General features: G+C 45.8%; 2 pseudogenes, besides 10 other annotated features; one reads left to right on the top strand and one right to left on the bottom strand.

Moving 5' to 3' along the window:
- Window positions 20,120-21,089, top strand: IGKV1OR2-118 (immunoglobulin kappa variable 1/OR2-118 (pseudogene); annotated as a pseudogene).
- Window positions 32,467-33,046: an enhancer, noted in NCBI's record as "OCT4-NANOG hESC enhancer chr2:90470323-90470902 (GRCh37/hg19 assembly coordinates)". NCBI's record gives its function as "activates a minimal SCP1, AML or CMV promoter by ChIP-STARR-seq in primed H9 embryonic stem cells {active_cell/tissue: H9 hESC(primed)}" and the evidence as "EXISTENCE:reporter gene assay evidence [ECO:0000049][PMID:30033119]".
- LOC101926946 (uncharacterized) lies at window positions 34,659-35,373 on the bottom strand (annotated as a pseudogene).
- Window positions 37,432-38,180: an enhancer, noted in NCBI's record as "H3K27ac-H3K4me1 hESC enhancer chr2:90475288-90476036 (GRCh37/hg19 assembly coordinates)". NCBI's record gives its function as "activates a minimal SCP1, AML or CMV promoter by ChIP-STARR-seq in naive and primed H9 embryonic stem cells {active_cell/tissue: H9 hESC(naive and primed)}" and the evidence as "EXISTENCE:reporter gene assay evidence [ECO:0000049][PMID:30033119]".
- Window positions 39,023-39,552: an enhancer, noted in NCBI's record as "H3K27ac-H3K4me1 hESC enhancer chr2:90476879-90477408 (GRCh37/hg19 assembly coordinates)". NCBI's record gives its function as "activates a minimal SCP1, AML or CMV promoter by ChIP-STARR-seq in primed H9 embryonic stem cells {active_cell/tissue: H9 hESC(primed)}" and the evidence as "EXISTENCE:reporter gene assay evidence [ECO:0000049][PMID:30033119]".
- Window positions 42,406-43,393: an enhancer, noted in NCBI's record as "H3K27ac-H3K4me1 hESC enhancer chr2:90480262-90481249 (GRCh37/hg19 assembly coordinates)". NCBI's record gives its function as "activates a minimal SCP1, AML or CMV promoter by ChIP-STARR-seq in primed H9 embryonic stem cells {active_cell/tissue: H9 hESC(primed)}" and the evidence as "EXISTENCE:reporter gene assay evidence [ECO:0000049][PMID:30033119]".
- Window positions 43,394-44,380: an enhancer, noted in NCBI's record as "OCT4-H3K27ac-H3K4me1 hESC enhancer chr2:90481250-90482236 (GRCh37/hg19 assembly coordinates)". NCBI's record gives its function as "activates a minimal SCP1, AML or CMV promoter by ChIP-STARR-seq in naive and primed H9 embryonic stem cells {active_cell/tissue: H9 hESC(naive and primed)}" and the evidence as "EXISTENCE:reporter gene assay evidence [ECO:0000049][PMID:30033119]".
- Window positions 44,381-45,368: an enhancer, noted in NCBI's record as "OCT4-H3K27ac-H3K4me1 hESC enhancer chr2:90482237-90483224 (GRCh37/hg19 assembly coordinates)". NCBI's record gives its function as "activates a minimal SCP1, AML or CMV promoter by ChIP-STARR-seq in naive H9 embryonic stem cells {active_cell/tissue: H9 hESC(naive)}" and the evidence as "EXISTENCE:reporter gene assay evidence [ECO:0000049][PMID:30033119]".
- Window positions 44,381-45,387: a biological region, named in NCBI's record as "OCT4-H3K27ac-H3K4me1 hESC enhancer GRCh37_chr2:90482237-90483224".
- Window positions 45,093-45,387: a silencer, noted in NCBI's record as "tiled region #11653; K562 Repressive non-DNase unmatched - State 7:EnhWF". NCBI's record gives its function as "represses a minimal TATA promoter and a strong SV40 promoter by Sharpr-MPRA in K562 cells {active_cell/tissue: K562}" and the evidence as "EXISTENCE:reporter gene assay evidence [ECO:0000049][PMID:27701403]".
- Window positions 46,893-47,664: an enhancer, noted in NCBI's record as "H3K27ac-H3K4me1 hESC enhancer chr2:90484749-90485520 (GRCh37/hg19 assembly coordinates)". NCBI's record gives its function as "activates a minimal SCP1, AML or CMV promoter by ChIP-STARR-seq in primed H9 embryonic stem cells {active_cell/tissue: H9 hESC(primed)}" and the evidence as "EXISTENCE:reporter gene assay evidence [ECO:0000049][PMID:30033119]".
- Window positions 47,665-48,434: an enhancer, noted in NCBI's record as "H3K27ac-H3K4me1 hESC enhancer chr2:90485521-90486290 (GRCh37/hg19 assembly coordinates)". NCBI's record gives its function as "activates a minimal SCP1, AML or CMV promoter by ChIP-STARR-seq in primed H9 embryonic stem cells {active_cell/tissue: H9 hESC(primed)}" and the evidence as "EXISTENCE:reporter gene assay evidence [ECO:0000049][PMID:30033119]".

Raw genomic sequence — 70,286 nt, 5'->3', positions numbered from 1 at the left:
CAAAAAGGAAAGAAAAGGAAGAGGAAAAGAAGAAAGGAAGGAAGAAGCAAGGGAAGGGAAGAGAAAGGAAGACGGAAAGAAGGAAGCAAGAACGCAAATATTAGAAATTCTGGGTTTGTTAAAGAATATGCCATACTTTTTTTTTTTTTTTTCACTTGAAAGAGTATCTGCCATTGAAGATTGGGTGTCTTGTTGGTGATATTGTTGTTCTTATCTTCCACATGATTACTGAGTTTGTGCCTAGTCTTTCCATTACTAAGACAAAAGTGTTGAAGTCTGCAAATATAATTTTGGATTTTTCTAGTTCACCTTTGATTTCTTTCATGTTTTACCTCATGTATTTGGAGGTTCTGTTGTTAGCTGCATACCCTAATTAGTAGGATGTTTACATCTTCTTGAGAACGGATTATTCTATTATCTATTATCTCTCATCTCTGATACTATTGCTTGTTCCAAACTCTGTTGTGTCTAATATCAATGTAGTCCTTCCACAGCTTTATTTTAGTGTTTCCATGATATGGCTTTCTCCATATCTTGATGAAAACCTATTTATATCTCTAAATATTTGGAGCAAGATATAAAATTTAGACTTGATTTTTTAAAGATTTTTCAAGATGTAATTCTTATTTCTTTTTGTTCTATTTGACATTCTCTGAGTTTCCTATATTTGAAGTTTGATTTTCTGTCACTTCTTTTAGAATATTTTTGGCAGTTATTTTGAAAAATATTTCTTTTGCTTCATTACTTTTCCCTCTTTTCTTTTTGGGATTTCAATCATAACTAGAGTAGGTAATTTCATCTCAGTCTTATGCAGGTACTTTTTCTCAGGGTCTCAGGAATGTAGCATTCTCACACTTCTGTTCTTTTCCTGGCTGTGTTGGTGAGCTCAGTGATATTCCTCCTTCACCTTCAAGAGCAGTTTTGTTTTGTTTTTCCTGTTTTCATACTCCCAGCATCAGGAGTATTCTAAGTGTGGCAGATTTTCTTGCCTTCCCCTACATATTAAGTGTGATATCTTGGTCTGTTTGGACTCTTTTAACAAAATAACATAAACTGGGTGACTAAAAAACAACAGATATTTCTTTTTTCACAACTCTTGAGGCTGTAAGATCTCAGGCCAAGATGCTCACAAATTCAGTGTTGATGAGAGCCAATTTCCTGGTTCATAGATGGTGCCTTCTTTCTATGTCCTCACATATTGGAAGGCACACAAGAACTCCATTGAGCTTCTTTTATAAAGGCACTAATCCCATTCATAAGGGCTCGGCCCCCAAGACCTGGTCACCTCCCAAGTGTTCTGCTCTCCCTGATCTGTGTCATAAACAGACTCTCTTGGATTCCTTACCAATTGCTTGAGAGATCGCAGTGGGTTTGTGGGGAAAAAGTTTTCAAGATGATGGATCTTTCCCAACTTCTGCAGCTGTCAGCGGTCTCCCAATCTCACCAGCCCCACTTTGCTTTAGGAATTTATTGATTATTCCAGCTTTACTTGTCATAGTGGTGTCTATTTGCATCTGTCCTATGTAAGTGCATCTGTCCTCTTTCTCCTTGCAGGTGCTTGTTTTCCCTCACATTTTGACTCAGTTCTTGGCAACCTCGTTGCTATAAAAATAAAGTGATGACTTTGAAGTTAGTTTGGTTCTTTCATTGTTGTCAGGTTAGGAACCCTATTCCATCCCAGATCTCCAAAACCCAGACTTTTTGGGGGTTTGAAATTTTAGGCTTTGTCTTTGAATTGTAGTTTTATCTTCTTTCAGCTACCATTTGCATTTTCATAATGATTAATGAGACTAAGCTTTTTTTGTGTAGTTGACTGTACCTTTGGATTTTTTTCCCAAATACCTTTTTATTTCTTCTTTTCTTTATGGTTTTAGAAAATGTAGTTTACATAATTGCAGCTTGATTTTTTACTCAGTTAATGGCATGCTTAATGGAGAGAAAAAATATTAAATATATTTCCCTTTTTAATTACTGTGCTTTTTCCTTTTTTAAGGAAATGCTTCATTATGTTAAATTTCAGTGTTATTCTACTTAGCTATTCCTTAAATATTATAGTATTTTGGATTTCACATGTAAATTTGTAACATATCTTGAGTTTATTATGTATAGAGTAAGGCTATTTTCTCTTTTTTTTTAAGGTAAAAATCACATAATACAAAAGTAATAACAACCATTTTAAAGCACACAATGCACTTGCTTTTAGTATATTCACCATGTTCCAGGGCAATTTCATCATGTCCCTTACAAAAACCCATTATGCATAAAGTGGTTACACCCTATTCTGCTTCCCTGAGCCCTAATGACCACTAATCTGATTTATATCCCAATTGATTTGCCAATTCCTGATGTTTCATGTGAATCAAATCAAGTAATATTTGTCCTTTTGTGCACTTAACATAATGCTTTCAAATTTCACCAATATTATACCATATATAAGTACTTCATTCTTCGTTATAGCTGAAAATTGGGTGTCCCTTTATGAGTCAACAAGCATATGGATTGTTTCCACTTTTTGACTGTATGAATATTACTGCTGTAAATATTCATGCACATGTTTATTTTCTGAGCACCTATGTTTTGTAAGATTAACAGCTGACTTAAGAGAAACAATGGAAGGCAAGAGGCAGTAGAATAATATATTCAAAAGATGCAAAGGAAAAAAACCTCTCAGCCACGAATTCCTTATCCAGCAATTATTTTTCAAAAATGAAAATAACACAAAGACTTAGCCAGATAAACAGAAACATTAACTGAAGTTGTTGCTGGCAGACCTACCATATAAAAAAAAAAAAACTCTAAAAAAATTCCTAAGGCTAAAAGCAAGTTACAGAAGACAGTCACTTGAATCCACATTTTAAAAAAAGCACTGATATACGTAATATTGACATTATAAAAGACAGTAAAAATGCATTTCTTCTCTTTATAATAAATTGTTTACTAAATAACATGTGTATAATGGCCAGGCACGATGGCTCACACCTGTAATTTCAGCACTTTGGGAGGCCAAGGCGGGCTTATCACGAGACCAGGAGATCGAGACCATCCTGGCTAACACAGTGAAACCCCGTTTCTACTAAAAATACAAAAAATGAGCCGGGCGTGATGGCGGACGCCTGTAGTCCCAGCTACTCGGGAGGCTGAAGCAGAAAAATGGCATGAAGCCGGGAGATGGAGCTTGCAGTGAGCGGAGATTGTGTCACTGCACTCCAGCCTGGGTGACAGAGGGAGACTCCGTCTCAATGATAATAATATGTGCATAATGTATTGCTGAGTATTTGACATGTAGAAATGTAATACGTCTATAACATATTTTCCAGTAACATCAAAAAGGAGGTAGTTGGAAGAAAAATGTATTGTGATAAGGTAATCACTCTAGATGGTAAAGTAATAATTACTAAAATGTATTGTTGGCTTTGTAACTTTAATAGATGTAATGTGTAAAGTGATAATACTTTAAAATGGAGGAAATAAAAATGATTTATATAAGAATGATGTTTCTATGTATTACTAAAAGTTTAATAGTATAAATTGGAAGATGATTTGAATAATTAATTTTCCATACACCTATATGGTAAACTTACAACAACAATAAAAAGTCTCAAAAATATATAATAAAATAATTCATTAGTAATCTAAAGTTCCCTATTTTAAAAAATATTCTTGCATTGCAAAATAAAGCAATAAAGAAAAATATTTGGAAATATATAAAACAAACGGTAAAATGGCAGACATAAATAGAATTATACCAATTATAATCTTAAATGTGAGCAGATTAAAATCCATTCCAGAGGCAGAGATTGTCAGACCGGATTAAAACAAGTGATCCCAATATACGCTGAGATGCAAGGATACTAACGGATTGAAAGTAAAAAGATGACAAAAAATATCCTACAAAGAGCAATCATAAGAACACTGAACTCATTATACTCATAACACACAATATAGACTATTAAAAATGTGAATAGGATTTTAAAAATTTATATTGTAGTAAAAAGGGGGTCAACGCTTTAGGAAGACATAGCTATTACAATCATGTATGCACAGATATGAGCTAAATTGTTTCCTCTATATAGATGCTGAAATTCTAACCACTGAATATGACCTCATTAGGAAATAGGTTATTTGCAGCTGATCAAGTTAAGATACAATCAGATGAGCCTGAATTCAATATGACTGATGTCCTTATTAAAAGAAGAAATTTGAGTAGAGGGAGACATACACACAGGGAGAGTACCATGTGATTATGAGGGCAGAGATTAGCCAAGGAATGCCAAAGACTGCCACTAAACCACCAGAAGCGAGAAACAAGGCACAGAACAGGCTTTCTCTCATAGCCCTTGAAGGGACCATCCCTGCTGACACCTCAATCTCAGACTTTTAGCTTCCAGGACTATAAGACTATAAATGTATGCTGTTCAAGGCACTCAGTTTGTGTTAGTTGGTTATGGCAGCCCTAGAAAACTAATACATGAACTAATAACAAAGCATAATAACATGAAGCAAAAATTGACAAAAGAGGAGCATCAGCAAAATGGCAGTGGAGACAGCTGCAATCTGTCATTTCCCCACAGAAACATCACACAACTAAGAGAAACTGTCCGAACAAACTTTGCCAAAACTCTGGAAAATGGTCAAAAGATTACAACAACCAAGTGAAAGCAGACTCAAGAAAAAGACAACTGGAAAACTTTACGACATTTTAAACTTGTCTTTGCCCCAGCAAATTGGCAGTTTTGAAGTGTCAGAAGCCCACGTTCCCAGTGAGGAAGCCTGGTCCATGGTCCAAAGGAACAAGAGAAGATCTTACCCGCAAGTTATTATGTGTCTGTTCTGACTGGTCTGGGGGATACCTAAAGGACTCATGAAAGGCTTTTTTTTCTGTGTTGCTTGAATACAGAACAGATAAGGAATGGACATTATTAAGAAACTCTGCAAGGAGACTTAACAAACCACAGATGCTTAGGGCAAAAATTAAAGTTTACACATATAGTAGATCACCTTCAGCACAGTAAGAAAAGGTGGAGAAGAGTATTTCAAAAACTAAGACATACAAAATCATTCACGTACATGGGAGAGTCTGGAAAGTCACATGTATTCATAGGTTAAGCCACATGTTGACAAATGTCATAAGAAGACCCTACACTTTCACCTTGGCCGATCCCTCCCCTCAGTGCAAGCTCTGTGCAAGAGTGAACTTGAACTTCACTCAGTGCAAGAGTGAACACACACTTTGTGCCGGCTTTAAAGAACCCAGCACAAAGCCAGTCTGCATGGCCTAGAGACATATTTTGCTGGACAATGATTACTTGTTTTCCTTTTTGTTTTTCTTGTATTTGCCTGTTTGATTGGTTCCTGACATACAAGAAAATCACTGTCAAAACATTAGCTTAACATTTGTTAAGGAAACAAAAAGACTTCGGTGACCACACCTTATAAAGCAAACAGTTTTGTAAATCACTTTGGAAAATTTCACTAAAAAAAAAATCCTTAACAATATAATAAGTAAAGAAAATTTAAAACCACAAAACATTACTGTGTTTGTAGAGGGTGTTCGATTTGCAGAGTAACCACTTAGTAATTATAGTTATTAGAATGTCCAGTTTTCAAAAAACGTTACAAGGCATACAAAGAATGGGAAAGTGTGGCTCATTCAAAGGAACAAAATAAATTGACAGAAAATATCCCTAAGGAAACCCAGACATCAAACTTACTAGACAAAGACTTTAAAACAACTCTCTTCATTATACTCAAATGTCAAAAGGAAAACATAATCAAAGAAATAAAGGAATCAGAAAAAAATATTAAAAAGCAGGAATATCAGCAAAGAGATAACAGAAATTCTGGAATGGAAAACTACAATGATAAAAATTTCAAAATCACCAGAGGGATTTAAGAGTCTATTTGCACACACAGAATAAGCCATGAACTTGAAGAGAAGATAATGGAAAATACTGACTCTGAGAAACAGAAAGAATAAAAAATAAACAATGAGCAGAGACTAATGAATCTGTGGGACATCATCAAATAGACCAACATTCATATTCTAGAAGGATAAATTATGTTATTAAAAAGTTTACCCTTCTTTCTTTTCACCTTTCTTCCTTCCTCCTTCCCCCTCCTCTTTACTTTTCTTCCTCTTCCTTTGTCTTCTTCTTTCTCTCCTTCATTATCCCTTTCGCTGTTTCTCTTTCTCCCTTTCTCTTTTTTCTTTTCTTTCAATTTTCTCAATTACTAAGAGATGTTTAAGTACCCTTACCCTGTTAGTAGATACGGTTATTTCTCCCTTTAGTTCTCTTTTGAGATTTATAGTCACTCTAAGTAAAGAGATAACCCAAACATAAGCATCACCAACAGGCTTTCATACCATTCTTAATTTGGTCCTGTAATTCTTCATTGCTGTATTAACTTTCTGATGCTTTTAAGGATGTTTTATAACAAACTGTTTAGTTTTTTCCACTGGAATGTTTATTCTGAATTATCTAATTCATATTGTAAGTATAGAGGGAGTTTAATATGAAATTATTAAACTAATATTTGTGAAAGAATGTATTTGTGCATTCAACAAATATGTTAATCATCAGACTGTTATTGGGCAGCTGAGCATACAGGAATAAAAATAACACAATTTTTATGTGCACAATATTTATGGAATGCGTTACTGGACCAAATAATTTAGTTAATAACATGACAAAGAACAGAAATTGTATACACTATAGAGCATAGTAATGGAATAATGAATGATTAAAGTTATTAATATTAGGTAGAAAATGAAGGGTATCTTTGAGAGCAGAACTCAAGGAAGCAAGCAATTCACCTTATGAGGAAAGAGTTACCTGTGGATAAAGGAGAAACTGAAAAATTTACAAGTCAAGACTTTTTGAGCAAAAGCAAAAATATGACTATTAGTCACCAATTCAGTAGAGTGAAAAAAAAAGTTGAAGAGATATCTTGGAAGTAAACCATGTTGTGGAAGAGCATGTAGGGTTTTGATAATCATGGGATGATTCTGAATTAATTTTAAATGCGATAGGAATATATGAGATAATTTCACCAGAGAATAACATGATTGTGTTTGCATTTCAAAGGGGTGTATCTGGTGCACTGTGTAGAATAAATAGGTTATGTGAGCAAATAAATTGGGAGGCTACTCTAATCCAGAGAAAAAAGGTAGTGACTTAGGTGAGAATGCTGTCAGGATGAGTGGTAGTAGTGGTGAGAAGTCGTTAGGCCATGGATGTATTTCATAGGACTGGCCAAGAGAACTGCAGCTAAATTGGAGTGTAGGGAGTGAAATGGAGAACTCAAAGATGACTCTCAGCACTGGAAGGTGACAGCTGTCACTGAAGCATGCTGATGCCTCTTATTAAGAGAGTTACGTGGGAATGGCAAGATCAAAACTTCTCACTTTCAAATTTATGAAAAATATTGTTTTCAGAACGAATGACTTTGGGATCAGAAAGCCACCATTCTAATTGATGGTTCCACGACTACACGGGCTCACACTCCCAAGAGCAAAAGTAAATCATCACAAAGGTGCTTCTTGATAATTCTAGAGAATGGAGAATTACTGTAACATCTTTCTGATTTTAGGAGAGGTAGCAGTTCCCTTTTTAGCCAAAACGCTATTTTTTTTTAAAGCTCAGCCAAGAGACTCCATTATAATTTTCAAATGTGTGTAACTTAAATTCTCATATGAAATACCACTATGCTTAAATTAGTCAAAACATTTTCCCCATCTACAACTCTATCTTGTCACTGCAATCATTTTCACAAGAGTGACTGCAGCTCACAGACCCTAAAAAGGAGAAAATCCAGGGTAGGTTATCTGATCTAGTTAGTTTTGAAGATAGGATCTAGAGATTATTTAATATGAAATAGGTCACCTGAAATGAAGTGTTTACTGAAAACAGCTTGGATCTGCCCAGTTTTCTACCACTGAACCATGCATTTGGTTTAAAAAACACAACAACTCTGGGGAATACCGGCTGCTTCCAACTGTGTTGAAGGTGTTAAAGAAAAGAGCATAAAATTAAAAATGATCATCTGAGGCCTTTATAGTCTCTGCTCAAGAGACAAGAGTCTTCCATTCTTAACAAAACACCCAAATATCTTAATAATTGGGCAAAATCTAAATATCAGAGATAATTTTATCTTGAAGATTGTTAAATTATAATGGTGATTCACTACCTCGCCACGTCTCTGAGTCAAAAATTAGGTTTTTGTTTAGGAATCAATGGTACTCTGCAACTTGGAAATAGGAAGATTTTAGAAGACTCAAACATTGACTTTCTTGTGTGCAAAAAAAAAAGACGTATTGAGATAAGACAAGTCTTTCCTTGCAAGGATACCTCTAATGCTCATACACCACCTCCCCTAACATTAATACAGCTTCCAGGTCACTAACCAGTGTCAGAGAGCAGCCCATGCAACTAGAAATTCAAAAGATGTCGAACATAGGGTCAAGCCTAGAATAAGAAGTCTTAGCTAATTAAGTATGCTTTTTTCCTGAAATTCATATTAACAAAAACTTGGATATGTCAGAGAATGCATTCTAAGTTCACTCAACCTAGGAGGGAGAAACATAATTTTAAATTAAGAGCTGAAGCATTCTTGTCCTAACAGAAAGCAAGGAAAACGAAATATCACACCACAGGAGGGATTTCACAAATTAGTGTCAACATCAAAACCTTAAAATAGGCAAGGAGAATGCAGATTCACAATGAGCTCCTGTACTTGTTTTGTTCAGAGAAGAGATGGTTCTGAGAGAACGACAGTGAACCAACCCCAGCTGGTTTAGTTGGTGCTTTCAACTGCTGCTTCTGATCAACTCCTTTAGCTAGAATAAATTGATGAGGATTTTGGCATGTGGTATTAGAGATAGTTATTAATTTTTTCCTCTTATTTGCATTGTTCAATGTAGTAAATACTAGCTGCTACTTCAATTCAAATTAATTACAATGAAATATACTTAAATGTTGATTTTTTTAGTCACTGTTGGTTCATTATTGAATATCTTCAGCTAAGATTTCCCATCTAAATACACTAAGAGGTGGCTTAGTTAACTGGTCGTCCACAAATATTGAAGCTGTTGTTAACTCCTGATATATTCTCTGCAAAGAGAATATTCATGAGCCTCCTCCTGAAATCAGCAGCCTAGAGATAGTTTTATAAATTGGATACAAGTTGGAAATCTATATACTCTTTCAGTTTTTGAAATATTAGCTTCCCAGGGAAGAAAATCAAATTCATAAGATATGTTAGGACAATTTAACTCAAGATGTTCAAAACTGAAATGACATGTTCTACAATATGTGATAAAACCAACCCTTAACAACTTAAAGCAAAACAGGGATTGACCTTAAAGACCTGCCTTTTCCTCATGCCCCAGCCAATCAGTTTTCAAATCTTGCATTTTATTTTGAAAGGTCCTTATCCCCCTGGTCTCTTGTTTCTAGACTTCGCACATATTTAAGTTTGTTACCTCTATCTACTGTCTTTCCTCTTTTCAAACAGTATCTATGCCTGCCAAATGTGAACATACAAAAAACAAATCAGAATATGCCATTCTGATTTAAACTGCTTATTAGTTAATACCCTCAAGATAACATCTGGGTTCTTAGCTGCAATGAGTCAAGCTTACATCTTTTTTTGTCTTTGGCTGCACATTTCCTATCACATCACACTCCAGCAATACCAAGCTGTGCCGTCCTTCTACCCCATCTCCACTATTTTGCCCCCCACCGCCGTGGCTTTTCGCCCCCCGCCGCCGCGGCTTTTTCCCCCCCACCCCGCCTCGGCTTTTTGCCCGCCACGGCTTTCTGTCCCCCGCCGCCGCGACTTTTTGCCCGCCGCGGCTTTTTACCCCCCGCCGCCGTGGCTTTTTGCCCCACTGCCGCCGCGGCTTTTTGCCCCCCACCCCGCCTCGGCTTTTTGCCCGCCGCGGCTTTGTTGTGACCCCCCTCGCCACCGCGGCTTTATGTCCCCCCGCCGCCGCGGCTTTTTGCCCGCCGCGGGCTTTTGCCCCCCGCCGCCGCGGCTTTTTGTCGCCGCTGGCTTTTTGCCCCCCCGCCCCCGCGGATTTTTCCCCCCTGCCGACGCGGCTTTTTGCCCGCCCCGTCTTTTTGCCACCCCCCGACCCCGGGCGACGCGGCTTTTTGCCCCTGCCGCCGCGGTTTTTTTGCCGGATGCGGGTTTTTGCCCCCCCCCCCCGGGACTTTCTGCCCGCCGCGGCTTTTTTTGCCTCCGCAGCTTTTTGCCCGACCCGGCTTTTTACCCCCCGCCGCCGCGGCTTTTTGTCGCCGCGGCTTTTTGCACCCCCGCCGCCATGGCTTTTTCCCGCCGCGGCTTTTTGCCCGCCCCGGCTTTTTGCCCCCCAGCCACCGCGGCTTATTGACCCCCCGCCGCCGCGGCTTTTTGCCCCCCCCCCGCCACCGCGGCTTTTTGCCCCCCCCCGCCACCGCGGCTTTTTCCCCGCCGCGGCTTTTTACCCCCTGCCGCCGCGGTTTTTTGCTTGACCCAGCTTTTTGCTCCTCCCACCGCCGCGGCTTTTTGCCCCCCACCCGCCCCGGTGCTGCGGATATTTGCCCGTCGCGGCTTTTTGCACCCCCGTCGCCGCGGCTTTTTCCCCGCCCCGGCTTTTTGCCCCGCCGCCGCCGCGGCGTTTTGGCCCACCGCCGCCGCGGCGTTTTGCTCCCCGCCGCCGCCGCCGCCGCCGCCGCCGCCGCCGCCGCCGCGGCGTTTTGCTCCCCGCCGCCGCCGCGGCGTTTTGCTCGCCGCCGCCGCCGCCGCCGCCGCCGCGGCGTTTTGCTCCCCGCCGCCGCCGCCGCCGCCGCCGCGGCGTTTTGCTCCCCGCCGCCGCCGCCGCCGCCGCCGCGGCGTTTTGCGCGCCTCGGCTTTTTACCCCCCGCCGCCCCGGCTTTCTGCCCGCCTTAGCTTTCTGCCCCCCGCCCCCACGGCTTTCTGCCCGCCGCGGCTTTTTGCCCCCTGCCGCCGCGGCTTTTGCCTCCGTGGCTTTTTGCCCGACCCGGCTTTTTGCCCCCCCAGCCGCTGTGGCTTTTTGCCGCCGCGGCTTTTTGCCCGCCGCGGCTTTTTACCCCCCGCCGCCGCGGCTTTTTGTCGCCGCGGCTTTTTGCCGCCCCGCCGCCATGGCTTTTGCCCGCCGCGGCTTTTTGCCCGCCCCGGCTTTTTGCCCCCCAGCCACCGCGGCTTATTGACCCCCCGCCGCCGCGGCTTTTTGCCCGCCGCGGCTTTTTACCCCCTGCCGCCGCGGCTTTTTGCTTGACCCAGCTTTTTGCTCCTCCCACCGCCGCGGCTTTTTGCCCCCCACCCGCCCCGGTGCCGCGGTTATTTGCCCGTCGCGGCTTTTTGCACCCCCGTCGCCGCGGCTTTTTGCCCCTCTTCCGCCGCGGCTTTTTGCCCCTCTTCCGCCGCGGCTTTTTCCCCGCCCCGGCTTTTTGCCCCGCCGCCGCCGCCGCCGCCGCCGCCGCGGCGTTTTGCTCCCCGCCGCCGCCGCGGCTTTTTGCTCGCCGCCGCCGCCGCCGCCGCCGCGGCTTTTTGCCCCCCGCCGCCCCGGCTTTCTACCCGCCCCGGCTTTCTGCCCGCCTCAGCTTTCTGCCCCCCGCCCCCACGGCTTTCTGCCCGCCGCGGCTTTTTGCCCCCTGCCGCCGCGGCTTTTTGCCTCCGCGGCTTTTTGCCCCCGCGGCTTTTTGCCCCCGCGGCTTTTTGCCTCCGCGGCTTTTTGCCCCCGCGGCTTTTTGCCCGACCCGGCTTTTTGACCCCCCGCCGCCGCTGCTTTTTGCATCCCCGCCGCCGTGGCTTTTTGCCCGCCGCGGCTCTTTCCCCCCACCGCCGCGGCTTTTTGCCAGCCGAGGCTTTTTATCCTACGCCGCCGCGGCTTTTTGCCCGACCCGGCTTTTTGCTCCCCCGCCGCCGCGACTTTTTCACCCCCGCCGCCATGGCTTTTTGCCGCCCCGGTGCCGCGGTTATTTGCCCGTCGCGGCTTTTTGCACCCCCGTCGCCGCGGCTTTTTGCCCCTCTTCCGCCGCGGCTTTTTCCCCGCCCCGGCTTTTTGCCCCGCCGCCGCCGCCGCCGCGGCTTTTTGCGCGCCTCGGCTTTTTACCCCCTGCCGCCGCGGCTTTCTGCCCGCCCCGGCTTTCTGCCCGCCTCGGCTTTCTGCCCCCCGCCCCCACGGCTTTCTGCTCGCCGCGGCTTTTTGCCCCCTGCCGCCGCGGCTTTTTGCCTCCGCGGCTTTTTGCCCGACCCGGCTTTTTCACCCCCGCCGCCGCGGCTTTTTGCCCCCCCGGCGCCGCGGTTATTTGCCCCCCCGGTGCCGCGGTTATTTGCCCGTCGCGGCTTTTTGCACCCCCGTCGCCGCGGCTTTTTGCCCCCCTGCCGCCGCGGCTTTTTGCCCCCCTGCCGCCGCGGCTTTTTGCCTCCGCGGCTTTTTGCATCCCCGCCGCCGCCGTGGTTTTTTGTCGCCGCGGCTTTTTCCCCCCGCCGCCGTGGTTTTTTGTCGCCGCGGCTTTTAGCCCCCCCCCGCCGCCGTGGCTTTTTGCCCGCCGCGGCTTTTCGCCCCCCACGGCTTTTGCCTCCCCGCTGCCACGGCTTTTTGCCCCCCGCTGCCGCGACTTTTTGCCCCCCCGCCCCCGCGGATTCTTCCCCCCTGAGGACGCGGCTTTTTTTCGCCCGCCGCCGACGCGGCTTTTTACCCCCCGCCGCCGCGGCTTGTTGCCGGCTGCGGCTTTTTGCCCCCCCCACCCCCCCCCGCCACTGTGGCTTTTTGCGTCTTTGTGCCCCCGCCGCCGTGGCTTTTTGCCCGCGCCACCGCTGCTTTTTGCACCTTTTTGCCCCCGCCGCCGCGGCTATTTGCCCCCCGCCGCCGCGATGTTATATGGTTTTTTGCTCCCACTGCTTTTTGCCTCCGCCGCCGCGGCTTTTTGCCCCCCCACCACCGCAGCTTTTTGCGCGTCTCGGCTTTTTGCCCCACCAGCGCCGCGGCTTTTTGCCCCACCAGCGCCGCGGCTTTTTGCCCCATGGCCATCGTCAGAAGTGTGAGTGGAACAGAGTGAAGGGAAAGCTGTTTTCTTCGAAAGCTCAAAAATCTTGAACTTTCAAATAGGGATAAGTGTTATTTTTGCTCCAAGCACACATTTGAGAAATCTTCCATTTAGCGGATCTGATGATAAACCCACATTTTTGTTTGTTTTAATCTGAAAATGTATTTGTATGGTTCTTGGAAATATTTTTTTCATATAAAATTATAGTTTATCAGCTTATTTCAAGTTTTATTTACCATTTGATAATTACTCCTAAAATGTCATTGATTAAAGAAAGAATCATCTATTGCTCCAACTGCTCTTTACTAAAGGTAATTTGTCTTTTTAACCTCATCAGGCTCCTTTTAAGCTCTCAAACTGACCTTATTTTTTTTTACAGATTCAATGCATTAAGTCAATTTATTATTTATGATGAATTTATTTATGTATTTATTTTCGCTATCACAAGTAGAAAAAGCCTATAAGTTGCTATGCCAAAAACCTGCCTCTAGATGGCAAACAAACCCCGCAATACACAAAAGAGAGCCAAATTCTTAGAAACCCTGGGAAAGGAAGAGGGCTACTGTCCCATTAACAACTTGGAGCCCTTAAGGCAAGAATGAGGTGGAACATCTGGAACATCTGGGAGGAGACACAAGGGTGCGGAGTAGTGGGGAACCTGCTCTGTGCTCTGAGACTGAAAGCCCAGCCTTGCCTCTCACCGCTGCCTTGACTGTGTCCCCATCTGCTGTGAAGTGAATGGTGTCTTCTAAATTCATGCTGAGCCCTAATTGCTGAAAAGTGTTAAGACATGCAATGGGGGGATTATGTGCATCTTCCCGACACCAACATGATGCTCAGGAAGGAGACTTCTTGTTTTCTCTTAGGATTCTTTTACTAACCAAGATTTTGCCTCTACTGCATATTTCCCTTTGCTGATTGTCCCTCCCTTTTGACAGAAGATGGCCCAGGGCATTCACTACTAAGTCTCAACCTCTTACCCAAAGCCCTCAGTCTAGTGTTGCTCTTTCCTTCATGCTATTTTTGTTTCTTTCTTTTCTTGTAATCATCTTGGCAATAAAATAATCACTTTTTTCTTTCTACCTATTAAAGATGTTACCTTAGTTAATTACAGTGGTTTCCTTCAGAATGATAAGTGGTCTTTCAAAATGATGTAAAGAGATCTAAATCCGTGTGCTCCAGAAGTTGAATGAAGCTCTGTCTAGCACAGGTGCCAGTGACTCTCCCAGAGTGCTCCATGCAGCTGGACCCACAGAGTCCCTCTGTGCTGTCATATCACCCACTGCCTTCTGTGAATGAGATATTCTGATTAGAATCCTGGTGGATGCTATTTGAGCCAGTGCCCCCACAACTCCTATGAAAGCCGAGGACCACAGGCCCCTGAAGACAATCACAGGTCTCTAGACTCACAGCTCATGACCGTCCTCTGCAGACACAGCTTCTCCTCGGATGGCTGAGGGTTGTCATTGGCTGTGTCCTTCCTTGTGCATGACAACAGGAGACATAGAAGGTCCATAAGCAGCCCTGCAAGCCAGGTTCTGAGCAAGCCCTCCTGTGTGGGGCCCTCTTACCTGGACATAGGTGTGTAAACCAAAAATGAAACTCTAAGCTCCCTAACCAACTGAATGAACTCCTCCTCTCAGCCAAGCACACACCAAAATCAACCTGAAATACAAGGCAGCCCATGATCGGAACGGATGATTGGATATGCCTTAACTTACCCTCTTCCCTTTAAAATTCAGGCACAACTGACCAGCTTTTAATATGAAGACAGAGACCTTGAGACTGACAAAGAAAACTCTTTATAGCAATAAGATACCAATGTGACAGATACCACGTCCTAAGAGAAATCAAAGTATTTTCCCCAAGATATTGTTATTTAATGTATTTAAAAATGCCTCTGCAAAGCTGGTTCTTGTGGGAAAAATCTACATTCTGTAGAGACTCCTTTTTAAGTCTCTTTCCTGACCCAGAGAGATTTAACTAAGAGTTTGGCACCTTTTAAGTCTGCTAAGAAACAATTACAATCTATTCTCTCTGAAGCCTGCTACCTGGAGGCTTCATCTGCATGATGCAACCTTGGCTCCAAAACCCTTTTTCTAAACCCAGAAACTCCCTTGTGTTGATTACAGGTCATTAGATAAACTCTTTCAACCACCTATGAAATCTTTGAATCCACCTAGGACCTGGAAGTCCCCAACATCCCCCCTCCTTCGGGCTGTCCTGCCTTTTCATATCAAAGCAATGTGCAGCTTACACGTATTGATTGATATCTTATGTCTGCCTAAAACGTGTAAAACCAACCTGTAGCCCGACGACCTTTGACACACGTTCTCAAGACCTCCTGAGGCTGTTTCACTGATATTTCTTTAACTTTGACCAAATAAATTTCTAAACTGATTGAGACTTTTCTCAGATACTTATTTGTTTATAGGTATCACTGGATACACTTAAGGAATTGAAGAGATTTATGACATTGAGAAAAGGAGGAAGCCAGGGTGTGTGGACATTGAGAGAGAGAGAGAGAGAGAGAGAGAGAGAGATTGTGATGTATGTACAGGACTAACACTGAGACCTGGTTATGTAATGGTGTAGTACTGAGTATCATCCCCAAATAGTGAGGTTTCATTCCATGAAGACTATGCATGTATCTCATTTGGGAAAACAGCTTTTGCAGGTGTAAATTAAGGAGCTTGAAACAGGGAGATGGTCTTAGATTAATCAACTGGGACTTAAATGCAAACTCAAGTGTCCTAAAAAAAACAAGAGGTAGAGAGAGATTTAGCATAGACTGAAGTGGAGAAGGCAGTGTGAACACAGAGACAGAGATTGTAGTGATGTGTCCACATCCCGGGAGAGAGAAGCCACCAGAAGCTGGAAAAGCTAAATCAGACTGATCCCTAGAGCTTCAGAAGGAGCCAGAACTGATGACTCCAAGATCTTAGCCCAGTGAAACTGATCTGGACTTCTGAACTATGAGAGATTCCATTCCTGTTGTGTGAAGCTACCACATTTTTGAGAACTTGTTACAGTAGCCCGAGGACACTAACACAAATGGGGCTCCGGGAAAATCCAGACTAAAGGTGTTGTGTTGGTTTGCAATCTCCTTGCTTAACTTTCTGATACTAGATGTAAATAGATTGGTGAAAAATTTTGTGATTGAAAAAATGTACATGAAACCTACAGTGTACAGAGAAGCATCTGTTAGTTATAAGATAAATATTGATAATTTTAGTTGAAAATGACATATGACTGTTAATATCTCACATAACATTCTGAGTTACTCAAGAATGCATAAAAGAGGCACTAGATACTCTTCTCATGTATGTGTGTGTGTCTGTCTATACATGTATGTACACTTCATGGTGCATCAGCTGGCGGAACCCTCAGGACACCCCTTCACATCCTCAGTGCCCCATTTCACACATGAGGAAACTGTTCATGACAGCACATGGCTGATTTGCATAAAAGTCACTTGGTCAGCAGTTGTCGAAGCTGAACTTGGAATCTAGGTCTGTCTGACCTTAACTTATGTTCCTTCCACAGAGCCACGTTCATTCCATAGAGGGACCCACCACCTATAAAACCGGAAAAGAGACAAAGCCAGAAGTGCAGGGTGGATTTCTTAACACAAGCTCACTGCAACCTCTAGTCCTCATCACGCTGACACTAAGCTTAAACCCAGACCCTTCTACAGTTTTGTCTACAAAGCACAATTTGCCCAAAGCCTTTACAAACACCAACAGCCTTTCTTTCAGATATGGCAGCAGGGTCACATCTTACACGGCCCTGACCACATTTTGTCTCCTCTGCCATCCCCATCTCTCTGACTCAGTCCTCGCTTGCAGCCATAAAAAAGGATGAGTTCATGTCCTTTGTAGGGACATGGATGAAGCTGGAAACCATCATTCTCAGCAAACTATCGCAAGGACAAAAAACCAATCACTGCATGTTCTCACTCATAGGTGGGAATTGAACAATGAGAACACGTGGACACAGGAAGGGGAATATCACACACCGGGGACTGTTGTGGGGTGTGGGGAGGGGGGAGGGATAGCATTAGGAGATATACCTAATGTAAATGACGAGTTAATGGGTGCAGCGCACCAACATGGCACATGTATACATATGTAACAAACCTGCATGTTGTGCACATGTAACCTAGAACTTAACAATAATAATAATAATAAAAAGAATGGGTCTTGTACATCCAATTTGCCCTATGAATGTTAAAACAGCAAACCCGCATCCCCTTCCTCTTCTCATGTGCTGTGAGAGATGACCTCCAGGCTCTCAGATACCAAGATTGTACAAGACCTAACCCAGAGAATTACTCAAGACACTTTCTACGTAAGAAGAATTGTGGTACTAGCTCTCCTCATAGAAAAATGTTTTCTGTCTCTTGTTGAAATTGACAGCAAACACAAAAACACAGAACTATTTGGGAGAACAGAGGACAGTGATACACTAGGGAAGTAAAACACACCCCTTCCCCTTGCATTGGTTTCCTGTTGCTGCTGTAACAAATTACCACAACTTTACTACTCCACATAACACAAGTGTATTATCTTACATTTCTGGAGGTCAGAAGTCTCAATGAAGTAAAATCAAGGAGTAATAGGGCTCTATTCATTCTAGGCTTCAAGAGAGAGAATCCAATGTCGAGCATTCCATCTTTCTGATGTTCCCACATTCCTAGCAGCATGGCCCCTTCCTCCATCACTCCAGTTTCCCTGTCCATTGTCCCAGGTCCTCTCTGGCTGTTACCTTCCTCCCTCCCTATTGTAAGGACCCTTGTGATTATGATGGTCTCACCCAGATAATTCAGGATACTCTCCTGACCTCAAAATTCTCAACCACGTCTGCCAAGTTATTTTTGACTTGTTCATAAGTAATGATCATAGATTCCAGATATTAGGACAATGATGTCTTTAGTGGGTGTATTATTCATTCCACAAACAACTCTCATCATCCACACAATGGCCTTCCTCTAAGGTAGAATAAAAATATCACAAGGCAGATTTACGAGGCGATCGACCTAGAAAAAACCTGAGACTCTAGGACTGTCTGATGTGTGGATGTCAAATCCTGGGAGATTCTGAGCCTCTGCTCTATGTGGACTCTATGTTGTGTAGCCATTTGTGGAAGGCTTCTGTGATTTTGTGACCTAGAGAAAATGAATCTCTGCTAAAATCAAATCTAAGAAAGATTGGCAAAGGGAATTTAAAGATTTCCTAAATTTTTGGAATTTCCCTAGGCATTAAAACATGAGAAGTGGCAATAATTCAAACCAACGATGCCCTCCAAGAATGAGGATTTTTCCAATGCATTAGGTTGGGTCCCCTCAGTGAGAAGGATGCCAAAGATTCGCATGCAGGCAGTATATTTACAAAGTGCGGGAAACAAGCAAGTGAGCAAGGGAGGGGAGGAGGGAAAGGGAAAGTGAAAAGTGCCTCAGAAGGAGCCACCTCTGAGGATGACGAGAGCTCAAGCCCACATAGAAACACAGGAAAAATGCCTCTGTTATTCCACCTGAGAGGTGAGGGAGCTGGGGGATGTGTACACCTCCCTTGTCATCACTGATTGACAACCGTCCTAGGGGATGCTAATTCCAGGCCATGAGGTCTGCCTCATTTGCAGCCTGAGCTGCTTCCCCAGGTTCAGATAGAGCAGTGAAGGGGAGAAAGGGCCATAGAGAGTCAGCTGAAGTATAATGTCTAGAATCCCCAAGGCATAGTAACAATGACTGCTAAAATTATGCACAAAGAAAAAGTGCATTTGAATCCAGAGATGTATCTCTCTGAATCTGGATATATGGATCCTGGCAGCCTGTTCGGTAGCCATTTCCCAGAAATCCAGTCCTCTGGAAAAGCAGGAGGAGGTTTGTGCATAGGCTGCACTACCTTGGTCTGGCCATGGGTAGTCCTGCATGAGAACTACTCCCTGGAGTATTTCTCAGTCCACTGACACTGATGTAATTGGCTCCACTTCCCCTGCTGTTGAGCCAGGCCAACATGCCCTGGGCAAAGGCATCTGTGTGAAGTATTGAGGTGCAAATCAGTGCTTAAGATATGTTTGGATGCAAAACACTTTTTCATCTACATGGGCAGTGTCTTGGCAGAAGATGGAGATTCTCTCTAAATGCATGTGAGACAGGGTGGCTGGCATCTGGGTCAGGATGATGCCCTGGTGCATGGCAAGAACATGCCTTGTGCAGCAGCTGCCCTCACTAAGGAGAGAGGCTCACTGACCTGGCTTTTCCCCCTCACCTGCTCTCCAGAAAGCCAGACTCTAGGGCAGATGCTCCTGAGACCCCAGGAACAGGCTGGTGGGGAGCGCAGCTCAGAGCATTACTCAGGGGATGTGGCCTTTGTCATCCTACTTTGAAACAATTGACTATTTGAGCCTAGATTGATACAGGGCTTCAAGTTGATTTTAATCCAGGCTCCTATAGTCAGCGAGTGAAACAGAGATTTTAGTTGAAATAATGAGACCTGGTGTTACTAGTCAGCTCTCCATGCTGGAGAACCATAAGAAATTATACCAAAGGCAGGAAAGGGGATAGAATATGGGGATCATCACGCCAAGAATAAGGTGCAGCCCATTTAGCCCCTGGGTCTTAAAGAGACCCATAGCTCTGGATAATGGCAGATCTATGTGTGACACAGTTATCATCTTGGTGCATCTTCAGAGAATTGTTTTTCCTTTTACTCCTAGGGACAATGTCTTAAGTTTGTTAGTAAATTCTATTGAATTTATTAAAGATGCTTCTGATAAATTCTTTTTATATTCATTTCAAACAAGAAGCAATTTCACACTGACATTGTTATTATAGCACTAAATACTTTTACACTCATCAAATTCCTTTGAGACTAACTGAAATTTCTGACAGCCCCACATTCTACAACTTTATTGTAAATTTTCTGCCAAAAATGATGCTTTCCTATACACTCCTAATACAAGTATAAATATATTATTTAATCTAGTCTTAGGTTGATTTAAAATTTTGAAAATTCACTCCAAAAATATGTTCTGTAACCATATGGCCACCAATGAGAAATGCATTCTTTCAAGGTAAATCTGTGCTGCCCTGGTTTGACCTGGGACTCTGGGGATACTGCGCCCCTGTGCTGAGTTACTGAGATGAGCCAGCCCTGCAGCTGTGCTCAGCCTGCCCCATCCCCTGCTGATTTGCCTGTTCCTAGAGCACAGCCCCCTGCCCTGAAGACTTTTTATAGGCTGGTCACACCCGGAGCAGGAATCAGCCCCAGTCAGGACACAGCATAGACATGAGGGCCCCCACTCAGCTCCTGGGGCTCCTGGTGCTCTGGCTGCCAGGTAAGGAAGGAGAACACTAGGATTATACTCGGTCAGTGTGCTCAGTACTGTCTGGAACTTCAGGGAAGTCCTCTGATAACATGATTAATTGCAACAATATTTGTTTTTATGCTTCCAACTTCAGGTGCCAGATGTGACATCCAGATGACCCAGTCTCCATCCTCCCTGTCTGCATCTGTAGGAGACAGAGTCACCATCACTTGCCGGGCGAGTCAGGGCATTAGCAATAATTTAAATTGGTATCAGCAGAAACCAGGGAAAACTCCTAAGCTCCTGATCTATGCTGCATCCAGTCTGCAAAGTGGGATTCCCTCTCGGTTCAGTGACAGTGGATCTGGGGCAGATTACACTCTCACCATCCGCAGCCTGCAGCCTGAAGATTTTGCAACTTATTACTGTCAACAGAGTGACAGTACCCCTCCCACAGCGTTACAAGTCATAACATAATCCCCAAGGAAGCAGATGTGTGAGGCTGGGCTGCCCCAATGCTCCTTCTGGTGCCTCTATCTGCTGAGGGAAGTTCTCAAACTCAGTCAGGTTTGGAAAGTCATTGGGAGATTTTCCTAGAGGAGGCCAGGGAGGTTCCTCTGAACCCTAAGCCTCTTTCACCCTCATCCCCAGCAGAAAAGATGTGACAATGCCTGTCCTGACTGAATAAAGAAGAGAGATAAGTCCAACTGAGGAGTCTGTGTTATGGGATAATTGGAATTTGTACAGCAAAAGAGAAGCTATTCTCAGTATTTCAAGGAGAAATTATTCAAGTTGAATAAATTAGAGCCTAAACCACAGTCTTTCCGAAGCCTATGGAATGTTATTCATGAAGCAGGTACTAGACACAGGGGATTCTCAGGTGCTACTTCAGAAGCCAGGGTGCACCTGCCCCTGGTGGTATGTGCTGAACACCATGTGATGATCCTCAGGCCTGTCTGGGAAGCCCAGGTCTTCCCAGACAGGAATGCTTTGATAAATCCACTGCTAGGTAGGTAATTCTTCTGTAACATTAATAATTCGGTTTTACTTTTGGATCCTAAAGTGGGACTACTTAGAAAATCTGCAAAAATCATGCGAAGAAAATCATGTAAAATCATGATCTTTACTTAGGCACTTACAGGTGAAATGACGAGGTATCTGGAATTGCATTAAAATAGATCAAGGTGAAAAAGACTGACAAAAACATTAACTGTTAAAACTTGGGGCTATATATCAAAGACATTAGTTTCTCTATGAGTATATTTCAAACTTTCCTCAATAAATTTTTTAAAAATTCAATTTAAAATTCAAGCCACAAATAAATGCTTTTTAAAAATTTCTTAGATTATACAAATAGTGCCATAACATCAAGAATAATCCCAAATCATTCCATATACTTCAAAAGATACAAAACCAGGCTGGGTGCGGTGGCTCACGTCTGTAATCCCAACACTTTGGGAGGCCGAGGTGGGCGGATCACCTGAGGTTGTGAGTTTGAAACCAGTCTGACCAACATGGAGAAACCCCGTCTCTACCAAAAATACAAAATTAGCTGGGTGTGGTGGTGCATGCCTGTAATCCCAGCTACTGGGGAGGCTGAGGCAGGAGAATCACTTGAACTCGGGAAGTGGAGGTTGCAGTGAGCCGAGATTGTGCCATTGCACTCCAGCCTGGGCGACAAGAGCAAAACTCCATCTCAAAAAAAAAAAAAAAAGACACAAAAGCAGGAACTCTTTTCCAGGAGCAATCCCATTTAGTTAAGAAAAAGAAGAAAAAAATATTCCCTAGATTCAGCCAGTTCCTTATCTCTACTGTCCTTCAGAGTCAAATTTCTTTAAAAAATAAGCAACTCTGCCAGGCGTGGTGTCTCACGTCTGTAATCCCAACACTTTGGGAGGCCAAGGAGGGCGGATCACAAGGTCAAGGGATCGAGACCATCCTGGCCAAGATGGTGACACCCCATCTCTACTAAAAATACAAAAAATAGCCCAGCGTGGTGGCACACGCCTGTAGTCCCAGCTACTCAGGAGACTGAGGCAGGAGAATGGCTTGAACCCAGGAGGCGGAGGTTGCAGTGAGCCGAGATCACGCCACTGCACTCCAGCCTGGTGACAGAGCAAGACTCTGTCTCAAAGAAAATAATAATAATAATAATAAGCAACTCCATCTCTCCCCACTTCATCCTTCTCAGCCCTCGATCCTCTGTGATCTGGCGCATGTTCCTGCTGCCTTACTGAGGCTGCTTTAGTAAGGGTACTAGTAAGCTTCCAACTGGCAACTCCAAATGACTATTTTCAGTATACAACTTACTTGGAGTCTACTTAGCATCTTCAGTTATTGAACTTCCTCCTTTAACTCACTTCCAAAATACTACTCTCTCCTCCTTCCTTCTCTATTTCTTTGTTGGCTCTTCTTCCTCTGCCTTCTCTTCAAATATTTCTACTTCCTCTCACTCCTTCTAGTTCTCTTTTCTGTTTCCACAATACTTGTTCTATCAACTACTCCTTTCACTTCATTCACAATAATACTGATGATTCCCAAGCATATATCTCTCATCATGCGTCCCCCTCACATATCTGCTCTTTAATTCTTCTTTTTAATTCATTTGATACCTTCTAAAAGTCTCTCACAATTCAGATAGTCCTTCAAGCCAGGAACATGGGAGTCATTCTCAAATTATCTTTCTCACTCACCCCCTGTCCCATCTCCAAATTTTTATATAAGCTTCAGATTTCATGGACTGTATTTAAAAATTTTTTATAGTTGATGTGTCTCTATTTCAGCAGCTACTGTTTTATCATTTCTCATCTTAGACTATTACAATCTTTCTGGCTGTGTTTACAGATCTTTCCAGTCCACCCCCACACTGAGGTCAGGAGATCTTTCTAAAATGTATTTCATACTCTATCTTGCTTAAAACTTTCAAGTGCTTAACAACTAAATGCAGTATATATTTCCAGATTGGATCCTGGACCAGGGGAAAAAAAAATGCTATAAAGATCCTTTTTAGAACATCTGAATATAGACTATATCAGATAATAGAATATCAATGTTACATTTCTTTAACTTGGTAATGTACTATAATCACATAAGGAAATGTCCTTGCTCTTAGGAAATATACACAGAGGTAGTTAGGGACAAACTAGCAAATGATTTAGGGGAAAAAATGATACCTACAGAGAGAGCAAACACAATAAAGCAAATATAGCAAAACATTTTCAATTGGTGAATCTGGGTAAAGGGTATACAAGATTCTTGCAACTCCTCTATTAGTTTGAGATCATTTTACATAAAATATTTTTGGCTGGGCATGGTGACTCACGCCTATAATCACGGCACTTTGAGAGGCTATAGCAGGAGGTCTGCTTGAGCCCAGGAGTTCCAGACCAGCCCTGACAACAGGGTGAGACTCTGTCTCTCTAAAAAATTAAAAATTTGTCTGTGTGGACTGGAGTATATCTGTATTCCCAGCCACTTGGGAGGCTGAAGTGGGAGGATCACTTGTGCCCAGAAGGTTGGCACCGCAATGAACAATGACTGTGCCACTGCACTACAGCCTGGGCAACAGAGCAAGACCCTGTCTCAAAAAAAAAAAATTAAACCTCCCACATTCCCTGTTACATGTAAGATAAAAGTTTGAACTCCTTGGTTAGGCTCTCTGTGATCTGACTCTTGCCCCCTCTACCATTATCGGTCATCAACTGAGAGGAGGACCACAACCAACATCCTACTCTCCACACACAAAGATTACAAATTTCTGAACACACCAAACTGCTTTGTTCCATGTCAAACATGTTCTCTCTACTTCCTGCACCTTGTCTGTCTGACAAGCACCTTCTTATTTGATGCTATTCAAGCCTCACCTCCTCTTACTCTGCACTCCTTTCTACTTTCCTCTTCCAGATGAAAATAACCACTCCAGGCCACGCATAGTGGCTCACGCCACCCAGCACTTTGGGAGGCTGAGGCAGATGGATCACAAAGTCAAGAGATTGAGACCATCCCAGCCAACATGGTGAAACTCCGTCTCTACTAAAAATACAAAAATTAGCTGGACATGGTGGCGAGTGCCTGTAATCCCAGCTACTCGGGAGGCTGAGGCAGGAGAACTGCTTGAACCCAGGAGGCAGAGGTTGCAGTGAGCCGAGATCGTGCCACTGCACTCCAGCCTGGCAACAGAGCAAAACTCCGTTTCAAAAAAAAAAATCTCAAATACTCGGCCAGGTACATTGGCTCACGCCTGTAATCCCAGCACTTTGGGAGGCTGAGGTGGTGGATTACCTGAGGTCAGTAGTTCAAGACCAGTCTGACCAATATGGTGAAACCCTGTCTCTACTAAAAATGCAAAAAAAATTAGCCGGGCATGGTGGCATGCGCCTGTAGTCCCAGCAACTCCGGAGGCTGAGACAGGAGAATTGCTTGAGCCCGGGAGGCAGAGGTTGCAGTGAGCCGAGATCACACCACTGCACTCCAGCCTAGGCAACAAAGCAGGACTCCACCTCAAAAAAAAAAAAAAAAAAAAAAAAAAAAAAAAAAAAAAAAAAAAATCTCACTACTCCCAAATTATGTATTTTTAAAAATGTTTTTTATTTTTTTTATTTTTATTTTTTTTTTGAGATGGAGTCTTGCTCTGTCGCCCAGGCTGGAGTGCAGTGGTGCAATCTCGGCTCACTGCAAGCTCCGCCTCCTGGGTTCACACCATTCTCCTGCTTAGCCTCCCAAGTAGCTGGGACTACAGGTGCCCGCCACCATGCCTGGCTAATTTTTTTATATTTTTAGTAGAGACGGGGTTTCACCATGTTAGCCAGTATGGTCTTGATCTGACCTTGTGATCTGCCCGCCTCAGCCTCCCAAAGTGCTGGGTTTACAGGCGTGAGCCACAACGCCCAGCCTAAAAATGTTTTTTTCTTTCCATGTCCCTGATACAGCTTTTCATCAACTTTCCCAAAGTATGAAAAGAAACACGTATTTTTCACTAAGAGGTCAACCTATTTTCAATCTCTTACACCATTCTACATGTTGATGAACATAAGTTCTAATAAAATTTTATCTGTTTCTCATTACTCATAAATATTATCTATTTATCTAATTGCATCTAAATGCCATTTTATTGCAAATATCCCATTCACCAACTTCAAAAAGAGAAAAACAAAACAAGCATCATTAAAAACAAAGCAAGAAAGTAGCAAAATAGATAATTCCAATATCACCTATAAGTACTCAGTTATCTTAAACAAATGAACTCAGATTGTCGACAAAAAAATCCAAGGCCCATTCATTAAAGCAAATAAATAACTCATATAACATCTAAAAATCTCACTCATGACCTATTTTCCTTTACTTGTGACCCAAATTTAGTTACTGGAGTATCTTAGACACTAGCAAAATAGAAAGGTAAGACAAGCTTCTGGACAGATTGTAACGGCAGACAGCAAAGAAACAAAATACACAAAAAAAGTCTATAGGCTGGGCGCGGTGGCTCACGCCTGTAATCCCAGCACTTTGGGAGGCCAAGATTGGGGGATCACGAGGTCAGGAGATCGAGACCATCCTGGCTAACATGGTGAAACCCCATCTCTACTAAAAATACAAAAAATTAGCCAGGTGTGGTGGCGGGCACCTGTAGTCCCAGCTACTTGGGAGGCTGAGGCAGGAGAATGGCATGAACCTGGGAGGTGGAGCTTGCAGTGAACCGAGATTGCACCACCTCACTCCAGCATGGGCAACAGAGCGAGACTCCGTTTCAAAAAAAAAAGTCTATATAGAATCTTAACATAGTCTGCTAGAACAATTTTTTTTCTAAAGAAAATACATCAAATTGAATAATATTAAATGACAGGAAAAGGAGTAAACATTATAGAAACCTCCTTTAAAAATTAAAAACTATTTCAACTTTAAAATGAGTGGGTATTAACAGCTCAGGGAGCACATCTGCTTCTTCAAAACAGGCAGAGTAGGAAAAAAATGTTGCTAATTTTTAAGAAATCATATAAATCAGTTTTTTGATCATTATTAAACTATTCATAATAAAATTAACATATTACAACCATTCATACAAATGTTTACTACAGACACACCTGAACTCAAGCAGTATTAACATTTCAATTTATTTTAGGAATGATGAAAAAATTGTTCCAGCATTTAAGAGACCACCATTTTGGCCAGGCCCAGTGGCTCACACCTGTAATCCCAGCACTTTGGGAGGCCGAGGTGGGCAGATCACCTGAGGTCAGGAGTTCGAGACCAGCCTGACCAACATGGAGAAAGCCCGTCTCTACTAAAAATACAAAATTAGTTGGGTGTGGTGGTGCATGCCTATAATCCCAGCTACTGGGGAGGCTGAGGCGGGAGAATTGCTTGAACCAGGTGGTGGAGGTTGAGGTGAGCCAAGATCGCACCATTGCACCCCAGCCTGGGCAACGAGAATGAAACTCCATCTCAAAACAAACAAAAAAGAACACCACTTTTCATTTTACTGAATTACCTTTCCTGTTCAAGAGCATACTCCAACATTTTGATCCTCCTCACAAGATCCTTCTTCAAATTTTCTTGGCCCTTCCTTTCTCCCTGTAGGAAGGTAATCTGGGCCTGAGTAGGGGAAAGACAGACAAAATTCAGTTTAGACCAAAAAAAAACCAGTTTTTTTTAACTCAGTAAAGAACCTTTGGAAGTTAGAACAATTAGATGCAAAAATATTTCCTTTACACATTTCTCACAAAGCATGTAGAAATATAAAAATGCACTGACTGCAAGGGGGAAAAAGGATTTAAGTTAAAAAGGGCGGGGGGACATCTAAATGCATTGTACTTCAGGGTAGGGATTTTACAACACATAGTCCACATCATTTAAGAGTCTACAATATAAAACAACTAATACTGCCGGGTGCGGTGGCTCACACCTGTAATCCCAGCACTTTGGGAGGCTGAGGCGGGTGGATCACTTGAGGTCAAGAGTTCGAGACCAGCCTGACCAACATGGTGAAACCCTGTCTCTACTAAAAATACAAAAATTAGCCGGGCATGATGGCACCTATAATCCCAGCTACTCGGGAGGCTGAGGCAGAAGAATTGCTTGAACCCAGGAGGCAGGGGTTGCAGTGAGCCGAGATTGCGCCACTGCACTCCATCCTGGGTAACAGAGTGAGACTCCATATTAAAAAATAAAACAACTAATATTAATACAAACAAATGCAAGGTGTACAGTACAGTTTGCTAAAGCGTTTGTCTTTTTGCCATCAACAAGATCTTTTTATAAAGCAGGAAGGGTTAAAGTAAAATCAGTTCTTATAATCCCCTTGCACAAGCTTCATCATATATTTAAATTTTATGTCAGATTCCTTAAGTGACTTTATTTTGGACCTCCCCTACAAAAAATAAGTTGCTCCCTTTTCTCAATCCCCACCATTTTTCTCACCCACCTTGACATGTAATCCATAGAAAAAAGAAAGTGAAAGTTGGGAAAAGGAAAATTAGAGACAATGGCCTTCTGCCCATTCCTGCCCCCCACCCCAAGGAATTACTAAAACCCTACATTTGAACATGAAACAAACTGTAAACAACTTTTAAAGTCAGTAAAACAGAGGGGCTAGGAAAGAGTAGCTCTCCAGAATATTAAGAGAACATTTACAACTGAAATACTATCTTTCACATAAGAAATTGAAACTATGTCACAAACACTAACTTGTTAAGGTGACTCATAATACCTCTTAAAAGTCACAAGGGCCTCAAAACTAGCTATAAATTTCACTATTCTCACATATACCACCACCCCCGTCTTTTATACTGACCCACTAAGACAGGTAACAATGTTATTTATGTATCTACAGTGCTTTCCATTAAGTGAGCAAGAACTTTACATTTAAGGATGACCTTGCCACATCCCTAAGGAATTGTGAGGATTGTGCAACTCAGGTTTAGCAAGTGAGCCATTAAACTTAATTCTCATTCAAACTTAGTTTGAATGACCTTTGTTTCTATTCTGTACCACAAGAAACATAAAATCCAACTTATCTAGTCTCTTATAACTTTCAAAATATAGGTAGTGTTGAGCTTTTCTTTTCATTTCAATATGCTCTTAAATTTTACATTACAATTAAAGGAAGGATTACGTTTATCTTACTGAAATAAAAGTGGTCTGAAAACAATTCAATTGTTTTCAGAGGAAAAGGCATCAAATATCCACAAGACTCTTTTGAAATTATATATTCTGCAGTGGGATAATTATGTTACCTAACCAGAATAGTAATGACACATGCATTTAAAGCTGATAAAAATGAAAGTCTTGTCAAAAGGAAGTGACAGCCCAACTTGTCAGGCCAAACATGCTTTGGCATAGAACTTTATATGCTCTTTAAAATGATTTTAATAAAAATAATAAGCTAATCAATGCAATCAAACTTTGAAGGTAATAACAATATCAATTATCAATTTTGTCCTCTCGATACTCCTTGGCTAGTTTTGCATTTCTGCTAACATCATTGGTCCTGGATGATTCTGAAACTTCAGCCTACAATACCATAACGTCTTTACTGTATATGTTCAACTTCAAGCATAAGAGAAGTTACAATTAAAAGTATAATCAGAGGCTGGGCACAGTGGCTCAGTCCTGTAATTACAGCACTTTGGGAGGCCGAGGTGGGAGGATAACTTGAGCTCAGGAGTTTGAGCCTAGCCTGGGCAACATAGCGAGACCACTTCCCTACAAATAATTTAAAAAATCAGCCAGGCATGGTGGCATGTGTCTGTGGTCCCAGCTACTTGGGAGGCTGAGACAGGAGAATCACCTCAGCCCAGGAGGCCAAGGCTGCAGTGAGCAGTGATCACACCACCACACTCTAACATGGGTGACAGAGTGAGACCTTGTCTCAAAAAAAAAAAAAAAAAAAAAGGGGATGGGGGGTGGGTGGTGGGGTGGTAATCAGGGCCAGGCATGGTAGCTAATGCCTGTAGTCCCAGAACTTTGGGAGACTGAGGTGAGAGGATTGCTTGAGGCTGGAGTTTGAGACCATCCTGGCCAACATGCCAAGACGGCTCATAAAAATATTAAAAATATAAAAAATAAAGTACAATCAGATTTCTCCTTTTCCATCAGATGGATAAAGTTCAGTAACTTAATAATATGGTAGAAAACAGACATTTATATGTTAGCTGTGGTGATATAAACCAGTTTCACTTTATAGAGGACAACTGGTAATATCTGTCAAGTTTATAAATGCATATACCCTTTAACTCAGCAATTTTAGAATGTTATCCTTCAAATATATATTTGTACATACATGAAATTATATAATACATTACTGATAAAACACAGACAAGAATATGTATACAACCCAAATGACCACCTAAAGGAGACTGGTTAAATAAATGAGTATAATTGAAAGAAAATTAGGACCTGAACTAAGACCTTTGAGAAAAGAGTAAAAGACTATGAGAATAATGTCAATCTTTTACCTTTTTTTCTCTAGAAAACTAAGACATTAGAAACAAAAAGTCTTAAAACACATTCCTACATAAAAAAAAGAATTCCTTCTGTAAAACGACCTCAGTCGAAAACATAATAATTGGTATAAATTCTTACTCTTTTAAAATAAAGATTAAATTCCAGCTAAAAATTCTCCAGATATGGCAGTATATTGCTCTTTGAATTGAACTGAGGAAGGGCGAGGGTGAGAGACATAAAAGATGAAAACAGTGAAAGGAAGAAATAAAGGGAAGGGAAAAAGTAAAAAGAAAAAGAGGAAAATAGGTCGGACACAGGGGCTCACACCTGTAATCCCAGAACTTTGGGAGGCTGAGGCGGGGGGATCACCTGAGGTCAGGAGTTCGAGACCAGCCTGGCCAACACAGTGAAACCCTGTCTCCACTAAACATACAAAAATCAGCCAGGCACTGTATTCGCAGCTACTCGGAAGGCTGAGACAGAAGAATTACTCAAACCCGGGAGACGGAGGTTGCAGTGTGCAGAGATCGCACCACTGCACTCCAGCCTGGGCGACACGGTGAGATTCCATCTTTAAAAAAAAAAAAAAAAGGCAGGGCGTGGTGGCTCACCCCTGTAATCCTAGCACTTTGGGAGGCCGAGGCGGGTGGATCACGAGGTCAGGAGTTCAAGACCAGCCTGGCCAAGATGGTGAAACCCCATCTCTACTAAAAATACAAAAAAAAATTAGCCGGGCGTGGTGGCAGGTGCCTGTAATCCCAGCTACTTGAGAGGCTGAGGCAGAGAACTGCTTGAACCCAGGAGGTGGAGGTTGCAGTGAGCCGAGACCACACCACTGCACTCCAGCCTGGGCAACAGAGTGAGACTCCGTCTCAAAAAGAAAAAAAATAAGTGTTATGAATAAATATGTTTAAAAACTTACAAATCATCAACTGCCATTTATCAGTACAACTAAACTTAATGATAACAGGATATATTTCTGGAGAAGAAAACTTTGGAATTATTTTCAAGGAAAATGAATGTTGAACTTCCATGATACTTTATGTGTATTTTTCACAGTATAGAAAATTAGATATTCACTTCCTAACCATCATAAACAAAAAAGATAAAAATAATAGAAGGAAGATATTTTACTATTTAAGTCTGCATGACAGAAAGAAAATTTATTTTTTTATTTAATTTTTTATTTTATATATTTATTTTTTTTGAGATGGAGTCTCACTCTGTTGCCCAGGCTGGAGTGCAGTGGCACCATCTCAGCTCACTGCAAGCTCCGCTTCCCGGGTTCACGCCATTCTCTTGCCTCAGCCTCCTGAGTAGCTGGGACTACAGGCGCCCGCCACTGCACCCAGCTAATTTTTTGTATTTTTAGTAGAGACGGGGTTTTACCGTGGTCTCAATCTCCTGACCTCGTGATCCGCCTGCCCCGGCCTCCCAAAATGCTGGGAACAGGTGTGAGCCACCGTGCCCAGCTGAAAATTTATTTTTATATTATTTTCAATTCTAATTTGTCAAAAGGATATATGTAAATAGGAATATAAATCTTCTATATTTAAACAGGTTTATCTGCATACGTAATATCTAATAAACAATTAAAATATTTAAAATGTACCACTTAATTTATTAAAGCCCCCCCACCCTTTTTTTTTTCTTTTGAGACGGAGTCTCACTCTGTGGCCCAGGCTGTAGTACAGTGGTGCGATTTCGGCTCACTGCAACTTCAGCCTCCCGGGGTCAAAGTAATTCTCCTACCTCAGCCTCCTGAGTAGCTGGGATTACAGGTGCGCACCACTATGCCCAGCTAATTTTTGTATTTTTAGTAGAGACGGGGTTTTACCACTTGGTCAGGCTGTTCTCAAACTCCTGACCTCGTGATCCACCCACCTCGGTCTCCCTGAGCCCTGGGATTAGAGGTGCGAGCCACCGCGCCCAGCCTTATTGAAGCCATTTTAAACTACTGTGTATTCTGAAATTTAAAAGGGCTAGGATTCAAAATTGAAATCACTGAGAAGTATATTCAAAATGAAAAATACACAAAATTCTTGGGTTGGACACTTTTCAGTAGCTTTTCAGTTACTTGCTATGGAATATAAAAAGCATTCACTTTTACAAAAATCTAAAATAAAATATTATAAAACTTGATTAATTTAAGGTTCTCATCTTTTGATTTGAACACAAACTTCAAAGTAAAAGAGGAAATATATAAGTAAAAGTCAATTATACGGTTACAGTGTACAGTGAAGTTTCAATAATCTGCTTTATGTCTTAATGCCTTCTATAAACTGTATCTATTCCCTCTGAAAAGCTTTGGATTATATTATCCTCTTAAATCTAGGCTGCTAGTTTTCTCTGGCACATAATCACTGCCTCTAGCCCTCTCTCTTAAAGACAGTGTCTTTATCAGGCTAGGCACAGTGGTTCATGCCTGTAATCCCAGCATTTTGGGAGACCGAGACAGGTGGATCACCTGAGGTCAGGAGTTTGAGACCAGCCTGACCAGTATCATGAAACCCCATCTCTACTAAAAATACAAAAATTAGCCAGACATGGTGGCGTGTGCCTGTAGTCCCAGCTACTCAGGAGGCTGAGACAGGAGAATTGCTTGAACCTGGGAGGTGGAAGTTGCAGTAAACCAAGATCATGCCACTGCACTCCAGACTGGGCGACAGAGCAAGACTCCATCTCAATTAAAAAAAAAAAGCATCATTATCATTTGGTGACATCAAACTTTACCATCAGAGTCACCCAGATGACTTGTTAAAACACAATTTTTTAGGTTCTACCCTCAGAGTTGCTCATTCAGTAGGTCTGGAGTGGGGCCCAAGAATTTGCATTTCTAGTAAGTACCCAGGTGATAATGCTGCTGATCTGGGACCACCCTTGGAGAACCACTGACTTAAACCATTTGTAACACAGTTAGAAGGCCAAAAACAAAAAACAAAGCAAAGCAAAACAAAACAAAACAAAAAGCAGGAAATAGTCTGTTAAGGAGCAAGGAAAAGAACAGTCCCAGAGGCCGGGCGCAGTGGCTCACGCCTGTAATCCTAGCACTTTGGGAGGCCGAGATGGGCGCATCACTTGAGGTCAGGAGTTCTTAACCAGCCTGGCCAACATGGTAAAACCCCCATCTCTACTAAAAATATAAAAAAATTAGCCAGGTGTGGTCGCAAGCACCTGTAATCCCAGCTACTCAGGAGGCTCAGGCAGGAGAACTGCTTGAACCTGAGGTAGAGGTTGTGGTGAGTCGAAATCATGCCACTGCACTCCAGCCTGAATGACAGAGCAAAACTGTCTCAAAAAAAAAAAAGAAGAAGCAGCAAAGAATAGTCCCAGAACCCTCTTTTTTTCCCCAAAGTGTTGGGATTACAGGTGTGAGCTACCGCGTCCAGCCCCAGAACCCTACCCTTTTTACTCCACAGAAGTATGGAGTCTTATACAGGCCTTCAAGCTGACAGATGAGTACATACTAGCTTTTTGATTCTCTTCCAAATTCCTTATTTATGACTATACTTTTGGCAGACTCCTGATAAAATGAAATCTACCAATGTATTTCAGTTCAATCACGTGTTTGGGAAATACCTACTTCCCATCAGGTCTAAACTGCTGTAAAGGAGAATATAGGAAAAACAAATAAAACCAAGTTTCTACCCACAATGTACTTCCAATCTAGTTAGGGTAAAAAAGCAGCACACATATGTTCACAAAAACAGCTAAGAAAAGATAGTGCAGTACTAATAAATGAGGATTCAAGTGATAAAATCAAATATTTGTATTTCTTCATTTAACAATATTAGCTAAACACCTACTTTGTGCCTGGCACAGTTATTGGTACTGGGACTAAAGTAGTGACAAAACAAAACAGAGCTAACAATCCAGTGAATGAAACATATGTTGCCTAAGATGTATGTGTACCAGTAGCATACGTTATATTTACTTAGAACCAGAAACACAGTTGCAGGCAAAAGCAGTGAATATAAAAATAAACACAAAAAGCAACTGGATGCCTATTTAACTCTAGAGTCAAGTAGAGAACTGATGTTCAACTTAAAAATTGCTTGCTTGCTTATTCATTTATTTGTTTATTTCTTTGAGACAGGGTCTCACTCTGTTGCCCAGGCTGGAGTGCAATCATAGCTCACTGCAGCCTCGAACTCCTGAACTCAGGCAATCCACCTGCCTCAGCCTCCCAAAGTGCTGGAATTACAGGCTTGAGCCACCACGCCGGGCCTATGTGTTTTTAAGGAGGCCGGCCTGAGTGTGGTTTTCCTTGTTGAAATGTGTCTCTAAGCAGGTTCCTGGCTCCTGGACTTTCTGGGGCAGGGTTTCCACCCTGTCCCTGGGCAGCCCAGGGGCTGACCCGGAAACCGTGAATTCAGCATGCTCAGCAAAGCCTGCAAAGCCATCCTCTTCTGGACAAAGTTCAGACTTCAATTCCTCTGTTCTCAGATGTCAGGCATAGAGCAGAGCCTTGTTAACCATGGTCACACTGTTTCATACTGAATTGTTACAAATTAGTACTTATTCATCCTGCGTAACTGCAACTTTGTATTTTTAACCAATACCTCTTCATTTCCTCCTGCTGATGATCAGGGTATATCCATAGATAATCATCACATTGGCCTGGTGCGGTGGCTCACACGTGTAATCCCAGAACTTTGGGAGGCCGAGGCGGGCGGATCACGAGGTCAGGATACGAGACCATCCTGGCTAAAACGGTGAAACCCTGTCTCTACTAAAAATACAAAAAATTAGGTGGACATGGTGGTGGGTGCCTGTAGTCCGAGCTACTGGGGAGGCTGAGGCAGGAGAATGGTGTGAACCCGGGAGGCGGAGGTTGCAGTGAGTCGAGATCGCACCACTGCACTCCAGCCTGGGCAACAGAGCGACAGAGCAAGACTCTGTCTCAAAAAAAAAAAAAAAAAAAAAAAAAAGTCCACCAAGGAGTTTTGCTTCACCCATGAAAGGAAGAAAACGGTCCAGGTAAAACAACCATCGGGATGTAACAAAAAATTGTCAATGATCACACCCTATAGAGGTGGCTGATTTGATACAACAGCCAGTGAAATTTTTGACGACAAATATTGCAGACTGCAAGAGACGCTTCTTGTTCGTGGAAATAGAAATAAAGCATGGTGTCTGCACCCGGCTTTCCGCTGTAAGCTGAAGTACTTCACGGCAGCAGGAATTGGGCAACCCACCGTTTACACTCCACCCTTTGAAACTGGGCTGAATGGGGTGGGGACCCGCCTTTGGGGAGAAAAGCAAATTTTATTTAAGCCCCTGAAAGAGGAGAGGGTTGGCCAGGCTCGGTGGCTCACGCCTGTAATCCCAGCACTTTGGGAGGCTGAGGTGGGTGGATCACTTGAGGTCAGGAGTTCGAGACCAGCCTGGCCAGCACGATGAAACCCAGTCTCTACTGAAAATACAAAATGAACCAGGCGTGGTGGCACATGCCTGTAATCCCAGCTACTGGGGAGGCTGAGGCAGGAGAGTCGCTTGAACCCGGGAGGCGGAGTTTGCAGTGAGCCAAGATCATTCCATTGCACTCCAGCCCGGGTGACAAGAGCGAAACTCTGTCTCAAAAAAAAAAAAAAAAAAATGCGTATTCCCCAGCCACCGGAAAATGAGATTTCTGAGCAGCTGGATCTGATAATTACCATGAGGTGTCATTACATGATATACACGTGCTTGGAAACAGTATATGTCATAAATGTGTACAATCATTATGGAGTTTTTTTTCTTGAGACAGGGTCTTGCTCTGTTGCCTAAGCTGGAGTGTGCAGTGATGCAATCATGGCTCAGTGCAGCCTTAACCTCCTGGACTCAAACCATCCTTCCACCTCAGCCTCCCCAGTAGCTGGAAATACAGGTCTGCACCAGTAGGTCCAGCTAACTTTTGTACTTTTTTTTTAAGAGATGGGATCTTGCTATGTTGCCCAGACTGGTCTTGAACTTCTGGCCTTGTGATTCTCCCACCTCAGCCTCCCAAAGCGCTGGGATTACAAGCGTGAGCCACTGCGCCTGATCCGAACGTTGACTCTTAAAAATAAAATAAAACTTTAGAAAAGAAGAAAATCTAATGGTGTTTTTTGTCTTTTCATTGGCTCTGTGTTACTTTGTAGCTCCAATTTTTCTTTCCTTCATTAAGTCAGCTCCAAATTTGCAAACTGAAGTGAAACGTGAGTGAGTTTTTTGTGTATCTTCTTGGCATGGGGTGGTGAGTGTGTGTACGTGTGTGTGTGTGTGTGTGTGTGTGTGTGTGTGTGTGTATTTGTATGTCCAGGGTTCCTCAACATCCCTGAAGACACTTGGGGCTCCTTAATATCCATATAATTTCTATTTTGACCAGAAAGAGGAAAAGTCAACATTTTGGAAACTCCAAACTCCACCAGGGGCTTGGCTGAAACAGGTGTGTGTCGTTTCTCCAACCAGCCAGCTCACCTGCAAATCTCAGAACTTATGTTAATGAGAGTTGCCTGCCCACAGCTCTTCTACGAATAATGTTTTTGTATGTAAAGGAGAAGCAAAAACATTTTTTTGACCTCTTGGAGCACGAAAATCAATAAGAAGTTGATAAAGCAAAGTCTGTGCCTGCTGAAAATAAAACAAGTGTGGTTTGTTTACCCACTGAAGCCTTCACGTTGTCAGGCTTGCGTCGAGATGATTTATAGACCAACACCCCATGAAATCATTTAAGGCAGATTAGATTCCCAGGACAATCCTCTCTAATATGACAAGCTGATAGAGGCTGACAGGTAACTAGGTTGTTCAGGATGGCAAGCCAGTCCCAGAAATTCTGATTAAATTAAAATATTAATGGTACCGCCGGGAGAGGAAGATTGAGTTGAGGTGGGCAAATTCTGTATGAGGACCGAGGAGCAAACACCACGTCGCAGTCGCTGTGCTGGAAGCAGAAGCCTGGGGGTGCCAGGGGGAGTTACCTTTGCTAAACCCGAAAGCAGGGCTTGCATTGCAATGAACTGTGCGGTGCTGGAGACAGGGTGGGGACAACACACCTGCCAGGCTCAGAAGGGAACACGGAGATTCCCTAATCACCTCCTCTCTCCTGCAGCTGCAAAGGTGACGGCCGGAGACCCTCATCTCTGCAGCTCTTAATTCCCCAGTAACCTCTCCCATGGCCTCTGCAAATGCTGGTTTGCAGGGCACTTTAACCCAATCTGAAATTGAGACTCCAGCATCATGACTGTGTACAGATTCTCTAGGAAACTGTCTTGTGCCGGCTGGATGAAAGCTTATTGCTGTGTGTGTGTAGTGTGTGTGTGTGGTTTTGTTTTTTCCTTACAGAGAAAAATGCAAACAATCTTGCCCCGGCCACAGGAAAAGGAGATTCCTGAGCAGTGTACATTTGCTCCTCTTTCTTTCTTTATCTTTCTTTCTTCTTTCTTCCTTTCTTTCCCTGTCTCTCCTTCCTTCTGTCTTCCTTTCTTTCTCTCTCTCCTTCCTTCCTTCTTTTTTCTCTTTCTTTCTTCTTTCTTTCTCTCTCTCCTTCCTTCCTTCTTTCTTCCTTTCTTTCTCTCCTTCCTTCCTTACTTCCTGCTTTCTTTCTCTCTCTCCTTCTTTCTTTCTCTCTTTCTTTCTTTCCTTCCTTCCTTCCTTCCTTTCCTTTCTTTCTCTCTCTCTCACTCTCTCTCTCTCCCAATCTCTCTCTTTCTCTCTCCCCTTCCTTCCTTCCTTCCTCCTTCCTTCCTTCCTTCCTTCCTTCCTTCCTTCCTTCCTTCCCTTTTCTCTCTCTCTCTTTCCAGCTGGCTTGGCTGGCTGGCTGACTTGGCTGGCTTGTGTGGCTGGCTGGGCTGGCAGCGGTGGCTGGGTTGGCTGGCTGGCTGGGCTGGCTGGGCTGGCTGGGCTGGCTGGCTGGCTTGGCTGGCTGGGCTGGCTGGCTGGCTTGAATGGCTTGGCTGGCTTGGCTGGCCTGGCTGGCTGGCTGGCTTGGCTGGCTTGGCAGGCTGGCTGGTTTAGCTGTCTTGGGTGGCTGGGTGGCTGGCTGGCTTGGCTTGCTGGGCTGGCTGGCTGGCCTGGCTGGCTGGCTGGCTTGGCTGGCTTGGCAGGCTGGCTGGTTTAGCTGGCTTGGTTGGCTGGCTGGCTTGGCTGGATTGACTGGCTGGCTGGTTTAGCTGGCTTGGTTGGCTGGCTGGCTTGGCTGGATTGACTGGCTGGCTGGCTTGGCTGGCTTGGCTGGCTGGCTGAGTTGGCTGGCTTGGCTGGCTTGGGTGGCTTGGCTGGCTGGCTGGCTTCATTGGCTTGGATGGCTGGCTGGCTTGGATGGCTGCCTGGCTTGGCTAGCTTGGCTGGCTGACTGGCTTGGCTGCCTTGGCTGGCTTGGCTGGCTTGGCGGGCTTGGCTGGCTTGGCTGGCTTGGCTAGCTGGCTTGGCTGGCTTGGCTTGCTGGATGTCTTGGCTGGCTTGGCAGGCTGACTTGGCTGGCTTTGCTGGCTGGCTGGCTTTGCAGGCTTGGCTGGCTTGGCTGGCTTGGCTGGCTTGCTTGGCCGGCTTGGCTGGCTGGGTGGCTTGGCTGGCTTGGCTGGCTGGCTGGCTGGGTGTCTTGGGTGGCTTGGCTGGCTGGGTGGCTTGGCTGGTTTGGCTGGCTGGCTTGGCTGGCTGGCTTGCTGGCTTGCTTGGCTGGCTTGCCTGGCTGGCTGGCTAGCTTGGCTGTCTGGGCTGGCTGGCTCTCTTGGATGGCTTGGCTGACTGGGTGGCTGGCTTGGCTGTCTGTGCTGGCTGGCTGGCTTGGATGGCTTGGCTGACTGGGTGGCTGGCTGGCCTGGCTGGCTGGGTGGCTGACTGGCTTTGCAGGCTTGCTGGCTTGGCTGGCTGGGTGGCAGGCTGGCCTGGCTGGCTGGCTGGCTGGGTGGCTGGCTGGCGTGGCTGGCTGGCTGGCTGGCTGGCTTGGCTGGTTTGGCTGGCTGGCTGGCTTGGCTCGCTTGGCTGGCTGTCTGGCTTGACTGGCTGTCTGGCTTGACTGGCTTGGCTGGCTGCCTGGCTTTGCTGGCTGGCTGGCTTGGCTGGCTGCCTGGCTTGGCTGTCTGGGCTGTCTGGGTGGCTTGGCTGGCTTGGCTGGGTCGGTGGCTTGGCTGGCTTGGCTGCCTGGCCGGCGTGGCTGCCTTGGCTGTCTGGCCGGCTTGGTTGGCTGGCAGGCTGGCCGGCTTAGCTGGCTGGCTGGTTGGCTGGCTTGGCTAGCTGACTGGCTTTGCTGGTTGGCTGGCTTGGCTGGCTTGGCTGGCTGGTTGGATGGCCGGGTGGCTTGTCTGGCTTGGCTAGCCGGCTGGCTTAGCTAGCTGGATGGCTTGGCTGGCATGCCTGGCTTGGTTGGCTGGCTAGTTTTGCTGGCTTGGCTGCCTGGCTGGCTTGGCTGGCATGCCTGGCTTTGCTTGCTGGCTGGCTTGGCTGACTTGGCTGCCTGGCTGGCTTGGCTGGCATGCCTGTCTTGGCTGGCTGGCGGGCCTGGCTGGCTTGGCTGGTTTGGCTGCCTGGCTGGCTTGGCTGGCATGCCTGTCTTGGCTGGCTGGCGGGCCTGGCTGGCTTGGCTGGCTTGGCTGGCTGGGAGGCTTGGCTGGCTTGGCTGGCTGGTTGGCTGGCTGGCTTGGCTGGCTTGGCTGGCTTGGCTGGCTTTGTGGCTTCACTGGCTTGGCTGGCTGGCTGGCTTGGCTGGCTTGGCTGGCTGGCTGGCTGGCTGTCTTGGCTGGCTTGGCTGCCTGGCTGGCTGAGTGGCTTTGCTGGCTGGCTGGCTGGCTGGCTTGGCTGGCTTGGCTGGCTAGCTGGCTTGGCTGACTTGGCTGGCTAGCTGGCTAGCTGGCTTGGCTGACTTGGCTGGCTAGCTGGCTTGGCTGACTTGGCTGGCTTGGCTGGCTTGGCTGGCTGGCTGGCTGGCTGGCTTGGCTGGCTTGGCAGGCTGGCTGGTTGGGTGGCTTAGCTGGCTGGCTGGCTGGCTGGGTCGCTTGACTGGCTTGGCTGGCTGGCTTGGCTGGCTTGGTTTGCCAGGCTGGAGTGCAATGGTGCAAACTTGGCTAGCTGCAGCCTCCACCTCCTGTGTTCAAGTGATCCTCCTGCGTTGGCCTCCCGAGTAGCTGGGATTAGAGATGAGTGCCACCACGCCCATCTATTTTTTTTGTATATTTAGTGGAGACGTTGTTTCACCATGTTGGCCAGGCTGGTGTTTTTTTCATTTTCTTTTTTTTCTGAGTGGGAGTCTCGCTCTGTTGCCCAGGCTGGAGTGCAGTGGTGCAATCTTTGTTCGCTGCAACCTCCACCTCCCGGGTTCAAACGATCCTCCTGCCTGGGCCTCCCGAGTAGCTGGGATTACATTCGTGTGCTACCATGCTCAGCTAATTTCTTTGTGTATTTAGTACTGAGGGGGTTTCACCATGTTGGCCAAGGTGCTCTTTTTTTTTTCTTTTTTCTGAGATGGAGTCTCGCTCCATTGCCCTGGTTGGAGTTCTTCTTTTTTTTCAGATGGAGTGTCACTCTGTTGTCCAGGGTTCAGTGCAGTGGTGCAATCTTGGCTGGCTGCAACCTCTACCTCCCGGGTTCAAGCGATCCTCCTGCCTGGGCCTCCCGAGTAGCTGGGATTACAATCGTGTGCCACCACGCTCAGCTAATTTCTTTGTATATTTAGTACTGACGGGGTTTCACCGTGTTGGACAGGCTGGTCTTTTTTTTTTTTCTTTTTTTTGAGATGGAGCCTTGCTATATTGCCCAGGCTGGAGTGCTTTTTTTTCAGATGGAATCTCACTTTCTTGCCCAGGCTGGAGTGCAGTGGTGCAATCTTGGTTCGTTGCAACCTCCACCTCCTGTGTTCAAGCGATCCTCCTGCCTGGGCCTCTCGAGTAGCTGGGATTACAGGCGTGTGCCACCACGCCCAGCTAATTTTTTTGTGTATTTAGTAGAGACGGGGTTTCACCACGTCGGCCAACCTGGTCTTTTTTTTTTTTTTTTTTTTTTTTCTGAGATGGAGTCTCGCTCTGTTGACCAGACTGGAGTGCTTCTTTTTTTTCAGATGGACTCTCACTCTGTTGCCCAGGCCAGAGTGCAGTGGTGCAATCTTGGCTCGCTGCAGCCTCCACCTCCCAGGTTCAAGTGATCCTCCTGCCTGGGCCTCCCCAGTAGCTGGGATTAGAGGCCTGTGCCACCACGTCCAGCTAATTTTTTTTGTATATTTAGTAGAGACGGGATTTCAACATGTTGGCCAACCTGGTCTTTTTTTTTTTTTTTTTTTTTTTTTTTGAGTTGGAGTCTCGCTCTATTGCCCAGGCTGGAGTTCTTATTTTTTTTCGGATGGAGTCTCACTTTTTTGCCCAGGTTGGAGTGCAGTGGTGCAATCTTGGCTCGCGGCAGCCTCCACCTCCCAGGTTCAAGCGATCCTCCTGCCTGGGCCTCCTGGGTAGCTGGGATTACATTCATGTGCCACCACGCCCAGCTAATTTCTTTGTATATTTACTAGAGACGGGGTTTCACCATGTTGGCCAGGCTGGTCTTTTTTTTTTTTTTTTCCTGAGATGGAGTCTCGCCCTGTTGCCCAGGCTGGAGTGCAGTACTACAATCTTAGTTCACGGCAACCACCCCCTCCCGGGTTCAAGTGATCATCCTGTCTGGGCCTCCCGAGTACCTGGTATTACAGGTGTGTGCCACCAAACCCAGCTAATTTTTTTTTTTTTTTGAGATGTAGTATCGCTCTGACACCACCGTGGAGTATAGTGGCGCCATCTCGGCTCACTGCAACCTCCGCTTCCCAGGTTCAAGCAATTCTCCTGCCTCAGCCTCCCGAGTAGCAGGGATTACAGGCATGTGCCACCACACCCAGCTAATTTTTCTATTTTTAGTAGAGACGGGGTTTCACCATGTTGGTCAGGCTGGTCTCGATCTCGTGACCTCGTGATCCACCCACCTCGGCCTCCCAAGGTGCTGGGATTACAGGCATGAGCCACCACGCCCGGCCCTATTTTTTTTGTATATTTAGAAGAGACGGGGTTTCACCATGTTGGCCAGGCTGGTGTTTTTTTTGTTGTTTTTTTTTTTTGAGATGGAGTCTCGCTCTATTGGCCAGGCTGGAATGTTTCTGTTTTTTCAGATGGAGTCTCACTCTGTTGCCCAGGCTGGAGTGCAGTGGTGCAATCTTGGCTCGCTGCAGCCTTCACCTCCCTGATTCAAGCGATCCTCCTTCCTGGGCCTCCCGAGTAGCTGGGATTACAGACGTGTGCCAGCACGCCCAGCTAATTTTTTTGTATATTTTGTAGAGATGGGGTTTCACCGTGTTGGCCAGGCTGGTATATCTTATTTTATTTTTTCTGAGATGGAGTCTCGCCCTGTTGCCCAGGCTGGAGTGCAGTGGTGCAATCTTGGCTCGCTGTAGCCTCCACCCCCAGGGTTCAAGCGATCCTCCTGCCTGGGCCTCCCGAGTAGCTGGGATTACATTCATGTGCCACCACGCCCAGCTAATTTCTTTTTATATTTAGTAGAGATGGGGTTTCACCATGTTGGCCAGGCTGGCCTTTTTTTTTTTCTTTTTTTTTTCTGAGATTGAGTCTCACCCTGTTGCCCAGGCTGGAATGAGGTGGTGCAATCTTGGTTCGCTTCAACCTCCACCTCCCTGGTTAAAGCGATCCTCCTGCCTGGGCCTCCCGAGTAGCTGGGATTACGGGAATGTGCCACCACGCCTAGATAATTTTTTATACATTCAGTAGAGACAGGGTTTCTCCATGTTGGCCAGGCTGTCTTTTTTTTTATTTTTTTTGAGATGGAGTCTCGTCCTGGCATGGCTGGCTGGCTGGCTTGTATGGCTTGGCTGGCTGGCTGGCATGGCTGGCTTGGCTGGTTCGCTGGCTGACAGGCTTGGCTGGCTGGGTGGCTTGGCTGGCATGCCTGGCTGGGTGGCTTGGCTGGCTTAGTTGGCTGGGTGGCTTGGCTGGCTGGCTGGCTGGCTGGCTGGCTTGGCTGGTGGGGTGGCTTGGCCGGACGCCTCGCTTGGCTGGCTGGATGGCTTGGCTGGCATGGATTGCTTGGCTGGCTGGCTGGCTTGGCTTGCGTGGCTGGCTGGATGGCTTGGCTGGCTTGGCTGTCTTGGCTGGCTGGATGGCTTGGCTGGCTGTGTGGCTTGGCTGTCTTGGCTGGCTGGGTGGCTTGGCTGGCTGTGTGGCTTGGCTGGCTTGGCTGGCTGGGTGGCTTGGCTGGCTGGCTAACTGGCTTGGCGGGCGTGGATGGCTGGCTGGCTTGGTGGGTGGCCGGCTTGGCAGGCTGGCTGGCTGGCCTGACTGGCTTGATGGCTAGATGGCTTGGCTGGCTGGGTGGCTTGCCTGGCTTGGCTGGCTTGGCTGTATGGCTGGCTTGACTGGCTTGGCTGGCTGGCTGTCTTGGCTGGCTTGGATGGCTGGCTGGCTTGGCTGGTTGGCTGGTTTGGCCGGCTTGGCTGGCTTGGCCGGCCGGGTGGCTTGGCTGGCTTGGCTAGCCGGCTGGCTTAGTTGGCTGGATGGCTTGGCTGGCATGCCTGGCTTGGCTGGCTGGCTGGCTTGGCTGGCTTGGCTGCCTGGCTGGCTTGGCTGGCATGCCTGTCTTGGCTGGCTGTCGGGCTTGACTGGCTTGGCTGGCTTGGCTGCCTGGCTGGCTGGCTGGCGGGCCTGGCTGGCTAGGTGGCTTGGCCTGCTTGGCTGGCTGGGTGGCTGGCTGCCTGGCTGGCTGATTGGCTTGGCTGGCGTGGCTGGCTGGGTGGCTTGGCTGGCTGGGTGGCTTGGCTGGTTTGGCTGGCTGGCTGGCTGGGTGGCTTGGCTAGCTGGCTGGCTGGGCTGGTTGGCTGGCTTGGCTGGCATGCCTGGCTTTGCTTGCTGGCTGGCTTGGCTGGCTTCGCTGCCTGGCTGGCCTGGCTGCCTGGCTGGCTTGGCTAGCATGCCTTTCTTGGCTGGTTGGCAGGCTTGGCTGGCTTGGCTGGCTTGGCTGTCTGGGCTGGCTGACTGGCTTGGCTGGCTTGGATGGCCGGGTGGCTTGGCTGGCTTGGCTGGCTGGGTGGCTTGGCTGGCTTGGCTGGCTGGGAGGCTTGGCTGGCTTGGCTGGCTGGGTGGCTGGCTGGCTTGGCTGGCTTGGCTGGCTTGGCTGGCTTGGGTGGCTGGCTGCCTGGCTGGCTGATTGGCTTGGCTGGCTTGGCTGGCTGGGTGGCTTGGCTGGCTGGGTGGCTTGGCTGGTTTGGCTGGCTGGCTGGCTAGGTAGCTTGGCTAGCTGGCTGGCTTGGCTGGTTGGCTGGCTTGTCTGGCTTGGCTGGCTTGGCTGGCTGGCTTGGCTGGCTGGGTGGCTTGGCTGGCTTGGCTAGCCGGCTGGCTTAGTTGGCTGGATGGCTTGGCTGGCATGCCTGGCTTGGCTGGCTGGCTGGCTTGGCTGGCTTGGCTGCCTGGCTGGCTTGGCTGACATGCCTGGCTTTGCTTGCTGGCTGGCTTGGCTGGCTTGGCTGCCTGGCTGGCTTGGCTAGCATGCCTGTCTTGGCTGGTTGGCGGGCTTGGCTGGCTTGGCTGGCTTGGCTGGCTTGGCTGTCTGGGCTGGCTGACTGGCTTGGCTGGCTTGGATGGTCGGGTGACTTGGCTGGCTTGAGTGGCTGAGTGGATTGCCTAGCTTGGCTGGCCGGCTGGCTTGGCAGGGTGGCTGGCTTGGCTGGCTTGGCTAGCTGGCTGGCTGGCTGGCGGGCCTGGCTGGCTAGGTGGCTTGGCTGGCTTGGCTGGCTTGGTGGCTTGGCTGGCTTGGCTGGCTGGGAGGCTTGGCTGGCTTGGCTGGCTGGCTGGCTGGCTGACTTGGATGGCTTGGCTGGCTTGGCTGGCTTGGGTGGCTGGCTGCCTGGCTGGCTGATTGGCTTGGCTGGCTTGGCTGGCTGGGTGGCTTGGCTGGTTTGGCTGGCTGGCTGGCTGGGTGGCTTGGCTAGCTGGCTGGCTTGGCTGGCTTGGTTGGCTGGCTCTCTTGTTTGGTTGGCTGGCTTGGCTGCCTTGGCTGGCTGGCTGACTTGGCTGTCTGGGCTGACTGCGTGGCTGGCTGGCCTGGCTGGCTGGGTGGCTGGCTGGCTTGGCTGGCTTGTCTGTCTTGGCTGGCTGGGTGGCAGGCTGACCTGGCTGGCTGGATGGCTGGCTGGCCTGGCTGGCTGGGTGGCTGGCCGGCCTGGCTGGCTGGGTGGCTGGCTGGCTTGGCTGTCTGGCTGGCTTGCTGGCTGTCTTGGCTGGCTGGGTGGCTTGGCTGGCTGTGTGGCTTGGCTGGCTCGGCTGGCTTGGCTGGCTGGCTGGCTTGGCTGTCTGGGCTGGCTGGCTTGGCTGTCTGGGCTGGCTGGCTGGCTTGGCTGGCTTGGCTGGCCGGGTGACTTGGCTGGCTTGAGTGGGTGAGTGGATTGGCTAGCTTGGCTGGCCAGCTGGCTTGGCAGGCTGGATGTCTTGGCTGGCTTGGCTGGCAGGCTGTTTTGGCTGGCTTGGCTGTCTTGGCTTGCTGGGTGGCTTGGCTGGGTCGGTGGCTTGGCTGGCTTGGCTGCCTTGGCTGTCTGGCCGGCTTGGTTGGCTGGCAGGCTGGCCGGCTTGACTGGCTGGCTGGTTGGCTGGCTTGGCTAGCTGACTGTCTTGGCTGGTTGGCTGGTTTGGCTGGGTTGGCTGGCTGGCTTGGCTGGCCGGGTGGCTTGGCTGGCTTGGCTAGCTGACTGGCTTGACTGGTTGGCTGGCTTGGCTGGCTTGGCTGGCTGGCTTGGCTGGCCGGGTGGCTTGGCTGGCTTGGCTAGCCGGCTGGCTTAGCTGGCTGGATGGCTTGGCTGGCATGCCTGGCTTGGCTGGCTTGCTGGCTTGGCTGGCTTGACTGGGTGGCTTGGCCATCTTGGCTGGCTGAGTGGCTTGGCCGGCTTGGCTGGCTGGCTGGCTTGGCTGGCTGAGTGGCTTGGGCAGCTTGGCTGCTGGCTGAGTGGCTTGGCCGGCTTGGCTGGCTGGCTGGCTTGGCTGGCTGAGTGGCTTGGCCAGCTTGGCTGGCTGTGTGGCTTGGCTGTCTTGGCTGGCTGGGTGGCTTGGCTGGCTTGGCTGGCTGGGAGGCTTGGCTGGCTTGGCTGGCTGGGTGGCTGGCTGGCTTGGCTGGCTTGGCTGGCTTGGCTGGCTGGGTTGTTTGCCTGGCTTGGCTGGCTGGGTGGCTTGGCAGGCTTGGCTGGCTGGCTGGCTGGCTGGCTTCGCTGGCTGGGTGTCTTGGCTAGCTTGGCTGGCTGGGTGTCTTGGCTGGCTTGGGTTGCTGGGTCTCTTGGCAGGCTGCTTGGCTGGCTGGGTGGCTTGGCTTGCTTGGCTGGCTGGGTGTCTTCGCTGGCTTGGCTGGCTGGCTGGCTTGGCTGGCTTGACTGGCTGGCAGGCTTGGCTGGCTTTTCTGGCTGACTGGCTTGGCTGGCTTGGCTGGCTTGGCTGGCTGGGTTGGCTGGCTTGGCTGGTTTGGCTGGCTGGCTGGCTTGACTGGCTTGGCTGGCTGGCTGTCTGGCTTCCATGGCTTGCTTGGCTGTCTGGCTTGGCCGGCTTGGCTGGCTGGCTGTCTTGGCTGGCTTGGCTGGCTGGGTTGACTGGCTTGGCTGGCTCGCTGGCTTGCCTGGCTTGACTGGCTTGGCTGTCTTGGCTGGCTGGCTGGCTTGGCTGGCTTGGCTGGCTTGGCTGGCTGGCTTGTCTGGTTTGGCTGCTTGGGCTGGCTGTCTGGCTGTGCTGTCTGGCTGGTTGGCTGGCTTGGCTGGCTTGGCTGGGTGGCCGGCTTGGCTGGCTTGGCTGACTGGCTTGGCTGGGTTGGCCAGCTTCGCTGGCTGGCTTGGGTCTCTTGGCTGCCTGGGCTGGCTGTCTGGCTGGGCTGTCTGGCTGGTTGGCTGGCTTGGCTGGCATGCCTTTCTTGGCTGGCTAGAGGTCTTGGCTGGCTTGGCTGGCTTGGCTGTCTGGCTGGCTTAGCTGGCTTGACTGGGTGGCTTGGCCATCTTGGCTGGCTGAGTGGCTTGGCCGGTTTGGCTGGCTGGCTGGCTTGGCTGGCTGAGTGGCTTGGCCAGCTTGGCTGGCTGGGTGGCTTGGCCGGCTTGGCTGGCTGGCTGGCTTGACTGGCTTGGCTGGCTGGGTTGTTTGCCTGGCTTGGCTGGCTGGGTGGCTTGGCAGGCTTGGCTGGCTGGCTGGCTGGCTGGCTTCGCTGGCTGGGTGTCTTGGCTAGCTTGGCTGGCTGGGTGTCTTGGCTGGCTTGGGTTGCTGGGTCTCTTGGCAGGCTTGGCTGGCTGGGTGGCTTGGCTTGCTTGGCTGGCTGGGTGTCTTCGCTGGCTTGGCTGCCTGGCTGGCTTAGCTGGCTTGACTGGGTGGCTTGGCCATCTTGGCTGGCTGGGTGGCTTGGCTGGCTTGGCTAGCCGGCTGGCTTAGTTGGCTGGATGGCTTGGCTGGCATGCCTGGCTTGGCTGGCTGGCTGGCTTGGCTGGCTTGGCTGCCTGGCTGGCTTGGCTGACATGCCTGGCTTTGCTTGCTGGCTGGCTTGGCTGGCTTGGCTGCCTGGCTGGCTTGGCTGCCTGGCTGGCTTGGCTAGCATGCCTGTCTTGGCTGGTTGGCGGGCTTGGCTGGCTTGGCTGGCTTGGCTGGCTGGGTGGCTTGGCTGGCTGGGTGGCTTGGCTGGTTTGGCTGGCTGGCTGGCGTCGCTGACTGGATGGCTTGGCTGGCATGCCTGGCTTGGCTGGCTGGCTGGCTGGCTTGGCTGGCTTGGCTGGCTTGGCTGCCTGGCTGGCTTGGCTGGCTTGGCTCACTGGCTGGGTGGCTGGCCTGGTTAGCTGGGCGGCTTGGCTGGCTTGGCTGGCTGGGCGGCTTGGCTGGGCGGCTTGGCTGGCTTGGCTGGCTTGGCTGACTGGCTTGGCTGGTTTGGCCAGCTTTGCTGGCTGGCTTGGGTCTCTTGGCTGGCTTTGCTGGGTGGCTGGCCGGCTTGGCTGGCTGGCTGGTTTGGCTGGCTGACTGGCTGGGCTGGCTGGGCTCACTGTCTGGCTTGGCCGGCTCGGCTGGCTGGCTGGCTGGCTGGGCTGGCTTGGCTGGCTGGCTGGCTTGGCTGGCTTGGCTGGCTAACTGGCTGGCTTGGCTGGCTTGGCTTGGCTCGCTTGGCCTGCTGGCTTGGCTGCCTTGTCTGGCTGGCTGGCTTGGCTTGCTTGGCTGCCTGGCCGGCTTGGCTGGCTTGGCTGCCTTGGCTGGCTTGGCTGGCTGGCTGGCTTGGCTGGCTTGGCTGGCTGGCTGGCTTGGCTGGCTTGGCTGTTTGGGTTGGCTGGCTGGCTGGGGCTCCTGGGCTGGCTGGCTGGCTTGGCTGGCTGGCTTGCTTGGCTGGCTTGGCTGGCTGGCAGGCTTGGCTTGCTTGGCTGGCTTGCTGGCTTGGCTGGCTTGGCTGTTTGGATTGGCTGGCTGGCTGGGGCTCCTGGGCTGGCTGGCTGGCTTGGCTGGCTGGCTTGCTTGGCTGGCTTGGCTGGCTGGCAGGCTTGGCTGGCTTGGCTGGCTGGCTGGCTTGGCTGGTTTGGCTGGCTTGGCTGGCTGGCTAGCTGGCTCACTTGGCTGGCTTGGCTGGGTGGGTGGCTTAGCTGGCTTGGCTGACTGGCTTGGCTGGCTTGGACATTAAATATAATAATATATTTGGTACATTAAATATAAATTGTATACGTTAAATATAAACATCTTTTATACATCAAACATAAACATTTTATACATTAAATGTAAACATATCTTATATGTTAAATATAAACTTCTTTTATACATTAAATATAAGAATACATTTGGTACATTTAATGTATACAGTACATTAAATATAGACATTTTAGACATTAAATATAAGCATATATTCAGCACATTAAATGTAAACATATTTTATACATTAAATATAAATACTGTGTATGTTAAATATAAATATGTATTTTCTATATTAAATGTAAATATGTATCCTGTACATTAAATATAAACATATTTTCTATATTAAATATAAACATGTATTTTGCATAGTAAATATAACTATACATTTTCTATATTAAATATCAACATGTATTATGTATATTAAACAAAGACATATATTTCCCATATTAAATATAAACATATATTTTTATATGTTAAATATAAATATATATTTCCTGTATTAAATATACACATATATATTAAATATAAATATATTTTTCTATATGAAATGTAAACATGTTTTAAACATTAAATATAAATATTCATCTTAGATATGGCCCGTGTTCGAATGTGTAGTAGATTGAGTATATAATGTCTACTCAATATAAAATTTATATTTATATATGCAGTAATGATTCAAGTTGATTGTAGTTAAGAAAAACAAGCTCCAAATTCGAAAGAAATATGTAAGAAGAGAGACAGGAAGAAAAAATAATGAGGCAGGTAAATGCAACAGACAATTCGAGACCCACAAGTGCAGAGCAGGCTTCCCAGACCCAGGTAATGTCTCCTGGGCTGATAGGAAGCCCTCAACCCCCCAAGTCCTTCTCAGCCATAAACCACCTGAGCACAGAGCCACAGGGACCGTGTTGGGGCTGGGCCTCCCGACTTCAGTTCCTCTCATTCTGTGCAAAAGGAAAAACAATTCAGAATCTACAGAGGTTTAGATGTGTGCAGATGTGGACAGAGAAGTCCGGGCACAGTGGTTTACTGCCCAAGAAGACAGTGAGTCCCCGGAGGAATAGAAGAATATACATCATGCTAATATATGTCATCCCAGTACTTTGGGAGGCCGAGGCGGGTGGATCACTTGAGGTCAAGAGTTCGAGACCAGCCTGGCCAACATGGTGAAACCCCGTCTCTACTAAAAATACAGAAATTAGTTGGCCGCGGGGGTGGATGACTGTGATCCCAGATACTCGGGAGACAGAGGCGGGATGAACTGCTTGAACCTGGGAGGAGGAGGTTGCAGTGAGCTGAGATCATGCCATTGCACTCCAGCCTGGGGAAAAGAGCAAGATCCAGTCTCAAAGAAAAAAGAAAAAAAGAAAGAAGTTGTGAGTGCTAAGTTCTCTCTGGATTTTCAGGAGGCCAGTTCTCCAGTCCACGGTGGCCTGGGAGGACAGGGGTTCCTGAGGGTGAACAGAGCCTGTGCCCGGTCAGGTAGGATCATATGTCCCTGAAGTTCAGAACCCAGGAGCATGGGGATGGTCCTGGGGGTTCCTGCTGCACGGAGGGAAGACCCTCTTTCCACAGGGGCCCCGGAGAGCGAGAGGAAGGAGGAGGGCAGGTCAGTGAGTGTGATGGGGTCACAGTGGAGAGGGAAGCAGAAAGAAGTGTTCCCACAGCAAGACACACACACTGTCCATGCTGAAGCTACAGAGAGGACCTCTCCACCTGTGTCTGCCGCAAAGCAGTGGGGCGTCTTCTGGCAGCCCAGAGTCACCTCCAGATCCCACCTGCACCATGCTTCCTGCGGAGACTGCCTGTCTTCCTAATACACTGTCTTCTGACCAGTCTTCCAGACAAATCACCGGTTGCTATATATATATATTTTTTAATAGCTAATATCTTACACTGATATATTTATATTATATATAAATAATTTTGTGCTTTATGTTTATGCTATATATACAGATGTAGTTAGCTATTTATGTTATATATAATATAAACATGATGTATATTCTTATATTTCTCTGGGGACTCACTGTCTTCTTAATACACTGTCTTCTGACCAAATTCTTCCAGACAAATCAGCTGTTGCTATATATATATATATGCTATATAATTTATTGCATAGAATATATTATATATTATATAGCATAGAATATATTATATATTATATAGCATAGAATATATTATATATTATATATTAATTATATAATATATGTTACATATTACATATTATATATAATATATTATATTATGTTATATCTTATATATTATATATGTTATATATGTATATATATTATATGTACACATATACACATACATACACACATGTATATTTTAATAGCTAATATCTTACACTGGTATATTTATATTACATACGATTATATACAAATATTTTTGTACTTTATGTTTATGCTGTATATACAGATGTAATTAGTTGTTTATGTTATATATAATATAAACATGATGTATATTCTTATTTTCCTGTGAGGACCCACTGTCTTCTTAATACACTGTCTTCTGACCAAAGTCTTCCACACAAATCAGCAGTTACTATATATATATATAATATTTATATACACATATACACATACATACACACATATGTATATTTTAATAGCTAATATCTTACACTGATATATTTATATTACATATAGTAATATACTAATATTTTTGTACTTTATGTTTATACTATATATACAGATGTTGTTAGGTATTTATGTTATATATAATATATTAACATGATGCACATTCTTGTATTCTCCTGGGGACTCACTGTCTTCTTAATACACTGTCTTCTGACTAGAATATTCCAGACAAATCACCGGTTGCTCTCTCTCTCTCTCTCTCTCTATATATATATATATTTTAATAGCTAATATCTTACACTGATATATTTATATTACATATAGTTATATACAAATATTTTTGTACTTTTGTTTATACTATATACACAGATGTAGTTAGCTATTTATGTTATATATAATATATCAACATGATGTATATTCTTATATTCCTCTGGGGACTCACAGTCTTCTTAATACACTGTCTTCTGACCAAACTCTTCCAGACAAATCAGCTGTTGCAGTATATATATATATTTATTTTTTAATAGCTAGTATCTTACACTGTGGCTCATGCCTGTAATCCCAGCACTTTGGGAGGCCGAGGCGGGTGGATCACCTGAGGTCAGGAGTTTGAGACCATCCTGGCTAACACAGTGAAACCCCATCTCTACTAAAAATACAAAAATTGATTGGGTGTGGTGGTGCATGCCTGTAATCCCAGCTACTCGGGAGGCTGAGGCAGGAGAATCGCTTGAACCCAGGAGGCAGAGGTTGCAGTGAGCCGAGATCGTGTTGCTGCACTCCAGCCTGGGCAACAGAGCGAGACTCCATCTCACACACACAAAACATCTTACACTGATGTATTTATATTACGTGTAGCTGTATATAAATATTTTTGTACTTATATTCTGTGTACTTATATTCTATATATTATAAAACATTATATAAAATTATACATGTATAATAAAATGTTACATAAAAATTTTAACATAATACCATTTTATTACATATATTTCTAAATTTAATATAATGAAATTTTATATATAATAATGTATAACATCTCTAAATTTATTATAATACAATGATATGTAATTATTTTCTCATAATTATACATAAGGTAATTTATTATAAATAAGATTTTATATAATCTACATTTATTATAATAAAATTTTATTACATATAACACATTTCTAAATTTAATACAATAAAATACTATGTATAATTTATAACGTTTCAAAATTTATTATATTTTTATTATACAATTATTTTATACATAATTATACATAGTATATAATTGTACTTAGAAATATAATTATGCATATACAATATGTAATTTTATTTTTACACAGTATATATGTATAATTATGTATTAACAAATATAATATCAATTTTATATACTTATTTACATTAAGTTATATATTATAGAAATGATGTTATATGTTATATATGTTACATATATTTTTGCTTAATATATTAAATTTAATCTATAAAATTATGTATTAGAAATAAAAGTATTTGCTTAATATATTAAATTTAATCTATAAAATTATGTATTAGAAATAAAAGTATTTTACATATACACTACATATAACTTTATTTATATAAAAATATAAAAGTCATATGGTTAAGTTACTAAAATAATTTATATCAATCTATTCATATAAAATATACACAATGCGTATTTCTATAAATACAAAGTATATAAAACTTTTACCAGTAGGATGCAAAGAGTTGCTGACCGTCTGCAGAAATCCTGAACCTCTGGAAGCAGAATAAAATCTTACCTCCCAGTCTGCTTTGAAAGGAACAGTAAAGCAGTCCCGAACCCCAAACCCACCCTAAGGGGAGATGGGGGAGTTGGGATGGACGCGTTGACCAGTGAGGACTTTCCTTTGCTGGTTTTGAGGTGTCTTAGCCCAGAAGCTAAGATGGGAAGTGATTCTGGAGCAGGTGAGCTGATCACAAGCCTGAGCCAAGAATCCATGGAGCTCATAAATAGCAGAAGCCGGGACCCTGTGCAAATCCTTCTGAAATATTCTCCATTTACTGGGCTCCTAGGGGTGGGGAAGAAAAATTCCCTGACATTTCGGCCTCAGGGAAAGAGAGAGACACCCCACTGGCCGGAAGCCTCTGCTATTTTTCAGAAGACAGCTGGGGCATCACCCTTTCCCAAATGACGGTGATTTTCAGAGTGGTTCACTTTTTGGAGAGACATTTCTGCCCTGGAGATCCATACATATTGAACCCAAATGAATATTTTTTAATTAAAAAAAATTAAACTTTAGAAAGTTCAATATTGAGGCAGCTACGAGTTTGAATTCCTCATTTTTCCTAAATGCATGTTGTCAAAATCTGTATTGCATTTAGTAACTACTTATGTTTCTAATGTATATAAGGTTACACAATGTTTTCTTCTTTTTCTGCTCCTCAGGGTCAGAATTTGAAATAAAAGTTTTGGAAAGAAAAAACACTCTTGTCTGTTTGTGCAAAAATAAAAGAACCCATATTTTAAGAATATTTTAAAATAAATACAAATTTTGTGTGGGGGGTTGCTTATAAGAATTCTTCATATCCTAAATCAAAGATAGATCTTGTTATTAACCAGAAGACAAAATGTGTGTGTATAAATGTACAACACTCTTACACTCACACAAACACTGGCACACATGCACACACACACATTCACGCACTCACTGAAGTACTCACACAAACACAGGCATTCATGTATAAATACACACATAAGCGTGTATTTATAGAAATATTATGCACATACAATATATAATTTTATTTTTACATAGTATATATACATAATTATGTATTAACAAATATAAGATCAATTTTATTATATACTTATTTACATAAAGATATATTATATAAATGATGTTATATGGCATGTATATATCACATATAACTTTGCTTAGTATATAAAATTTAATCTATAAAATTATGTATCACAAATAAAAGTATATTTTACATATACACTATATATAACTATTTATATGAACTATAAAAATCATGTTTATATTAATAAAATATATTTATATCAATATATTAATATAAAGTATGCACAATGTATATTTATATAAAAATTTTTAATTAAAAAATATTCATTTGGGTTCAATATGTATGGATCGCCAGGGCAGAAACGTCTCTTCAAAAGGTGAACCGTTCTTAAAATCACCGTCATTTGGGAAAGAGTGATACCCCACCTGTTTTCTGAGAAACAGCAGAGGTGTACGGCCAGCGGGGTGTCTCTCTCTTTCCCTGAGGCCGAAAAGTCAGGGAATTTTTCTTCCCCACCCCTAGGAGCTCTGTAAACCGGGGATATTTCAGAAGGATTTGCACAGGGTCCCGGCTTCTGTTGTAAAAGAGCTCCATGGATTCTCGGCTCAGACTTGTGATCAGCTCACCTGCTCCAGAATCACTGACACAAATGCAACCACACACTTACACAAACACACATCAACACAAAGACAGACAGAATCACAAAACACACTCATAGAAACACATGGACACACGAAGACATGCACACTCACACAAATGCAGGGACACACACACAAACACAATTACAAAAATGTGTGGGTTTTTTGCACACGTGGGTGCACATGCACATTGACATTCTCACAAAGCACACAAACACGTATACATACAAAGTCACTCATAAACAGAATCATGAAAACACTCTCATATAAACACGTGGATGGCTACTCACCCACACAGACACTCACATATGTCATACACACTCATAGACACACTCAGAATCACACAAGCACACACAAACACACAAATACAGTCACACACTCATGGAAACACAGTCACAAAAAGACTCACATAATCATGTAGACACACAAACATAAAAGTTCACACACTGGGGCCGGGCAAGGTGGCTCACGCCTGTACTCCCAGAACTTTGGGAGGCCGAGGCGGGCAGATAACTTGAGGTCGGGAGTTCCAGACCAGCCTGGCCAACATGGTGAAACCCCATCTCTACTCAAAAATACAAAAATTAGCCAGATGTGGTGGCTTATGCCTGTAATCCCAGCTACTCAGGAGGCTGAGGCAGGAGAATCATTTGAACCCGGGAGGCAGAGGTTGCAGTGAGCCAAGATCACGCCACTGCACTCCAGCCTGGGTGACAGAACGAGACTCCGTATCAAAAAAGAAAAATTAGCCAGATGTGGCGGTGGGTGCCTGTAATCCCAGGTACTCAGGAGGCTGAGGCAGAAGAATCGTTTGAACCCGGGAGGCGGAGGTTGCTGTGAGCTGAGATTGTGCCTTTGCACTCCAGTATGGGTGACAGAGCGAGACTCCGTCTCAAAAAAAAAAAAAAAAAAATTTATACATTGCCATACAGATTCACACACATACACTCATATTCACAAACACACAAATACGATAAACGCAGGGGCACACAAAAACACCATCACAAAAACACACTTCCATAAAACACAGGAATGCACGCTCACACAGAAACACGCATGGAAACACACGTTGTCTTACAGACTCACAGACACACTCATCATCACATAAACAGGCACACACACACAGCCACACAAGCACACACCCACACCCACATCAACACACACACTCCCACACGGCACACACGCGCTCACGCACACAGGTAGAACAGGCCTGCATTACCTGATAACGCAGTGAAATCAGACGTGATGCTGCCTGCTGAGGAGACCTGGAGGCTTCCCATGAATGGGCTTTCAGAAGAGAGGTCTCTGGGTGCATTTGGTGACACCCCAGGCAGTGGGGGAGACGTCCAGGCTGGAAGGCCAGCCACAGCCAGCTCTGCCCAAGGATGCCACATCCATTTGCTTCAGTAGGATATGTACCCTGGAAACCCAGCTTCCTGCCTCTCCAGGAAACCCCACTGAGGTCAGCACATCCCCCCAGGTTTAGAAGGGGTCTCTGGGTGCATCTGGTGACACCCCAGGCGGGGGGGGGGAGACATCCAGGCTGGAAGGCCAGCCACAGCCAGCTCTGCCCACGGATGCCACGTCCATTTGCTTCAGTAGGATCTGCACCCTGTAAACCCTGGTTCCTGCCTCTCCAGGACACCCCACTGAGGTCAGCACCCCCCACCCCCCACCCCCAGGTTTGTGCAGCTTCACTATCTGGGGAGAGACACAGAAAGACCACATTCGGTGGAATTCTGGCTATAACCTTTTGTGGCCGGCAAGAAGGATCACCAAGCTGTCCTGTTACCTTGCTGGAGCGATCACTGGTTTCACGCTTGGCCCCCGTGCAGTGAGTGCCTGGGCCAGGCTCGATTCTTGGAGCTCCAGTGAAATTTGGGCTTGGAGCTCACGCCTGCACCATCCAGAAAGCAGAAGGCACCTGGCCCGGGCTGTACAGTTCGTAGAATCAGAGAGAACACTGCTTGCCTTCATGTCTGTACCACAATAAATCTGCCAACTGTGGTCAAAGTCTCTGGATTCCTGCCCCCTCATTTTATTTTGTCTATTATGGAGTGGAAGGAGTGAGAAAGATTTTGCTTCCTATTTTGTTTTGCAAGGCGTTTCTAAGAAAAACAACCCGTGTTCTGCAAACGACATTCTGAGTGTCCCCTGGGCGTGAGGAAAACAAACTTTGGGAATCCAAGGACCTGAGAGGCAGAGTGAATGTCATTCACATTTCCCTGCGAATGACAAAGTCACTTTTTATTTATTATTATTATTATTATTAATTATTATTATTATAGATTCAGGGGATCCACGGGCAGCTTTGTGTCCTGGGGATATTGTACGATGCTGAGGTTTGGGGTATGAATAATCCCGTCACCCAGGCGCTGAGCATTGTACATTCCTGAGGTATATAATGTGTACTAAAAATAAAATGTATATTTATATATGCACTAATGATTCAACTTGATTCCTTGTAATTAAGAAAAACAAACCCCAAATTCGAGAGGAGTTCTAGAAATATATAAGAAGAGGGCCAGGTGCAGTGGCTCATGCCTGTAATCCCAGCACTTTGGGAGGCCAAGGCAGGCAGATCACCTGAGGTCAGGAGTTCGAGACCAGCCTGGCCAACATGGTGAAACCCCGTCTCTGCTAAAAATACAAAAATTAGCCAGGTGTGGTGGCAGGTGCCTGTAGTCCCAGCTACTTGGGAGGCTGAGGTAGAAGAATTGCTTGAATCCAGGAGGCAGAAGTTGCAGGGAGCCGAGATTGCACCACTGCACTCCAGCCTGGGTCACAGAGTGAGACTCCATCTCAAAAAAAAAGAAAAAAAAAAGAGAGAGAGAGAGATAGAAAACAAACAAGCAAGAAAATGCAACAGAAAAATCCGTGACCCAAAGATCTCTCCAGTTGCTGCCTTCTGCCTGAAATTCAAAGAATCTCAGGGTAGTTTTTCAACCCTTGTACCCCCGCCCCTGCTTCCTACTCTATTAGTCCTGAGGGTCTGTGGTGCCCCTTCATTGTGTCCAGGTGCAGGCAATGTTTAGCTCCCACCTATAAGCAAAAACATGTGGTATTTTATTTTCTGTTCCTGGCGTTAATTCACTAAGCATAGTGCCCTTCAGCTTCATCCATGTGACTGCAAAGGGCATGATTTTATTCTTGTTCATGGCTGTGTAGTATTCCATGATGCGGAAGGACCACATTTACTTTATCTAATTGAGAACATGTGGTATTTGATTTTCTGTTTCTGGCATTAATTCACTAAGCATAATGCCCTTCAGCTTCATCCACGTTGCTGCAAAGGGCATGATTTTATTCTTGTTCATGGCTGTGTAGTATTCCATGATGCAGAAGGACCACATTTGCTTTATCTAGTGCAGAACATGTGGTATTTGATTTTCTGTTCCTCATATTGATTCACTAAGCATAATGCCCTCTGGCTGCATCCATGTGGCTGCAAAGACATGATTTTATTTTTTTCATCACTGTGTAGTATTCCGTGGTGTAGAAGGGCCACATTTGCTTTATCCAGTTGAGAACATGTAGTATTTCATTTTCTGTTCCTGGCATTAATTCACTAAGCATAATGTCCTTCAGCTGTGTCCATGTGGCTGCAAAGGACATGACATTATTCTTTTTCGTGGCTGTGTAGTATTCCATGGTGTAGAAGGGCCACAATTGCTTTATCCAGACAAGAACATGTGGTATTTGATTTTCTGTTCTTGTGTTAATTCATTAAGCATAATGTCCTCCAGCTACATCCATGTGGCCGCAAAGGACATGATTTTATTCTTTTTCATGGCTGTGTAGTATTCGATGCTGTAGAAGAACCACTTTTGCTTTATCCGGTACCCCACTGATGGGCAACTAGGTTGATTCCATGACTTTCCTATTGTAAGTCGTGCTGTGATGAACCTTACAGGGCCAGGCACTGTAATCCCAGCACTCTGGAGGGCCAAGGTGGGCAGATCACCTGAGGTCAGGAGTTCGAGACCAGCCTGGTCAATATGGTGAAACCCTGTCTCTACTAAAAATACAAAAATTAGCCAGGCATGGTGGCGCATGCCTGTAATCCCAGCTGCTCAAGAGGCTGAGGCAGGAGAATCACTTGAACCCTGGAGGCAGAGGTTGCAGTGAGCCGAGATTGCTACTGCACTCCAGCATGGGAAATAGAGTGAGACTCCATCTCAAAAAACAAACAAAAAAAAGGAACTTTACCATGCATGTGTCTTTTTGGTAGAATGACTTCTTTTCCTTTGGGTAGATGCCCAGTCTTGGAATTGCTGGTGCAAATGGTGGAGCAGTTTGGATTCAGGAGGTACATGTACAGGTTTCTTACATGGGTACGATGTGTGATGCTGAGGTCTGGGGTATGAGTGATCCCATCACCCAGGTAGTGAGCATAATACCCCACAGTTGGTTTTTTCAACTCTTGTCCTTCTACCTTCCTCTCTCCCCCTAACTAGACCCCAATATCTGTTCCCTTCTCTGTGTCTACATATACACAACATTTAGCTCCCACTTATAAGTGAGAACACGCAGCATTCTATTAATTTACTTAAGATAATGGCCTCCACACTGTTCACAATAGCAAAGATGTGGAACCAACCCAAATGCTCATCAGTGATAGACTGGATAAAGAAAATGTAGCACATAGACACTGTGGAATACTATGCAGCCATGAAAAAGATGAGTTCATGTCCTTTGCAGGGACATGGATGAAGCTGGAAACCCTCATGTTCAGCAAAGTGACACAGGAGCAGAAAACCAAACAGTGCATGTTCTCACTCATAAGTGGGAAGTGAACAATGAGAACACATCAACCCAGAGAGGGGAACATCACACACTGGGGCCTACTGCAGGGGTGGGGGACTGGGAAAGGGACAGCATTATGAGAAATATCTAATGTAGATGATGGGTTGATGGGTGCAGCAAACCGCTATGGCACATGTATATCTATGTAACAATCCTGCACATTCTGCACATATACCCCAGAACTTAAAGTAGAATAGAAAAAAAATAATAAAAATAATTAAAAAAGATAATGGCCTCCAGCTACATCCATGTTGCTGCAAAAAAAAAAAAAAAAAAGAAAAAGAAAAAAAAAAAAAAAAACAACCGTGATTTTGTTCCTTTTCAGGGTTGCGTAGTAGTCCATGGTGTAGATGTACCGCGTTTTCTTTGAGGGTGGGAGGAGGGAGAAGATCAGCAAAAATAACCTGTGGCTGGGTATGGCAGCTCACACCTGTATTCTCAGCAGTTTGGGAGGCTGAGGTGGGTGGATCGCCTGAGGTCAGGAGTTTGAGATCAGCCTGGCCAACATGGCAAAACCCTATCTCTACTAAAAGTACAAAAATTAGCCGGGCATGGTGGTGCATGCCTGTAATCCTGGCTCCTCTGTAGGTTGAGGCAGGAGAATCTCTTGAACCCAGGAGGCAGACATTGCAGTGAGCTGAGATCGTGCCACTGCCCTCCAGCCTGGACCACAGAGTGGGACTCCATCTCAAAAAATAATCATAAAAATAATAATAACAACCTGCTAGGCTTAGGACCTAGGTTGATTCCATTACAAAAAACAAAACAAAAGAAAACAAAAAACTAACTTTTTAAAAGAAGGATCTCTCTGTTCAAAAACAAAACCAATGCCCTGTCAGGAAAGATGTTCTGTGTTTCTGGTAAAGCTGGAAGGAACCTACAGGAAGGAGTCACCCCATAAAACTAGTGGAGCAGCATTGCCTTTTGGGGTGAGGGCTGCTTCTGTTAGGCCACCAGGATGAGTGCCTTCCTGGGGAGTGTGGTTCATCCTATACCATCCAGGAAGCAATTCCTGCCCCCAAATCACCTGCCAGCTTCTGCCCTGTAAGTAAAATCCCCAGCAAGCGGGCAGCAAGGAGCTGCTTGCCTTGGAAGGCAGCTGAAGTCTCTGCCCACCACCCAGACTGTGTCCTCTGGGCAAGGCCAGGGCTTCCAGTTGGATGGTTTTCACATTAACGGCTGCTGTTTAGAATCATCAACATTGGCCAGGCGGGGTGGCTCATGCCTGTCATCTCAGCACTTTGGGAAGCCGAGGCGGGTGGATCACAAGGTCAGGGACCAGCCTGGCCAACATGGTGAAACCCTGTCTCAACTAAAAAAAGAAATACAAAAATTAGCTTGGTGTGGCTGGGCATGGTGGCTCATCCCTGTAATCCCAGCACTTTGGGAGGCCGAGGCGGGCAGATCATGAGGTCAGGAGATCAAGACCATCCTGGCTAACATGGTGAAATGAAACCCCGTCTCTACTAAAAATACAAAAAATTAGCCAGGCACGGTGGCAGGCACCTGTAGTCCCAGCTACTCGTGAGGCTGAGGCAGAAGAATGGCATGAACCTGAGAGGCGGGGTTTGCAGTGAGCCCAGATTGCGCCACTGCACTCCAGCCTGGGCGATATAGAGTGAGACTCTGTCTCAAAAAACACAAAAAAATAAAAAATTAGCCTGGTGTGGTGGTGGGCACCTGTAATCCCAGCTACTCAGGAGGCTGAGGCAGGAGAATTGCTTGGACCCCGGAGGCAGAGGTTGCAGTGAGCCGAGATCGCGCCATCGCACTCCAGCCTAGACAACAGAACAAGACTCTGTTGTAAAAAAAAAAAAAAAAAAAAAAAAAGAATCATCAACATTGCCTTGGCCCAATCTCTTCCCAGACTTGTCAGATCTTTACCACTGGACCTCCATGTTCTAGTTTCAAAGCTCTGCTGGCCACAGTGGCTCATGTCTGTAATCCCAGCACTTTGGGAGGCTGAGGTAGGAGGACTGCTTGAACCCAGGAGCATGAATCCATCCTAGGCAACATAGTGATAATAGTGTCAAATGAGAGCCAGTGTCCAGTAATTCCCCAAATATCTGAGAATTTTCTTTTCTTTAAGTCACAGTCATCCTGGCAGAAGGCTGTAAGTCCCTTTGGGGAAGACTGGGAAAAAGATTAACAATGTAAATTTTTGGCAACGTAGCAGCGTACTTCCCCAAGATCACCCAGCCTCCCCTTCACTTAAGGGGTTGTGGGCCTGTGAACTGGCTCAAGTCTGGGAATTGATTGAGGGTTTTAGATCTGTGTTTCATTAATTTGAGTTAGTCTTTTATTCAGTTGACCTAGAATTCTTCATTTTTTAAAGAACAACTAAGACTTTGGTACAGCCCATTAGCTCTCCCTGTGGATACCATGGACTACACAATGCCGTGGGTGTCTGTGAGTCAAACCATTCTGACTGCTGCTTTGACACTGCTTTCCACTGTGGTGACCACACCCACCTCATCTTTGGTGATTAAGGACAGCCCATGTTCCCTGCCACCCCAGGATTCAATTATCCTCATTTTACTTAAAGATCCCAGTCCAGTGGCTGCAGTTCCTGCTGTAACATTTTGCCTACTGAGAGCACAAGCTCAAAGCTCTTCCAGGATACTGGGCTCCTCTCACAATATTCTTTCTCATGATCGTTGTGAGGAGTATGTTCCGTAGACCCTCCAGTGTGAGTGAGCAGGTCTGACATAATAAATCCAGTCTCCCTGAGTTTTTGCATACCTTTCTGTACACATAAACCAAGGAAGTTGTGGCATCTCAACTTTATGTACCTTAGGTAAACTCTGATTCTGTTTCAGCCAACCAACCAAGTCACCAAACAAGCAAACAGCCAACCAATCAACCAACAAGCAAGCAAGCAACAAACCAACCAAACAACCAAGCAAGGAAGCAAGCACCAACCAACCAAGCAAACAACCAACCAAGTAACCGATCAAACCAACCCTTGGAGCCCTTTCTAAAGCTTTGACCTACAACCCTGAGTCCAGAATCTCTGTTTAGTGGGCCAACATTAATAAATTTAGCCTAATCCAACTTTATGTTACTTCCACCATGGTGCCACACACTTAATATCCATTCCCACATATATTCTCCAGATTTCCTTCTGTATAAATTGCGTGTGTGTGTGTGTGTGTGTGTGTGTGTGTGTGTAGAAAGAGAGCATCAACTAAAAAATCACACAATTTTATAAATTTAGAAAAGAGAGCTTTATTTCTTATATAGGTTTGCAGTCTGCAAGGTGGCCATTATGACAGCCTGGGAAGTGTGGCCTACAGCCAAGGCCAGAGGCAGGCATTTCCAGGGAGGGAAGGAGAGGACAGGAATTTGAGCCAAATGAGTTGGCTACATATACATACTCAATAGGATATCAGAGGAGCTATATCATTTTATGAGAATACTCATAAAAGAGGTCCTAATGAATGCATATTCAATAAACATGCATGTTCATTCTGGGGTGGAGACTTGACATTTAAATGTATTATAATTAGGCCCTACACATCAAAAAGTGAAGCAGGGACATGAAGGTACTCAGCCTCTGTACAGGCACAGCCTCCAAAACTGGCCAGAACCAGTCCATGGAGGATGGTCTCTTATCAGGAGAAAGTTACTGAAATCAGTCCCTTGTCCAGAGAAAGCTGTCATTAAGGTTAGTGGGGCAGGAGATCAGTTACTCAGCGTCTGTGAACTGGGTGAGTTGTAATTGTTTTAATCTTGCTTCTCTCACAGCCAGTGCTTGCTTGGTTGCTAGAGAAAAATAAAACCCACGTGGTAGTTAGAATCTAGTTAATTCTTTAAGAGTAGGCTACAAGACTTAACGCTCGCCTGGCATGGCCCTAGGTCCTGTTTATAATTTGAGGTCTTATTGCCACAAAGAGTCTGTTCTGTCAGTCTCATGATCTCTATTTTAACATTAATGCTGTTCAGTTGTGGGGTCTAAACCATAAGAGGGAGGGAGGTACAGGGAGGTATGTCTGACCTCCTGTCCTGTCATGGCCAAGAACTGAATTTTAAGATTTATTTGAGGTTCCGTTGGCCAACAGGGGGTCTGTTAAGTCGGGTGGGGGGCTTAGGATTTTATTTTTAGTTTTCAAGGGAGATAAAATAATTTAATCAATTGGCCCCTGTGACTGTGGGACTAACATGGCTATGATCTGTCGGACAGACTTCAGGCTGGCACCCAGGCAAAATTCTATGCTGTAGTAAATGCATCATGCACATTTGTAACAACACGTACATAACAATGTCACAAAATACTTTCACGGTGACACCTAGATTGGTATTTTATTGAATAGCTGATGATATAAACTGGCTCATTTGATGCCAAGACTGACCATCACCACCATACCAAGGTCATCACTGATCAGAGGCCTAACCCAAGGAGGAGGTCATGTGCAGACCCAGCAGTGGGGAGGAAAGATGCTGCAGAGGAGACGGATGCCCACAGAGGCCCCTGAGCGGACACAATGCTCACTAAGTGGTAAGTATAGACTCAACGTAGGCTGTAAGGTCTCCCCCTGTGCAAATGGGACCCCGTCCACTTGAGAGTCAAGGGTCTGTTTGGGTGGCAGGGATAGCCACTTCTGAAGGTAGAAAGGAAAATAAGCCACCAAATTGGTACCTTTCTGTGAAATGGACATCGTGCTTAGAATCTCCATTTTCCCCACAACCTGGAGGAATAAGTACTGTCATCTGCATTTTGTAGCTGAAGAATCTGACTCAACAAAATTAAATTACTCACCTAAGCAATTAGCAATTAACCAAGTCTTTCTGACTCAGAAACCCAGCTGTTGCCTGTTCATATCCAGCCCCTGTATTGGGGTCAAGATCTGGCCTGTTCTCAATGCAGCAAGATCCAGGCAGATCACACTGGACTCCCAGCACTGAATCTGGCTCGAGGGGACATCAAATTTGACTGGGTCATGGGGCTCAGGAGCATCACTCTCAAAAATAGCAGTACAGGAAGAGGCGATGGCCCTAAACAGCATTTGCAGGCAGATCCCATGTTAATCGTAAGGGTCAGGACTCTCACTTTTCTGTCTCTCTCTCTCTGTCTCTCATCTAGGGCTGACCCCACATTGGACACCACTGCATCCATGTCCATCACACACCACAGCTGCCTTTTCTTCTGCCTGCTTATGGGAAAGTCCCCTCCTCTCCTCCATTTTCTTCTCTTCCTGCCCTATCACACCGTGCACTTCTCCCTTTCCTTAAAGAACCACCATCAACTTTAGGAGGAGGGAAAGGGGTGGCTCTGGCAGGAAAAGCCAGAATCCCCTCTAGCCAGCAGAGAGAGAGGAATGGCTGCCTGTTTTCTCCCCCAATCCAAGGCACTAGGTTTTGGCTAGGTTGCAGGTTCCAAGCTGCTCTCCTGCTGTGTCAGTGAGTTCTGGTCAACCTGCAACCTCCTGATGTGGCCACTGCAGTTCATCGAGTCTTCAGGGACTCCCCATGACCTGGAGTACTTTGCCTTGCTTACACGGGAGAGGAGAATGGATTTATAGGGAACATCATCTAAATCCAACTTGACCATTGTGTGGCCACACTTGCTAGATTGCTATAGTCTAAATCTAGCATTGTAGAAAGACGGGGGAGCTTGGAGCTGCACAAACCCAGGTCTGGAACTGGCTCCCTACCTTGAAAGGTGAATGATCCTGGCAGGACTCAGCCTCCCTGGGCCTCAGTTTCTTTATCTGTTTCTTGCTGGTTGGTTGGGTGATGTGGGGGCTGTGTGAAAACAGCTTGTCAATACAAGCCGAAATAGGAATATTTCTCCACAGAGTATGAAGGTCAAATGAGAGAATACATTTAAATTAAATGGAAAATTAAAATGGCAAAAAAGGCAAAGTTGTATTGAAAGTTCCAAGCTTCTCTATAAGGAGCTTTTTGACTATGTAAGAATCCGGTACTCGTTCCCCCTAAATATAAAAAAAAAAAGTTGAAGGAGGAAGAAGGGAGAGTGATGCATGATGGGCGAGGACTTCACCTGCTGTTGCTGGCTTTGAGGATGGAGGAAGGAGGCCACAAACCTAGAAGCTGGAGCCCCTAGAAGCTAGAAAAGGCAGGGACCCGATTCATCCCTTGAGCCTCCAGAAGGGACATAGCCCCGCCAGCACCTTGACTTTAGCCCAGTGAGATCCTCTTAGGACTTTTGGCAACCAGAACTATAAGACAGAAATGGAAGCCACTGAGTCTGTAGCTGTTTGTTGCAGCAGCAATAGAAAACTAATGCAGAGCCCAAGAAATCACTGGTGATGAGATGGGGAAGTGGGCTCAGGAGGTCTGGATCTGTGATGAGATGGGGAAAGTGGGGGAGGTCTGGATCTGTGATGAGATGGGGAAAGTGGGCTCAGGAGGTCTGGATCTGTGATGAGATGGGGGAAGTGGGCTCAGGAGGTCTGGATCTGAGTTGGGGATCTGGAGTGGAAGGGGAATTCATTTGTTCATTGTCTATCCTTTTGCATTGATTGAGTTTTTATATATATATATATATATGTGAATTTTCACAATAAAAGTTTTTTCCAAAATAAAATAAACAAAAGGGGCTTTTTGCAACCCAATTCCTATCTATGTCTGAGTCCACTTGTATTGAATGAGTCTTTCTGCTAACGTCCTTATATTTGGGTGACAATCTGAATGTCAGTGACCAATCAGAGCAGAGGCAGACCTTGGAGTGGGCAGGGCACCCTGAGGGCCCTGATTCCCGCCATGAGGCATAACCCTTTAGGTGCCAGACCACGGGGAGGCCCAGGGGTTGCAGGGGAGGGCTGTGCATCTGCAATGACTCTCAGGGGGCTCCCGGTGGTGGCAATTGGTGAATCTGCACGGTGGTGTTTCAATATTGTGACAACCCTGCTGTCTCTCATGCTCTTAAAAAGCATTTCTCTTACCTGTGACAGACTTCCTATACCTAACAGCTTGCAAAAATGTTCCAGATTAATGAGAATAATCTCTCGGAGCCATACCTCCCTGCTTGGGGTCTCAGTTTCCCCAACTGTCTCCAGACAAGTTAGGCTAGAAGGCCCCTGAGCCTCAGCCCCTCTATACCCCTCCTGTCACCCAGACCTGATCTGGGTCTTGCACCCTGGGTGCAGCAAGACAGGGGTGGGCAGGGGCTGGCTCTGGGCCAGAGGACCCTTTCTGATGGACTTCAGCTGTTGGCCTTCCAGGGGAGACTGATCAACCTCACAAGAGTCATATGGTGAGTAGCAGTGGGCAGATCCATCCCCCTCGTCTTAGATTTATGGGGAGACAGAGAGAAAGAGGAGACACTCCAGGAAGACCTGCAGGTGGGAGTACCAGGTTGAAACCAAGGACACATTCCTGGAGGAGCTGCCGTTTGAGCCAGCTCTGAGAACAGGTGGGGACAGGACTGGAGAGGAGGAGGGGGTCCCCTATGAGCAAAGACTGGCCACCACCCCATCTAACACCCCCACAGGGCCCCTGTGGCATCCCTGTCCAGTCCCTGTCACCACCCAGTTTTTCCCTCTGGACCCAGGAATTCAAAGTAAGCAAGGAGGTCCACTGCTCCAGTTGACTGCAAATAATTACAACCTTGAGCCCAAGCAGCACTTTGGGTCCTGGTTTGGGACCACGAAGCGGCTCGGTGAGACTGAGAGGTAAGGCCAGGACAGGAATTGGGATAGTAGGATTGAACTCTCCCTGGGGGCCAGCCTCAGAAAGCCTGTGGCCATGGCCTCTTGGCCAACATCAGATCCTGTGGTCTGGCAATGCCTGGGGTACCCAGACCTCACTCTGGACAGGCCCTGGGAGGGGGCCCTGGTGAGATTCCTGGCAGCCTCACAGCCACTCTTCTGTCCGTAGCTACAACATGTCATGCCAGCTGGAGGCTCCATCCCAGTTGGCTGGGAGCACAAAGGCCAGGAAGATAGACATCACCCACCACAGGGGCCAGTCGGGGCCTGAACCAGGGCGGGCAGAGGTTGGCTGCCTTGGGATATGGGTGGGCTCAGGGAGTCAGACAGCAAGGGACTAGCCTCCCATCCTACTGCTGACCAGCTCTGTGACTGGAGAGAGTCACCTTACTTCTCTGGGCCGAGTTTCCCCCTCTGTGGAGTGACACTAAATGCTCTCTCTGGAGACTGGGATCAGTAGGGCACTGGTGATTGACCAGGCACTCAGCACATGCCTGGAGCACACAGTGCAGGGCTGTGGTGGGGAGGTGGCCTGAGTTCCTGGGGAGTCACCCATGTGTGCCTGCCCTTCTGACCAGCCACCAGGCCCTCAGGGCAGAGCCTACTACCAGCAGCAGCTCACACCCCGAGACCAGCTCAGAGGCAGCCCCTACCTCAGCAGCAGGGACATCACGGACACTTTGAGCTGCTACTAGGGTGGCTTCCCCAGCTCCCACGTGGAGAGGGGTCCCAGCTGAGTCCCACTCACGTGGAGTCTCATGCCCATGAAAGTGCCATTCACCACTGGTCAGGCTCAGGAGGCCGCATGAGAGGGGGGGGTCACTGGGGAGGAGATATCGGGGTAACAGAGAGGGTGGTTGAATTTTTGTATAATAGGCAGTGCAAGTGTTTACCGTTCAGGAGGGGAAAGGTTTGTTATTATTAGCAATGCTACACTTGAATATTATACTAAAATCCACTTTCTCTATAACCTGGGAGTTGCTCTTTTGTTCTTTCTTTTCCCATCTTAATTAAAATGAGATGCAGACTCTCACGGTCCACAGTCGATTAAGAAATCTTGCATGGCCATCAGGTTATGTCTTGGAGAGCAGAGTTTCAGTACCATCAGCCTGGCAAGGAGCCGGGCCTGCTCCTCAGAGCTCCCAGGACTGTGAGAAATGGCATGTTCACAGGGCACTGTCACAGCCTCTGAAACACGCTGTCTTTAAAGACGTTTGCAGGCTGGACGCGGTGGCTCACTCCTGTAATCCCAGCACTTTGGGAGGCAGAAGCGGGTGGCTCACTTGAGGTCAGGAGTTCGAGACCAACATGGCCAACACGGCAAAACCCCATCTCTACTAAAAATACAAAAAATCAGCCAGGTGTGGTGGCAGGTGCCTGTAATTCCAGCTACTCGGGAGGCTGAGGTAGGAGAACTGCTTGAACCCAGGAGGCGGAGGTTGCAATGAGCAGAGATCACACCACTGCATTCCAGTCTGGGCAACAAGAGCAAAACTTCATCTCAAAAACAAAAACAAAAACAAAAACAACACAAAGACATTTGCAAGGACCATGTCCTCAACCAGAATGGTGCCTGCCTTTCTACAGTTTTTCAGGAAGAGGAAACATTTTTCTGCTTCTCTCGCTGAGGTTTTTTTTTAACCACCCATTAGGAACCTATAGATTTCAGGATGGAACACTGGGATTCCCTCAGCACTAAAGGAGGAAAATTGTAAACAGAGCTGAAAGTGCAATGTGCAAAGGTCAGGCTGAGGAAGGTTCTTAGCCAGTAGACCAAGGGCAGGAAGGACACTGCCTCCTCAGTCTCCCACTTTGTGATTCTTGTCCCCTGACCTCAGAATTCCTTGTCATGTTTGTTTTGTCTCCAAGGGAAGGGTTTGAATTACAGAATTTAAGGCTAGAGTGGGCCTCGTGCAGTTAACATTAACCCTCTCTCTCCTTCGCTGGCCGAGGTGAAGTCCAGGAACATGTAGTTCTGACGTCCACTCTCTCGGGGGATCACCAGTTCACCCATCTCACCCGGCAAGCTTGGCCCTAGTTTGGCGACAGGCATCTTCCACCCACCTGGGAGGCAGGGTTCAATACTCTGCCTCTGACCTTGTTTCCTTCTTCTGCCATCTGCTTAGGCAGCCAGAAGTGGTTGTCCAGCCAGCACCTGGGCTTTGGCCCTCCTCAAGCAGGTGAAGGAAGTTTCAGGCACCTGGCTCCTCAGGTGTCTGCCATTCAGGTGCTCTTCAGGCCTGCCCAGAAGAGCTCTCTTGATCCAGCTAGAACTGGCCAGAACTGACTCACTCAGGAATGTGCAGACTTTGACATCAGGGGCTGCTTTAATTTGCACAATTTCCAAATACCTCTTTTTTCTTCTTTTTCTGATGAGTCATCTCCCTAGACTTGCATTTTAAAGAGATAGATAGTTATCAGATTCCAGAGAAGACATGGTAGAACATTTATATGTCAAAGACACAGAGCTGAGACTTTAGTTTTAGATACTATAATTTGCCTAAACCAAAAAGGAAGGTGTAGGTAAAGTTCTAGTCAAGACAGGATGGCCAGGAAAAACACCTTAAACCAAGGGACAGCTTGCTTTGCTGATTTAAGCCAATGGCTTCTTTATCATAAGACTTCCCAGTGATTTAGTCCTCCCTCTCTTCCAGTGCACAGAGACATACCCCTCCTTACAAATAAAAATGTTCTTTATAGATGTAAATTTATTTTACAAAAATGTTTCAAAATAACCAGATGAAAATCATCCTTATGCCAGAAAGACTTGTTTTTTTTTTTCATTACTAGAAATGAAACAGTAAGTATTTGTTGTATTGACATACTTAGGCTTAGACCTATGTTTAACAAGAAAGCCTAATAATAGCACTGTGGTTAGACTGTAGCCTATTTTTCCAAACCATCATTTTATTATTAAGGAAACGAAGGATCAAATACCTTTCATTCATCTGATATGATCCTTTAAAACACATTCCACTAATAAGTCCCATTTGGAACAGCTGAAAATCTTTTAATAAAACTTTTTAAAGATGAGCTCATGGCTTAGTGTAAATTTCACAAGCTTAATTAGGTCAAATGGAAGGAACTCAGATGAGTGGTTGCCCAATCAGAGCCCATTATTTGTAAGTCATCAGACCCCTCCGTGACCTTAAAACTCCACTCTGACCTAATTATTGCAAACCTATATACAAAAAAGTGAAAGGATTAATTTTCATTCATCAACCTCTCAATCCCAGATTTTCAAAGAAAAAACCTATGTAAGGAATACTTGCCAAAACCAGGCAGGAAAATTAGAGCCTGCATACTTAAGAGTCAAATTTGTTCCACTACAGCCAGGTGGCATACAATTACATCATTTGGTTCTTCATACACTCTAGAACTGACTAGGACAGAGTTTAGCATAGAAAAACTGTAAGAAATAGGTTCTGAA

The sequence above is a fragment of the Homo sapiens genome, chromosome 2, assembly GCF_000001405.40.
Source record: "Homo sapiens chromosome 2, GRCh38.p14 Primary Assembly".
Taxonomy (NCBI): Eukaryota; Metazoa; Chordata; class Mammalia; order Primates; family Hominidae; genus Homo; species Homo sapiens.
This window is presented reverse-complemented; position numbering and strand designations above follow the sequence as displayed.